Source organism: Mya arenaria, chromosome 13 (genome assembly GCF_026914265.1).
Source record: "Mya arenaria isolate MELC-2E11 chromosome 13, ASM2691426v1".
Taxonomy (NCBI): Eukaryota; Metazoa; Mollusca; class Bivalvia; order Myida; family Myidae; genus Mya; species Mya arenaria.
The window spans coordinates 5,637,653-5,709,741 of NC_069134.1; the positions used below are offsets into that span (position 1 = coordinate 5,637,653).

The window sequence follows — 72,089 nt, forward strand, 5'->3', positions numbered from 1 at the left end:
CTGTATTTTGGAATGTTTGATAAATTCTGTACGATCGCAGTATGTCAAGATGTGTTCCACTGTTTGCACAATTGTTTACATCAGTTACCACAGTAATCAGTTGCATATTTATCACGGATGTGAGTTGAGCGATTGAGGCTACCTGTGATAACACTCAGTTCCACTCAACTTGGTGTACTGTATGTAGCTGCAGATTTCATGTTTGTTTTGTTACCGCTGTCATGCATTTAACTGTTCTATTAAATGTCATATATCGCATTAGTCGTTTGGAAATACGAGCCACTAAGCACTTGAAAATATTTTATGAGATAAACATAGTCTTTTATTATGTAATAAGTGAATCACTATGATATATTTGACTGTGTTTAGATTCAACTGCATAGAATCATCATGGAACATTCGTACGGATAACATCATTGACCTATAAACCAGGTCCGTGATAACATGAACAAAAAACACGAAGGCGGGGCTCTTTAAGCGACATAGACTGTCCTTTGTTTCATTTCAAATGGTGTAGTAAAAGAAAATTTGTCTTTGTTTGAAGTCTTTATTTTAAGCAAAATGTTGCCTTCCGACATAGCATATATGTCGTAATTTATCACGTGGTGGTATACACACACACTGAGTACAGTGTCACCAGGGTAAAGAAATATTAGTATTTTAATAATCACGTACATGTCTGCATCTTGTAAATTAAGTTCAATTACGTTATAATCTTTAGCTACCGTGTATTGCTCTAGGTCGTTTAAAAAAAAATGAAAAAAACACAGGTGAGAGGTTTTAACCTTGTCGGACGCCGTCGCTACACTTAAAAGAACATAAATAATTCATTATTTTCATCGGAAATACAGGGTTTGATATTTTACTATAAGTTATGTATATGTCGGAAAACATTTCTGTTATGCCGTTATGTAGTATTTTTAAAACAGTAGTTCTTGAGATGTTCTCAAAAGCAGCTGCAAAGTCAACGAAGCAACCGAAGAGTTTTATCTGACTTTAGTAATGTGTAATAATGTGTACAACACTAATATGGTCACTTGTTGAATATTTTGATCGAAAGCCGGCTTGGCTTTCACTCTTTAAATTACCCTCGTTTAGATACAAAGTCAATCTAGCTCTATGAACTGATGTAAATTATTTGCACAAGTGGTACATCTGTAAGAGTGCGGCTTTATTTAACATACTATAAAACAACATTAAGTGAGAGGAACTCTTTATGTACTCGTTCAAAATCACGTCAAACTCCGATGGACATTTTCCATTATTGAAAGGGGGCATTGATTGTCTCACTCGTTTTCGGTACCAATGATGGCATATTCACCTGTAGTGGGGTAACAACCATACCGATGATGCCATATTAACCTGTAGTGGGGTAACAACCATACCGATGATGGCATATTCACCTGTAGTGGGGTAACAACCATACCGATGATGGCATATTCACCTGTAGTGGGGTAACAACCATACCGATGATGCCATATTCACCTGTAGTGGGGTAACAACCATACCGATGATGGCATATTCACCTGTAGTGGGGTAACAACCATACCGATGATGCCATATTCCTCTGTAGTGGGGTAACAACCATACCGATGATGGCAGATTCACCTGTAGTGGGGTAACAACCATACCGATGATGCCATATTCACCTGTAGTGGGATTACAACCATACCGATGATGCCATATTCACCTGTAGTGGGGTAACAACCATACCGATGATGGCATATTCACCTGTAGTGGGGTAACAACCATACCGATGATGGCATATTCACCTGGAGTGGGGTAACAACCATACCAATGATGGCATATTCACCAAGAGAATGGCTACAACTATACCGATGATGGCTTATTCACCTGTAGTGGGGTAACAACCATACCGATGATGGCATATTCACCTGTAGTGGGGTAACAACCATACCAATGGTGGCATATTCACTTGTAGTGGGGTAACAACCATACCGATGATGGCATATTCCCCTGTAGTGGGGTAACAACCACACCGATGATGCCATATTCACCTAGAGTGGGGTAACAACCATACCGACGATGCCATATTCACCTGGAGTAGGGTAAAAACCATGCCGATGACGCCATATTCACCTGTAGTGGGGTAACAACCATGCCGATGACGCCATATTCACTAGGAGTGGGATTACAACCATACCGAAGATGGCATATTCACCTGAAGTGGGGTAACAACCATACCGATGATGCCATATTCACCTGGAGTGGGATTACAACCATACCGATGATGGCATATTCGCCTGTAGTGGGATTACAACCATACCGATGATGGCATATTCACCTGGAGTGGGATTACAAACATACCGATGATGCCATATTCACCTGGAGTGGGGTAACAACCATACCGATGATGCCATATTCACCTGGAGTGGCGTCACAACCATACCGATGATGCCATATTCACCTGGAGTGGGATTACAACCATACCGATGATGCCATATTTACCTGGAGTGGGGTTACAACCATACCGATGATGCCATATTCACCTGGAGTGGGGTAACAACCATACCGATGATGGCATATTCACCTGGAGTGGGATTACAACCATACCGATGATGGCATATTCACCTGTAGTGGGGTAACAACCATACCGATGATGCCATATTTACCTGGAGCGGGGTAACAACAATACCGTTGATGCCATATTCACCTGGAGTGGGGTTACAACCATATCGATGATGGCATATTGACCTGGAGTGGTGTTACAACCATACCGATGATGCCAAGTTCACCTGGAGTGGGGTAACAACCATACCGATGATGCCATATTCACCTGTAGTGGGGTAACAACCATACCGATGATGACATATTAACCTGGAGTGGGATTACAACCATACCGATGATGCCATATTCACCTGGAGCGGGGTAACAACAATACCGTTGATGCCATATTCACCTGGAGTGGGGTTACAACCATATCGATGATGGCATATTGACCTGGAGTGGTGTTACAACCATACCGATCATGCCAAGTTCACCTGGAGTGGGGTTACAACCATACCGATGATGCCATATTCACCTGTAGTGGGGTAACAACCATACCGATGATGACATATTAACCTGGAGTGGGATTACAACCATACCGATGATGCCATATTCACCTGGAGCGGGGTAACAACAATACCGTTGATGCCATATTCACCTGGAGTGGGGTTACAACCATATCGATGATGGCATATTGACCTGGAGTGGTGTTACAACCATACCGATGATGCCAAGTTCACCTGGAGTGGGGTAACAACCATACCGATGATGCCATATTCACCTGTAGTGGGGTAACAACCATACCGATGATGACATATTAACCTGGAGTGGGATTACAACCATACCGATGATGACATATTCACCTGGAGTGGGGTTACAACCATACCGATGATGGCATATTCACCTGTAGTGGGGAACAACCGTACCGATGAGCGTATGTTCACCTGGAGTGGGGTTACAAACGTACCGATGATGGAATATTCACCTGGAGTGGCTTACAACAATACCGATGATGGCATATTTACCTGGAGTAGGGTTACAACCATGCCGATGATGGCATATTCACCTGGAGTGGGGTTACAACCATGCCAATGACGGCATATTCACCTGGTTAGGGGTTACAATCATGCTGATGACGGCATATTCAACTGTAGTGGGGTTACAACAATACCGATGATGGCCTATTCACCTGGAGTGGGGTTACAACCATACCGATGATTGCATATTCAATTGAAGTGGGGTTTCAACCATACCAATGATGGCTTATTCACCTGGAGTGGGATTACAACCATGTCGATGACGGCATATTCACCTGGAGTGGGATTACAACCATGTCTATGACGGCATATACACCTGGAGTGGGATTGCAACCATAACGATGATGGCATATTCATCTGGAGTGGGATTACAACCATACCGATGATGACATATTCACCTGGAATGTGATTACAACCATACCGATGATGACATATTCACCTTGAGTGTATTAACAAACCATACCGTTGATGGTATATTCACATGGAATGGGGTTTTTACAACCACACCGATAATGGCATAGTCACCTGGAGTGGGATTACAACCACACCGATTATGGCATATTCACCTGGAGTGGGATAACAACCACACCGTTAATGGTATATTCACTTGGAGTGGGGTTACAGCAATACCGATGATGGCATATTCACCTGTAGTGGGGTTACAACCATACCGATGGCATATTCACCGGGAGTGGGGTTACAACAACACCGATGATGGTTTATTCACCTCTAGTGGGGTTACAAACGTACCGATGATGGCATATTCCCCTGGAGTGGGGTAACAACCATACCGATGATGCCATATTCACCTGGAGTGGGATAACAACCATACCGATGATGGAATATTCACCTGAAGTGGGATTACAACCATGCCGATGATGCCATATTCACCTAGAGTGGGGTAGCAACCATACCGATGATGCCATATTCACCTGAAGTGGGGTAACAACCATACCGATGATGGCATATTCACCTGGAGTGGGATTACAGCTATACCTATAATGGCATATTCACCTGTAATGGGGTTACAACCATACCGATAATGGTATATTCACCTGGAGTGGGACAACAGCTATACCGATGAGCGTATGTTCACCTGGACTGATATTTCTACATACCATGAAATGTATTCTTACCTGGTGTGAGATTACAACCGTTCCGATGATTGTATTGGCAAAAGATTGTCCCTGTAGATTCCGAGTTTCGGAGTCCGGATACTGGTCTTAGGACTGTCCCTAAAGATTCCGAGTCTAGATACTGGGCTGAGGACTGTCCCTGTAGATTCCGAGTCTAGGATCTAGGAAACCGGGCTGAGGACTGTCCTTGTAGATCCGAGTCAAGAAAACTGGGCTAAGGGCTATCCCTGTAGATTCCAAGACCTGATACTGGGCTTAGGACTGACCCTGTAGATTCCGAGTCAAGTAAACTGGGCTGAGGGATATACCTGTAGATTCCGAGTCGTCTGGATACTGGGCTTATTGCTGTCCCTGAAGATTCCGAGTCTATGATACTGGGCTTAGGACTGTCCCTGTGGAGGGCTGTCCAAGAAGTTTACGAGTCTTGAAACTGGGCTTATGACTGTCCCTGGAGTTTCTAGGTGTAGGATACTGGGGATAGGACTGTCCCTGTATTTTCCGAGTCTGGATACAAGGCTAAGAGCTGTCCCTGTAGATCCCGAGTCTAAGATACTAGGCTTAGGGCTGTCCCTGTAGATCCCGAGTCTAAGATACTAGGCTTAGGGCTGTCCCTGTAGATCCCGAGTCTAAGCTATTGGGCTTAGGGCTGTCCCTGTAGATTGCGAGTCTAGGATACTGGGCTGAGGACTGTCTCTGTAGATCCCGTGTCTAGATACCGGGTTGACGACTGTCCCTGTAGATTCCGAGTCTAGCATACTGGGCTAAGGGCTGTCACTGTAGATTGCGGGTCTGGATACTAGGCTACGGACTTTCCATGTAGATTCAGTGTATATGATACTGGACTAAGACTGTCCATGTAGATTCAGAGTTTAGGATACTGGCCTGTGGGTTGTCCCTGTAGATTCCGTGTCTAGCATACTGGGCTGAGGACTGTCCCCGTGGATTCCGAGTCTAGGATGTAGGATAGCGGGCTTTGGGCTGTCCCTGTAGATTCCGAGTCGTGATACTGGGCTGAGGACTGTCCCTGTAGATTCCGGGTCTAGATACCGGGCTGAGGACTGTCCCTGTAGATTCCGAGTCTAGGATACTAGGCTGAGGGCTGTCCCTGTAGATTCCGAGTCGTGATACTGGGCTAAGGATTGTCCCTGTAGATCCCGAGTCTGGCATACTGGGCTGAGGACTGTCCCTGTAGATTGCGAGTCTAGGATACTGGGCTTATTGCTGTCCCTGTAGATTCAGAGAATATTGGGGTTAGAGTTATCTCTGTAGATTCAGAGTCGTGATACTGGGCTGAGGATTGTCCCTGTAGATCCCGAGTCTAAGATACTGGGATTAGGGCTGTCCCTGTAGATTCAGAGAATATTGGGGTTAGAGTTGTCTCTGTAGATTCAGAGTCGTGATACTGGGCTGAGGATTGTCCCTGTAGATTCAAAGTCTTGCATACTGGACTGAATATTGTCCCTGTAGGTTCAGAGTCTTGCATACTGGGCTTAGGACTGTCTCTGTAGATTGCGAGTCTAGGATACTGGGCTGAGGACTGTCCCTGTAGATTGCGAGTCTGGCATACTGGGCTGAGGACTGTCCCTGTAGATTGCGAGTCTAGGATACTGGGCTGAGGACTGTCCTTGTTGTTTCCGGGTCTAGGATACTGGGCTGTGGACTGTCCTTGTTGTTTCCGAGTCTAGGATACTGGGCTTAGGACTGTCCTTGTTGTTTCCGTGTCAAGGATACTGGGCTTAGGACTGTCCTTGTTGTTTCCGGGTCTAGGATACTGGGCTTAGGACTGTCCTTGTTGTTTCCGGGTCAAGGATACTGGGCTTAGGACTGTACTTGTTGTTTCCGAGTCCAGGATACTGGGCTTAGGACTGTCCTTGTTGTTTCCGGGTCAAGGATACTGGGCTTAGGACTGTCCTTGTTGTTTCCGGGTCCAGGATACTGGGCTTAGGACTGTTCTTGTTGTTTCCGGGTCAAGGATACTGGGCTTAGGACTGTCCTTGTTGTTCCCGGGTCCAGGATACTGGGCTGAGGACTGTCCTTGTTGTTTCCGGGTCCAGGATGCTGGGCTGAGGACTGTCCTTGTTGTTTCCGGGTCCAGGATGCTGGGCTGAGGACTGTCCTTGTTGTTTCCGGGTCCAGGATGCTGGGCTGAGGACTGTCCTTGTTGTTTCCGGGTCCAGGATACTGGGCTGAGGACTGTCCTTGTTGTTTCCGGGTCCAGGATACTGGGCTGAGGACTGTCCTTGTTGTTTCCGGGTCCAGGATACTGGGCTGAGGACTGTCCTTGTTGTTTCCGGGTCCAGGATACTGGGCTGAGGACTGTCCTTGTTGTTTCCGGGTCCAGGATACTGGGCTGAGGACTGTCCTTGTTGTTTCCGGGTCCAGGATACTGGGCTGAGGACTGTCCTTGTTGTTTCCGGGTCAAGGATACTCGGGCTAGGACTGTTATTATACTTTCCGTTCATTTTATTGATTTGATCAAAACGTGCTTTTGTTAAGAATGAAAGCATTGTTTCTTTACAACCCATGTTTTACGGGTAATTTAAAAGACAGAACAAATTAAATATTAAATTGATACACACACAGTTCCATCAGGGTGTGTTTTCTGTCTGATAGTTCAATGGGCGCTCCTTACGATGGACAAGCAGAGTCACTTACGCGACATCCTTGCAGCACTCTAGGTGATTGTTCTCTTCCTGCTGTCACTGCCCCAAAATACGAGAAACAAACGTAATTTAGCAATCGCCCTTGGCGCCTGTCGATATTTATCGCTCTTTTGTTCATTTCATTATTTTCTTAGGACAAATTAGAGCAGCACTTTTGTTACAACATGCCACAACATATAAGGGAAGAATAAACGTTCCTAGGAGAAGCAATTCTCAGGGGAAATTTCTCGAAATTGCAAGTTAATGAGGTGTCGCCTTTTTATGTTGCCTTCAGATAGCGGTATGGTCTTTCCTGCGCCCTCACCTGGGATTTGGGAAATCGTTATGTCTATCGGCATAGACGCAAAATATACATATTGCATGTACTTGTTTTAGTTATTTATATGTCATTGCTCGATTAATAAATATTGGTCGCCTTGATCTGCTTTACTTGTTACCCAATTATATTTTTATTATGTCATGTTTAGTCATGCACGCGCTAGTATTCTATTTTTTCTAAAGCCTCTATTAGACCTGTTTAAAATGCTAGAAACACTAGTAATACGTACAACACGTAAAGTAAATACAGGTTTAAATCATATATCGATGAGGCTTAATTACATAGTTTGCTATTTGGGTGGATGTCTCGAAAAACGGTTAATATTGGTTATAATACAGGTAAATTGAAATCATTCATTATAATAATCAAAGTTACAACTGACAACAGTAGACTACACTAAAAGCACACGGTCATGTTTACTGTGCACAGTAAGGTGTCGCCCCATGGGTTGATAGGTAGTAGGTGCCATGATGGGGGTGGCCCGTGTTAGAGTCGAACCCCATGTTGGCACATCCGGCTCCACAGGAGGTGCAGCGTCCGGCCTTGTAGTCTGCCAAAGACGCACATGGATACGACCGGAAGTGACACGGGGAGTTGATGGACTCGATGAACAAGTCTAATACCCGCATATGACTGCATGCTACACCGTCAACCAGAGCTGTGACCGGGTGAAATTTAATGAAAGTTAATATTCAATTTCTTTTTTTAAAAACACTTAAGAAACATTTTGTTGTTGTGCATGTTAATTTAACCACGTGCAATTATTCAGGAATTCGTAACGTATACACGTGAGATACGGTGCCAAAATATGTCTTATAATTTTATATGGTTAACTCGTTTAAGCTTACCCCCGATTTTGCCAGTGATTAGGGAGAAGAGGTGTTTGCCGATCTCGTTCGGGCAACCGGGCTGTTTTTCACCGCCGTTGGGGAAGTAGTCAACATCAGCGACAGGCTGCTCAAGGCCAAAACCTGACCAACAATGCACAGGGTATATAGTCATATTACCAGAAGAAGCACTCCATATTGTTTTAAGATAAGGAACAAAATATACAACAGGTAAAGAGTCCATAATCTGTTTCAACACCGGTAATCACCTGTTTCCACTGACTCTTCAAAGGTGGAAGGCCTAACGTCCTACTTTTAACGATATGGAAAATGTGTTTGACGCCATGTGACCGTGATTGTGTGTTTCTCATTGGGTGCATGTTAGGCATTAGACCTTTTATTTCGAAATGTTGTTTACTTTTAACTGTAGAGTGTGTACCTGTAGTTTACATTGTTTGTTCAAAAAAGAACGTACAAATCAGTCGTTCATTGTTTACGCCAAGTGCTTTGTAAGAGATTAAAATAAAAACAATCGAGAAAAGAGATTCGTCGGAAGCCTTAAAACATACATAAAACCAAATCGAAACAGTATGATCGAAACTGTTCGTTAACAAAGAAAGACATCAAGGACGCGGCCGATAATGTTGAGATGCGAATCTATATTTTGATCACTATCCGAATGAAAGTAAACATAAGTTTAAACGTTCTTATAAGCGATGGACATGCCTAATGGCCTAATGTCTGCCTATTTCAGATAATGACTCTTAGCATTAGGCTGTTATACATGGCAGATAGATGTAGTGTATATGATATCAAGGGGTTTAACTATACATATGCATATAATCATAGCATACTAGGGTTGTCTGTACGATAACTTACGATAAGAATAGAAATATACATGTTGTTTTGTTTTTTTTAAAAACGCACAAATCTGCGATATTGAACAATTTATGTCATTAAAGTGTCCGAATAGTTAAATCACTAATGCACCAGTCAATTGTTACCACGCCTCCCAGGTCCCGGGGTATAGTGGGGATAGCTGAGGAAATGGGCTGTGTTTTTACCTTTTAGGTGGTCCCGCTGTGCCGAGTGAATGCGTAGGCAAGTTTTGTTTTCCCTCCGAAAATAGCGGTGAATGTGTCTTACCTAGGTATCCCGGGGTGCAAGGGCATTTGGTGGCAATTTTACCAGCAATTTGTCCCCGCAGGGCGAGGATTCTACCCGGGATTGCCGCTTAACCGAAAGCCAAAGTCCCCGCTATTCCCTCGACCTGGGACCGTGGTTACAAATTGACTGGTGCATAATTCTATCAATGTAGCATGTATCTAACACGTACTCACTCTTGTTAAATAATATCAAGCATTGGACGACGGGGAGGACGCAATTCCGTTGCATGAAAACATTAAGTGAGAAAAAGTTTCGGTGCAAACTTATTGGCGGAATCTCTATAAATATTGAAAATTGAATGTGTCCAGTATGTGTCCAGTATGTGGCGAAAAACATATTCTTCGATCGGATTCGTTTGGTATCATAATTTTAAAAGATAAAAACAAATATTGAACAGATTGTGGGCTGTAATCATTCAAACATCGTATTGATAGAATCCATAACAATGTATGCATACAAAGTAACGTTTTACCTACCTACATCTCCACTTAATAAGAATGTAAACACTAGTAAGAATTAAAAAACCTACAACATTGTATATTTTTTAAATCAAATGCAAATATCGTTTGCTTTTGCGGCCAATTTTATAACATAACCCCTGAAGTAAAGTCAGGATTTTTCACTGAGTCAGTGATCCAGTTTGAAATTTCATTGATATGACCCAAACATTTCTTTTTACGAAATAAAAGTAAATTAAAATAGTGTTTGTCGCAAAGATACATATGTGTAGATGCATAAACAAACATTTGGCGGTCGAATTTTCCATATGTGACCATAAAAACCGTATATATAGACATAATCGGAATTCCCAAATACTGACTGGTTAGTAATTGAATATTCGCGAATAATCGACTGGAAATGGTCGAATATCCGACTGGCGAATATACGAATAAAAGTTATTTAAAACAGCATTTGTCGCAAAGATACATATGTGTACATGCATAAACAAACATTTTGCGGTCGAATTTTTCATATGTGACCTTTAAAACCATATATATAGACATAATCTGAATCCCCCACTACTGACTGGTTGGAAGTTGGATATTCGCGAATAACCGACTGGAAATAGTCGAGTAGCTAAATACCAACATCAACAACTAACACTGATTTTTCGAATCCCCAACTGGCAACTGGAAGGTAGTTGAATATTCGAATCCCCAACTGGCTACTATCAGGTAGTTGAATATTCGAATCCCCAACTGGCAACTATCAGGTAGTTGAAAATTCGAATCCCCAACTGGCAACTATCAGGTAGTTGAAAATTCGAATCCCCAACTACCAACTGCCAACCATCTTCCAACTTTACCGGCATTTTCATTTAGCTTGTTCATACACTATGCACCTCACGTACTTAAGTTAACCATACACTATTATCTCACGTACCTCACATACCTAGCTTGGCCATACACTATACACCTCAGGTAATCAACTTGAGCATACTCTATTTTGCCTCACATACCTAGCTTGGCAATACAATATACACCTCAGGTAATCAATTTGAGCATTCTCTCTTTTGCCTCACATACCTAGCTTGGCAATACACTATACACCTCAGGTAATCAACTTAAACATTCTCGCAAACTGTGAAGTTTTGTTTTGATGTTTGAAAAATGAAAATGGAAATGGAATGGACTTGGGGAAATAGGCTGATAGAAAAGGCCCCCCCCCCCCTTGTTGAAAATCCCCCCCCCCTTATTTTCACCCCCGTTTTCTGTATTCCATTATTTGTGGTGGCTACAAAGAACTCATGCACACATACAAACACACAAACATACATTATGACAGCCGATACAGCCGATACAGATCCAAACATGTCAAACATGTCAAACATGTTAAACACGTCAAAATATTCGTATGATAAGAGATTCGGAAAACGTTTTCGATGTTGTGAGTGGTGTGGTGGATACAGTAACATTGACTATCTCTTACTCGTTATGAAAAACTGTGTGTTCGAACATTCCGCGTGTCCAAGCTGTTTCGATAAATACAATGGCTCTTGTCCTGCTTGTTGGTTGAACCATCCAGTTGCGTTAGCACACATTAAGGAAAGGAAACGATACTACAAGAAATTGGGTAAAATAGAAACTAACGACTGGTTATTGAGAGAGATGAGGCATGATTACCTCGCCACCATTAAGAAAAGCACAAGGGAAAAGTTCAAAAGTGACGTGTTGATGTTCGCCTTTTTGTAATGCAAAGTTCAAAAGGGTATAAAAGCAAAAGACTGCAAAACATTGCAAAATACTGCAAAGCCAAACTGCAAAGAGATCATGGCAAAACCAAACTGCAAAGAGATCATGACAAACAACTGCCAGTGTGACGACTGTAAGTTTTTCAGATTGAATTATTATGACTGTATCCTTTTCAGATTGAATTATTATGACTGTATCGATAACTGCCAGTGCGACGACTGTAAATTGTACAGACAGAAGATGGATTTGAATGATTCCAATGCCATGAACTGTGAGATGGATGAAATGGCTAACACCGTAAAAACACAGAAATCAGACAACAGCAATACATTACCGCAACAAACCGAATCGATGAGTGTTGATATGTTGGATAAGGAAATGTTCATGAATTATTATGAAATGTTCAAACCGCAGATGGATTTAAACGATTCCAGTTCCAATGCGGGAATGAAAAGAAAAGTGGAAAATGGTGAGATGGATAACATTGTAAAAAGACAGAAAATAGAATACAGCAATACCTCCCCCCAGCAAACCGAATCGATGAGAGTTGGTATGTTTGACAAGGACAATGACTGTATGGATCTTGTCCTTTCAGATGATGACGATATCGAGAATGGGAATTTTAGCGATGATCTTGAAAATTCTTCGCCGGCTTCCCCTTTGGATCATGATAAAGTTGCGAAAATACTTGAACAAATATACAATATTCAGGAGTCAAAATATGAGGCAGACCAGATCAGGAGGTGCGTTGAAATGTACAGAGAGATCAAGTATTGTGAGACGGAAGAAGCGAGGACAGCACTGAGACACAGTTCAAACGATTATGCTGAACCTGAGATTCTAAACGATTTTCTGTTGAAGCACATAGGCTATATGTGGGAAACGATAAAACCATACTTATGAACAATGAACCTGGGGACTCTGAGTATCAGGACTTTGGAGACATTTAGTGTGTTATGATGTTTCAAGTTTTTGTAGATAACGATTCAATTGTAAAATAAACATGAAAAAATGAAATATTCTTTGTCTTGTGTTTTCGTAAATGTGGTAAACGCAGCAAATATAGACAATAGTTTATTGTGTCACCAACGGTTAAGACTTGCCATGTTACTGTTGTCAAAACATTTGAATTACATAAACTGAATGAAATTGACTTGACACTATATTAGTGAAATATTTTTGAACCTTTTAAATAAAGTATGGCTCACAACAACGGTAAAAAAAACTCAAAATGTATTTCGTATGATAAGAGACTCGGAAAACGTTTCAGAGCTTGTCATTGGTGCGGTGGCTACAGTAACATTGACTATCGCTTGCTCGTTATGAAACAATGTGCATTCGAACATTCCGCGTGTCCAAGCTGTTTTGATAAATACAACGGCTTTTGTCCCGCTTGTTGGATAAACCACCCGGCACGAAAAATGAATAGAAGAAACATTAAACGTTACTACAAAAGATTGGGTAACTCAGAAGGAAAAGATTATCTGGCCAGAATCAAGCAAAGCGCAAGAGAACAGTTTAAGCAAAACGTACTGAGATTTGCGTTTCTAAGACTTAGGATAACAAAATATTAACATAAAAAACGAATGCTTTGAAATTGCTTTTTTATTGAACTTCGTAATATTCACTTGTAAGTGGCAAAGTAAAGTAATTCATGAAAAATCTTGAGTGTTTTCGTTGAATAGTTCCATACAGGCAGCTTCGTCTAAGGATTGCAGGTTGTCTGTTTGAGATTTCAAGCGCAAAACTTCGTCTTCCAATGCCGTGTTATTTTGCTTAAGCTGATTGTTTTCCGCAGTCAGCTGTGACAGATTCAAATTCAAGCGTGTAACTTCGTCCTGCAATAGTTGACTATCGTCCGTATTCGAGTTGTGCACATGAGTTTGCTTATACCGATCGTTCTCTCTGATCAACCTAAACACCTTTTGCTGTAGTGCGCCACATTTCTTGCGATACTCGGTCGTTTCTAGTTTGTTTTGCAGAAAAGTTTTTTCGATATTGTCAAGTATTGAGACGATTTCTTTGAACGTAGACTCGTGCTTGTTATCACCCATACATAGTCTCGCTACGAAGCCGGTAATTTGTAAATTAAGGTTGCTTATGTCCGTCATATTTCTATTGTGAGCGAGTTCAATGTCAGTTTTATTTTCGATTTATATCATGGAATGCGATTTACTAGTGAATTATTTTATTCTTATTATAAGGGCTGAAAATTTGTTACTTGTCATACACATTCTCAAACAATTATGTCCAGTCAAGCATCGACACAGCAAACAACGCCTTGTGAGAACACCAGTGAAAACGAGCAAAGAAGCGAATCTTGTTCTCAGCAACCCATGAATGATATCAATGAATATGAAAAAATGATGGAGATGGCAGAAGATTATTTGCGAGATGCTGAAGAACAAAAACCGAGCGAAATCGAATCCATGCAAGATGACAACCCAGACGGGGCAGTTTGTTATATGAGAAATTGCTGCGTTTGTGACGGTTACTGTTATGATAGTGATAATTTTGAAGACATTGAGACCGTAGACGAGGAAGTAAAAATTGACGAAATTGAACCAAGTATTTTTGTGAGCGAAAACAAGAATTGACATTAGTTTTCAATCCGCTCAAACATGATGATACTTCATTAAGTGCTTTCCGAATGAAAAGGTTCAAACAATTGTTTTGATGTTTTAACTTTGAATAAATGCGTTGAAATGCAATTTGATTGTTTGTTTTATCTCGATTGAAAAATAGAAGCATAGTAACATAGTAGCAAGCACTGTACCTAGCATTGTAGATTGCATGGTCCATGGCTTAAAATAATGCAATGAGTGGAACGAATATAGTTCATATATAAACTTATCTTTTCTTCTCATGTCATACTTGTCAAAACCTACTGATCTAGTATATATACAAATTATGGGAATCAAGAAAATCATCAAAACGTGTTTGAAGAAGTTGCTCAGAAGGTCTGATGCAAAACAGAAAAACATGGACAGTGTGCAATTGAATGCAAACATCAATATGGCAATTGAAATCCACACGTGTCCGAAACTATATCCGTGTTTGATTTGTTTCAAAAACGGAGAGGCTGAACAGAAAGCAGAACAGAGAGCCCCAAGCCATCAGTGCCCTGAACTGTACCCCTGTTTGATGTGTTTGCTGCAAGAAGACTTGTCGAGTGTTGACAAAATGTGCTGTTACAAGCGTGTTGAAGATCTCAGCACCAGCGACAACAGTGAGAAAAATGAGAATCACGAAGCACTTCGCCAGTTCTTCGCCAGGCGTGGGAGACAGTTTGTGCCAAAACGTTGTTAACAATAAATTGAGTGATGAACAGACAATGATTAGTAACAAAATAAAATGTATGAACTGTTCGTGTTTTATTGTGTTTATCTATAGTAATCTAGTTGGAATCACTTAAGCTTCAAGAACAACTATGCTTGCTCATAGTTATCAAACGAGTAATGGTCATATGGTCATATATATATGTGCAAATCGCTATGCATAACTCCTCAAAGATACACAGAATGTATCGTAAAATGCTACAAAGTACGATACTTAAGCAAAATAAAACATGAAATAAAGTAAAACAATCACAGAATAATGTTACGATTTTCGGTACAAGCTATACTGAGCTGATTATTATAAGGGAAAGTGTTGTCTGTCGTATTCACTTGGATACGGTTGAACCATGTAAACAATACTCTTTGTGTGTAAAATTTGGGATATTTTCTGTGTTTGAAGGTACGACCTTGGTAGTTATAGTTTCTATAATGTGTTCGCGATTGAATCAAGCCGGGTTTATGCATATACAAGAGATATAAATGATTTTACGAGGTTTTAAACATTTCCAATTTCAGAAAATATTTCTACTTTCGATTTCGTTTTTCTGAAAATGAACAAACTTTTTTTTCCCTATTGTTTAATTTCATAAAACGATACATAATACATGATTAAGATAATTTTAAATTATTTTTAATGAGTGTATTTTCTTTATTTTCGTAAAAGTTTAAAAAATAAATAAATAATGCAATTCATGGAATGATATGACGTGATATGTATGACGTCATATTGCAGAGTTCTCGCTGTGCGCTGGTCGGCCATCTTGAAAAATAAATTGTGAAGGTCGTATTTCCAGCTTTCCTGCGGTAAGTATGACATGCATGCTTTAAAAGTTTTATGAGAAATTGTGTCTAAATATATGATGTATCATATTACCAACAAGTTTTGTCGATGTGTGCATTGAATTACGTAAAAACTTATGTCAAAAGAAATTGCTCCCAGCTCGTTTTAGAATGTTTCGAACATTCTCGAAGCCGATTTTAGAAACTTTAATTCTCGGCTAGATATGTTGAAAAACATAGTAAGCAGTGTTAATTCATATCTCTTGTCTTGTTTATGTCATATTTTGAATGATTTTAACTTTGTTTAGGGACCAAACTGACAGAAATAAGAAATGACAAATCATGCAAGATTGATAAATATCTTCTTCTATTTGTTTGTTTGAAAAATATGTTGAAAATTATTTTTTTTAAACCAGAGACGGCAGTTCAGATGCAGTCGTCCTGTGTGTCAGAAAGCTGGTGATCAAAATGGTTGAAGGCAGTACCCAAGAAAGTACATTTACAAGTAAGTAAAATCGCTGAAAATTAATTCCATGAATTGAACTGTCATATCATAATCTCAGTGCTTAGTCTGTTTGGAAATATGCTTGGAATAATTTTTATAAACTGATAATTTATCTAATAACAGACACTGTGTTTGATTTATTACATTGAACTGCTATTAGATAAATTTTCAGTTTGTGTTTGATATCTACCAATGCCATAAATGCATAATTTTGTTCCTGTTGTGAATGATAAGAAATGTTGGGAACATAATACCTTCTGCATGTGAACAGTTTTTCTGTTTCTGTTTGTATGTAGGAAGTATTTTGTTTTCAGGATTATTTCAACATTGTTGATGTGGATGAAATGTGCACTTAGCCATGCTTTTAATGGAATGAAAAAAGTAAAAAACTAACAAGCAATATGTGCAGTTTTGTTAATAAAATGTTTTGTTTCAGAGTTGTGAGGAGTAACCTAGCCTATATAACCTGAAGCTCACCCAATATGCAGTGTGTTCTGCTTTGTCAATAACAAGTAAGTAATTTCACCAAATTTCATCAGAAACAAATCTCAAATTTACAATGAACAGTAAAGTTAACTCATCTTGGTACTTTAAATACTGAAACACTGAACCAACATGATTTGATTTTGCTCTTTTAACTTATTTCACATTATGGTAGCAAAATTACAGCTATGTGTCAGATTCGTGACATTTAGCATTTGTCATACATTTCACTCATTCAGTTGTCAAACCAAATGCTAAGTGTCAAATCGATTCATGATATTTAGCATGTGTCATACATTTCACTATATTATTTGTCAAACCAAAAGATGAATGTCAAATTATTTGAAGATGCTAAGCATTTATCATACATTTTACTCTTTTTATGACAAATCGACTCACAAATTTAAGCAAACCAGGTGACAATGTACAAATCATTTAGGGTGACGAGCTTTTTGGTTACCTCGCCCGGCCAAACAAAAAGACTTATATATATACTAAAAGTGTTTTAGTTTGGCCGGGCGAGCGAACCAAAAAGCTCGTCACCCCAAAATACTTGTACATCGTCACTTTGTGTGCCTAATTTTGTGAGTCAACTAAATCGTTCTAAATTCAATGTAAAAAAAAGTTTCATAAGGGGGGTACTCAGTGTGAAAAAACTACATCGCTTAAACGCAAATGCGCTTTGGTAAGTATATAGCTAAAAAACGAATGCGCTATGGTGAAAATCCAAAGTCAAAAATTTTGAAAAAAATGAAAAGTTGTCAAATAAATCATAATTTTAAGCACATTGTTAGTGTTCTGCTCTATTATTTGTAAATGAAAACTGAGATAAAGGTTAATATGTTAAGACTAAGCATTTACAACTCACTGCAAATATTCTTTGGTGGTCAAAGACTTAATAGAAGTTAATTAGCCAGTGTTCATATTTAGTAAATGAAAATTAGTGAGTTGAAGCTTATATTGTTAAGTTTTATTGTATATCATCTGGCAGGGAAAACAAGATCATTTAAGATTCATGTTTTTGGTGGCAAACAAATTGAAAAAGTATTGTTCTTATTTTACTCACTCATTGATGTTTTCATTTTTCAACAGAAATGTTTTGTTTTTTCAGCTCTGTATGGCTGGTCTGACCTCAGTGGAAGTTGTTCGTTTAAATGGTTTCGGGACATTGAAGTAAAACAACACGAGGTAAAATACAAAGTGCTTATTTATTTTTTAACTTGTTCATCCAGTAGTATATGATAAAACGTTTTTGAACTTGTTCATCCAGTATTATATGGTACATACAACACTAATGTAGAATATAAATCACTGAGTTGCGGCTTCTCTGAACAAACATCTGTTCACTTTATGTCCACAGTTTTTTGAGAAACAAACAGGGCATCTGTTTTCCCAGTTTGTAGATTTTCTCGTTTTGCAGAATGTCCCACCAAGAGTGAAGGGCTGCCTGTTTGCTTCAGATTCCCAGTCCTCCTCGCTGATGATTTCTGAAGTCCTTACGCAGTCACCCCAGTCTTCAACCTCAGGTTTGTACAGGTGATAATGTTTTTGAACCATAGTTCATTGTCATGTCATTGGAATTGTTCAGCTGCTCCAGTTCTGACTGTAACTCTGTTTTGAGTACAGCAAGTCTAGCCTCAAGAATGGCAATTCTTTTAATTTTGCGGTTAAGTCTCTCCATTGTACAGATCATAAATTGCTGTAGGTTTCAAGTTTTGTAATGATATTAAGTATGCGTTACATATTAAATATGCACAAAAATAATGCATTCGATCTGCATTTCACAAGTGTAAAACATCACAAATGAATGGTATTTCAATCTACTTTTTTGTCAAACCATATGACATTATTTGTTCATTAGTAAAACAAATTGATGAATATCAAAGCGATTCATGATACTGAGCATTTATCAAACATTTCACTCTATTATTTGTCAAACCAAAAGATGAACGTCAAATTATTTACAGATAGCTAAGCAGTTTATCATACATTTCACTTTATTATTTGTCAAACCAAATGCTAAATGTCATGTCTTGAATCGATTCATGACTATTGAGCATTTGTCATACATTTCACTCTATTATTTGTTAAACCAAAAGATGAATGTCAAATTATTTACAGATGCTAAACAGTTTATCATAAATTTTACTCATTTTATTTGTCAAACCAAAAGATGAATGTCAAATTATTTGAAGATGCTAAGCATCTTATCATACATTTTACTCTCTTTATGACAAATCGACTCACAAATTTAAGCAAACCAGGTGACGATGTACAAATCATTTAGGGTGACGAGCTTTTTGGTTACCTCGCCCGGCCAAACAAAAAGACTTATATATATACTAAAAGTGTTTTTGTTTGGTCGGGCGAGCGAACCAAAAAGCTCGTCACCCCAAAATACTTGTACATCGTCACTTTGTGTGCCTAATTTTGTGAGTCAACTAAATCGTTCTAAATTCAATTTAAAAAAAAAGTTTCATAAGGGGGGTACTCAGCGTGAAAAAACTACATCGCTTAAACGCAAATGCGCTTTGGTAGGTATATAGCTAAAACGCGAATGCGCTATGGTGAAAATCCAAAGTCAAAAATTTTGAAAAAATTGAAAAGTTGTCAAAAAAATCATAATTTTAAGCACGTTGTTAGTGAACTGCTCTGTCATTTGTCCAATGTTATAAATGAAACCAAAATTTACCAGAGTAAACATTAATGTGCTATTGTATGTAAGAATGTTTCGTCTTTTACACGTTTCATTTCATTTTTTCAGATGAGATGTCATACACAGGGGATCCGACAGAAGACAGCAGACAGAATTCGTCGATCTATTTGAAATGTCATTGTTTATTTGAAAAAAGATACCTATCCACACTTGTTCGTTTTATAATATTGTTTGTATTATATGTGCTTTGTACCGTTGCTTTTTGTTTATCAGTAATTCTCCAACACTTGTATTTCGTGTTTTACATGAACATTGAAAATTTATCATACAGTAAATCATTTCGAAAATGAAATTTAAATGGAGAAATACTGATTTATCTGTTTGCTTTTAATGTTTGTGCTGTCTTGCTTACCCCAGTAACGCGGGTCTTGTTTGCTATTGTGAGTACTGTTGTTATTTTTTTTGGCCATCCAAAGTATTGTTCACGAAAGATAACACATTTTTTTCATAAAATTGGTTACATTTTGGTCTGTCGATTTTTTTCATTGAAACCACAGTCAAACGGTTTTTCACTATATTTTTTTATGAGAAACAGCCAGACTTGGTCACGGCTGAAACCGAGGAACATTTGTGATTGAACAAAATTTTAGCAGTAATGCTGCTTGTAATTCATAAATTTATTAAGCTTTGGTCTTGTCATATTGATTACGATATTGGTTGGAACATAAATTGGTAAAATGGTAAACATTTTAATAGTGTGTACAAGAGCAAAATTTGCACTGCATTTCAAAATGTTTCATTTTTGTGAAATGCTGTTGACAAAATGATTTGTTTGCTCGTGCCAGCATGGGTCGACGAGATTCGTTTCTCACTGTCCTTTATGCGGCGGTTTAAGATGCAAGCCTGTTGTTTTGTCAATGTCTAAAGTTCAGCTTGAATGAAAATTGAAATCAATATTGCAAGATCAAGCAATTTTTAAAAAAAATGTTAGAATGTAGATGCGTTGTGAAATACAAGTGAAATGTACTAGGCTCATTGCATTCTTAGTTTGGTTTCGAAGTGCAAAACTTCATTCATCACAAACATTCCTCTTGAACGACCGAACATTGATATGTGGCAATGTTTTCGTTCAGCAAAATGATTTGGCAAACGTAATTTAAAGGCTAGCATGAGTATGGAGGTGTCGTTAGACCAGCTTAGTATTGGTGTAAGGTGGTGTACAGTGCCAATACTAGGAACCGCTCATGTTCACCATGTCACGCTACAGGCAATGAAAAATAGGGAGTGGCAACCTCTTTGTATCGCCGTGGTCCGACAGTCCACACAGTCTTTACAATGAGAGGGGAAACATAGGCAATCGGATGCTTCTTCCTAAGTGTGCCTTGTCGAGTAACTGCCTTTGGCGTTGCCTTTATTTTCAAATTTGTGAACAAATAAAACTAGGTTAGGACCACATAATAGGGTTACGATGAAAATTAGGTTTCCCTTTTAATGCTTGAAGATAACAGCCACTGGCGTTATACTTCAAAAAATGGCTCGAAATACATATCACACAAACATTCAACATTTCAACATTTTGTCAGCAGCATTTTTCATTTTTCAAAAAAATACTCAGATGTACAAAAATAATGCAAAACATGAACAGCAAATTCACAAATTCTGCTGTGTTGAAATTTAAAAAAATCAAACATGAGATTGTATGAAAAAGCTTCTTTTTTATTTTCAAACAATTGAGATATCACAATCATTAGCCATATGTACAAAAATAATGCAACTCTGAATTATAATTTCATGCTCTCAACAAAAAATATGCATCGAAAATTGTGAAAAATTGTGAACAATTGTGAAAATCTAAAAGTTGACGAGGATCTCAAGATTTCAAAAAAACGAACTATAGGCTTTATTTCACACAATACTTCATGAAAAAAAAATCAAATCTTGACAATGTTCATAATCTAGAAATTAACGAGGTATCTCAAGATTTCATAAAAAAATTATAGGCTCCATTTATTCAAAATTATAGGCTCATGCAACTCCTTCAAAAAAATGACAAATTTCAATAATGTGGACCCACGTCCATGAAACCTGAAAAATTGATAATTTACTGACACTGGCGTTCACACAAGATTTCACGAAAAAGTTAAAATCTTCATGATATCAACAATCATACATCATAAGAACTCTGAATGACAATTCTATGGTCTGAACATTCGAATATTTTGAAAATCTAGAAATTAACGTTGGATCTCAAGATTTCAAAAATCGAACTATAGGCTACATTCTTCAAAAATTATAGGCTTCATAAAACTCACTCAAACACTCAGATTTCAAAACCTTCAACATTTGTGCTCTGAAACTAGCGTTCACATAATACTTCATGAAAAAAAAATCAAATCTTCATAATGTTCATAATCTAGAAATTAACGAGGTATCTCAAGATTTCATAAAAAAATTACAGGCTTCATTTACCCAAAAAATTATAGGCTCATGCAAATCTTTCAAAAAATTATAGGTACATGCATATCTCTCAAAAAATTACAGATCTCACAGTCATAAGCCATATGCACAAAAATGCAGCATCAAGTCCATGATACATGAAAAATTGATATCTTTCGGAGGCTGGCGTTCACACAAGATTTTCATGTAAAAAATCAAATCTTCATAATGTTGAAAAAATTATAGGCTCATGCAAATCTCTCAAAAAATTACAAATCTCACAATCATAAGCCATATGCACAAAAAATGCAGCTAAGTCGATGAAACATGAAAAATTGATATCTTTCTGAGGCTGGCGTTCACACAAGATTTCATGAAAAAAATCAAATCTTCATAGTGTTGAAAATTATAGGCTTCATTTATTCAAAAAATTATAGGCTCATGCAAATCTTTCAAAAAATTATAGGCACATGCATATCTCTCAAAAAATTACAGATCTCACAATCATAAGCCATATGCACAAAAATGCAGCATCAAGTCCATGATACATGAAAAATTGATATCTTTCGGAGGCTGGCGTTCACACAAGATTTTCATGTAAAAAATCAAATCTTCATAATGTTAAAAAAATTATAGGCTCATGCAAATCTTTCAAAAAATTACAAATCTTACAATCATAAGCCATATGCACAAAAAATGCAGCTAAGTCGATGAAACATGAAAAATTGATATCTTTCTGAGACTGGCGTTCACACAAGATTTCATGAAAAAAATCAAATCTTCATAATGTTGAAAAATTAAAGGTTCATGCAAATCTCTCAAAAAATTACAGATCTCACAATCATAAGCCATATGTACAAAAAAATGCAGCTAAGTCGATGAAACATGAAAAATTGATATTTTACTGAAACTGGCGTTCACGCAAGATTTCATGAAAAAAATAAAATCTTCATAATGATCAAATTCAACAAATCGACATTTGCAGCAAATCTCACAGATCTCACAATCATAAGCTATATGCACAAAAAACACCAAGTTCATGAAACATGAAAAATTGGTATCTTACTGAAACTGGCGTTCACACAAGATTTCATGAAAAAAATAAAATCTTCATAATGTTCAAATTCAACAAATCAACATTTGCAGCAAATCTCACAGATCTCACAATCATAAGCTATATGCACAAAAAACACCAAGTTCATGAAACATGAAAAATTGGTATCTTACTGAAACTGGCGTTCACACAAGATTTCATGAAAAAAATAAAATCTTCATAATGATCAAATTCAACAAATCTACATTTGCAGCAAATCTCTCAGATCTCACAATCATAAGCTATATGCACAAAAAACACCAAGTTCATGAAACATGAAAAATTGGTATCTTACTGAAACTGGCGTTCACACAAGATTTCATGAAAAAAATAAAATCTTCATAATGATCAAATTCAACAAATCTACATTTGCAGCAAATCTCACAGATCTCACAATCATAAGCCATATGCACAAATTCCACCAAGTCCACGAAACTTGAAAAAAATGATATTTTGCTGAAACTGATTTCACATAATCTTCATAGAAAAACTACTTCATTCACAGATTTCAAAATCTCGAGCCATTTGTACAATAATAATGCGGAATCAAGTGATAATTCTGGAACTATTTCATATGAGCGTATAAATAAAAACGGTAAAAAAAATAGTCCTAACCATTTATGCACAATTATAATGCGATGCGCATTAATTTTGGCCATGGGGTATATAAGCTCCACATTTTTCAATATTCGTCATTCCAGTAGCAAGCTCTTAGCTCAGAAGTGCTGTTAGTCTGCTGGGAGCCCAAAGTGGGTTTGAACTTCTCAGATTTCTCCTCGCACTATGAACTTGGTGCATCAGAGATACAGAGAAAATATCTGAGAGGTTTTTTGACCTTCTGGTTTGAACATGAGAACCGTATGTCGCGATACCTCATAGTTTTTCGCTCTTGAGTCTGGCCAGCTCATGTTGTCGATCACTTTGACATCGCCTGACGAATACGATCATTCTCTGTGATAGCCATTAGATCATATACAATTCAAAAGCGATTTTGGCAAGTGATTTGTTATTTGCGTCTGGTAGCATGAGCATAGAAGTATAGCTTCGACGAGATTTGTTTCTCATTGCTCAATATGCTACGGTCTTGGATGCAATGCAATGATTTTGTCAACTTCGCAAAAACATTTTGGCAAAAGTAAAATTTGAGAGGCTACCATGAGTATGGAGGTGTCGTTAGACCAGCTTAGTATTGGTGTAAGGTGATGTACAGTACCAATACTAGGAACCGCTCATGGTCATCATGTCGCGCTACAGGCAATGAAAAATAGGGAGTGGCAACCTCGATGTATCGCTGTGGTCCGACACTCCACACAGTCTTTACAAAGAGAGAGGAAAACACAAGCAATCGGATGCTTATTCCTAAGTGTGCCTTGTCGAGTAACTGCCTTTAGCGCTGCCTCAGTTTTTTTCAAAATTCAAAATTCAAACTTCAATCGCTTCTTTGCTCAGAAGTTGCGATACATAAAAGGAAATGCTTTCTGAGATTAAAGTTAGCATTTCCTACCTGCAAGTAAAGCGAGCAAATATGCCTCTTTGTGCTTAAGAGGTGTGTTTGAAAGTGAACTCTGTAGCCTTCTCTTAGATCAAAAGAGAAATAAGTCTACGAGTTTTCGAGCCTAGCTTGTGGTTTTGGGTACTTGAAGTTGATCGCATATTTCCAATCGTTCACTGATCGATCTATGCGGCTGTAGCACTCGATTCTTGCTTCAGTATAGCCATTCATGTATCTGAGATCATAAGTTCGGCGTTGTGCCTACAACGAGTCAGCAATACCCCGTTTGTTACACCCGAGTAGTCCAGCACTCTACATTATAGGTGTAACAAATTGTAGAAGGTCGCCTGGAAGGCCTCTAATGGGTGCTGATTTTGCGTAGTGTATGACACTAGGAAAATAGGTTTCTGGCTCAGAGTTACCATTTTCCGACCTCGCTGATGCCGTGGGTAACCTGACCAATGCCAGTCACAAGTCTGGATGAAAAACAGGGAGTGACCACATTGCATGACAAAAATACTTTTCACATTGAATGTTTGACATTATAACAATTGTAAACATTTGCTTGTGTTTGATTTCATGAAAACAATTGTGTATAATTATGTATATTGATATGTTTGCAATGTTATGAATACTATGCATGTTTGTACTTTGTTATCTGCTTACATTTTGAATAAAACATAAACTGAAATTAGAAGCATTAGTTGTATATGAGAAATTTTCAATAGTTATGCAACGATTGAGTGAAACAAAATTTAAGCATCATGAAGACTTTCGTCTTTTGAAATGCTTCAAACTGCAAAGATCACTTCACTTTCACGTGAAAGCAATTTTTAAATTTCATCTCATATTTTTCAAAATCTTCAAACATAAGAAAAAACTCATGTTTCCTTTGCATTATAATTTCAAGCTCTTATAATCTTCACTTCTCAGTCATTTATTCATTCTTGAGTTGAAGTCAAACATGTCAGATACAACGTTAAGCTTAATTAGCAATTTGGCAGATCGTGTAAAACACTGTGAATCTGACTTGCAGCAAATAAAGATATTCATTAGTACGCGAAGTAGCAAGCGCACTTTGGACGTGCTAAGAAAATTTCTTTCACTACTTCACAAATGTGTGAAAATATTGCAAAATACAGCGATTTCCATTAAACCTCCAAACAAGATGTGTAAACCGAAACAGAAGACCGGAGACCTATTGTCACAGGTTCAAAAGCTAAAAAATGACTTGAAAAATTTAAAAACAGACTTGAACAACATTTCACAGCGCTGTGGTAGGGAGAAAGAAGTTAACATTTTGGCTGACATGCGATTAGTATCCAAGATATTTCGAAAGACCACCACACTAGGAGACCTTCTCTGGCATCACCTCAGCATGAAAGAAGAAACGCGACAAGAGTTGCAACTACAAAACGATGAAAAAAACATTTGTCAAATTTGTGTTACGGACAAAAAGTGTATTGTGTTTACGCCTTGTGGCCATTTGACTTGTCATGCATGTTCAATCAAAACTAGTAAATGCTATTTTTGCCGAACTGTTGTTATCGGAAAATATCAAATTTATGAATAAATTGTAAAATATATTCCTCTGTACTTGTTTTCAATTTTGTTTCTTCACGGTGTTATTAATGCTATTACCTCCCTTTAAGAAGAATGAGATACTGGTTTTTAGTAGATGAAAAATATCTCGTAAAACGTTATTGTTTTCAAAATAAACAATTTGGGAACGTATGATAACTGTAACTTAAGTATATTGGAAAATTTGTTTAGTTGCTGATACATAACTTCATGTTCAGATTTTATTTTATTTTCAAATCAAAGGCTGTGATTTTAGTCTTCGGGTATTTTCCATTTATCGATGTGTTATTCAACAATTTGTATGACAAAATAATAATCAAAGAACGAGAAGCAAAAATAAGTGGTATGAAAGGTTTTATTTTGAAATCGTTACATAATTTGCGTTTCATTGAAACAGAACATTTTTCAAAAGTTATACGCTGGGGGTTTCTTCGTTCGGTGGCTGGTCAAAAAGTTCGTCACCCCAATTCATTGCCACAGACAGTGTCTCATCATTATCACCAGTATCATCAGTATCGGAATGGTAACTCAAATCCCTTCTACAAACTGGGATGTTCGAATCCTTCTTGCAAACTGGGGTGTTCAAATCCCTTCTGCAAACTGGGATGCTCAAATCGCTTTTGACTACTTCATTTGTGACTCGTTGAAGAATTCCCTTTAGTTTCCGTATGTGTCGCTTGTGCTCTCTAAGCAGATGCTGTGTTTTTCGAATCGCTTTAGAAGAATGCTGGCCTTCTTGTTTTAGAAATTTGATTTCTCTTTCTAATGTTATTTTCTGCCTTCTATGTGCCATAACGACCATATTCATATTGTTGATTGTCTGTACTTTCTAACATTGTCCAAGGTATTCGAGTTCCTTTGTCAAACTTGTACGAACATGAGTTGGTACATTTTTCGAACAGTACTTGAGATATTTCTGAAGTAGTGTGTTTGTCTTGTTCTCATACTGGGGAATAGATGTGCTATATCTATATTCGTTAGCCATCTCTCTACGTATTGCAGCTAAGGAATACCCATAATATAGAATATGAGCTTTTATATCATACGATTAAACTTTTATAATGCACAAGTGTTTATCCAATGAAATGAGATTATGATGATCATTGTTGAAAACAAAACGAATCAGTGTTTTCATTGCATTATAATTTCAAGCTCTTATTACTCGAGTTTCATTCATCAATTATTTAATCCATTCATTCAGTTGATATCAAACATGTCAAACACAACTTTAAGCTTAATAAGCAATTTGGCAGATCGTATGGAACACAGTGAAACTCAGGTGTTGTACATGAAAACTATCGTAGTAAATAACAGCAAACACGTATCTGGCGTCTTAAGAAAACTTTTGCCATTAATTCGTAAAAGTGTAAAATCACTTCATAAGATAGCTTCTTCAGAAAAACCTCCTAGCAAGATGAGCGAGCAAGACAAAACAAATAGAGTTTTACCACTAGCCAGAGAAATTAAACGTGACTTCAAAAACTACAAAATTGAGTTGAACAAAATATCAGAACGTTGTGGCAGGGAGAAAGAAATTGACATTTTATCCAAAATCCGATCGGTATCCAAGATCTTGCGTAAAACAAACCCACTAACATCCCTTTTGCGCAATCTTCTCAGCAGGGAAGCAGAGTTGCAACGACAAATCGACGAAAAAAACATTTGTACAAGTTGTGTTACAAACAAAAAGTGTATTGTGTTTATCCCATGTGGACATTTATCTTGTCAGTCATGCTCCATTACCAGCAGCGAATGTCACATTTGTGGATCGGCTATTGTTGGAAAATATCTTATGAATAAATCATAAACAATTATTTGTATTTTTGCTTTCTGTTTATTTCATTTACATAGAAAGGTGAACTGTGTTAATCACTCAAACACTACCAGTTCTGATTTACACAGCTATGCTGTAGACAGCCGCAATACGCTAGTTAGCTCAAATTTCTAACATTGGTTTGCAAAGTTGTTGAATGCAAGTTCGAGAAATAATGTATACGCTTTTTAGAGTACTTCAAACTATTTAAACATACAGCAGTGACTGTACTATTCACACTTCACTTACTATGGCAAAACGATATACTGACATCGCTGGGTTTGCTGGACTACAGTACAATGATTATTTCAAAAGATTCTGTTGGGAATGTCAATTGTGTTGTGCTGGAGTCTTTACGTTAGAACCTTGTCAACGACATGATCTTTTGAACATTTTCCCTCCAGCTGGCTACTGCCAAAACTGTTTTCGATATGTGTGGTACTGTAATGATTGTAAGGCTGATGGAACGCCACCAAAAGTGCGAATGAGAAACTATTTTTTGTCATGTTTCTTCCACCGATTTGAAAATCTTGCAATCTTGGCCGGCTAACCCTGACGTGGTTGAAGAAAGTTTTCGATTGATTGTGACAATTATCTTGTTTCACAAAATAAAAAATAAAAACTTGAAATAAATTACTTTGTTTTTGTATCTGATACCAAGACGCTCATTTTTTTTTCTCTGATGATTTTCAATTTTCATTTTCAATTTTCATTTTCAATTTTCATTTTCAATTTTCATTTTCAATTTTCATTTTCAATTTTCATTCTCATTCTCAATTTTCATTCTCAATTTTCATTTTTTCATTCTCAATTTTCATTCTCAATTTTCACATTCGTCATTTTCATTTTCACCCTCGTGGGACTAAACGCACTCACCGCCGATATCGGGTTGTATTCTCTATTTGCTTCACATATCTAGCTTGGCCATACACTATATACCTCAGGAAATCAACTTAAACATACTCTATTTGCCTCACATACCTAGCTTGGCAATACACTATACACCTCCGGTCATCAACTTGAGCATACTCTATTTTGCCTCACATACCTAGCTTGGCAATACACTATACACCTCAGGTAATCAACTTGAGCATACTCTATTTGCCTCACATACCTAGCTTGGCAATACACTATACACCTCCGGTCATCAACTTGAGCATACTCTAATTTGCCTCACATACCTAGCTTGGCAATACACTATACACCTCAGGTAATCAACTTGAGCATACTCTATTTGCCTCACATACCTAGCTTGGCAATACACTATACACCTCCGGTAATCAACTTGAGCATACTCTATTTGCCTCACATTCCTAGCTTGGCCATACTCTATATACCTCAGGTAATCAACTTGAGCATACTCTTTCTTGCCTCCCATACCTAGCTTGAACATACACTACCTCAAGTTGTTAGCTTGAGCATACTTTGTTGACCTCATCATATAAGCACATACCGCACCTTCTCAGCAACTACCGCTTAGCTTAATTATCAAACATACCTAGTTCGAGGAGGGAATCTCCGTCTGTATGGATTGCATCCACGAACAGCGCGTCAGTAGGGTCAAGCCGCACGCGCGCGTCCTTATTCTCAAATAGGGGTCCAGCTGGATCCAGACCTGAATTTTTCGAGGACATAAGGTGCGAAAGGAACTAAATTGAGCATTGTGTATCTTAACTTTCCTTAAACAATTTTGCAACGATTGCAATATTCAAATGATGCTTTGCAAGAATATCAGATCAAAAATAATTACGCAACTACTACCTTGTAATGAGACATTTCTAAAACCCCGTGTCACATACCTGTAATCCTGCCCAGTCCGTGTATCCTCTCTCCTGCGTACCCAGAAATGTGGGAGCCGAGACTGTGGCCGATCAGGTGGACGTCTCCGTACCGCGCACCGGAAGTGTCGTGCAAGACAGTAATGAACTGTGCCAAGAGGGCGCCAACGACCCGCGTGTTGGCGGCGGACTTCGCGTAGTTCACGTTGTCTGCACCTTTTTCCCAGTCCACAACAAATACATTCGCATCCTCCTGTGTGCCGTGTGATTGGTATTTTAAGTCAAAAATGCTTCTTTAAACCTGAGTTAAGGTTAAAAACACATTTTTTTAATTGAATATCAATTGTATAAAAGTTAATTTTGGTGAACAAATATAGGCGCTTTTGTCCTTATAAAATGGATGCCTTCTTTATTAATGATAACAAATCTACCCTTTGTAAAATGGCCCGCGCCATCCTTGTCAGCCACTCACTGTGGCCGTTATCCGTATATCCGTGGATAATAAAGGCGGTCCGCCGGCTTCCCTGGAAGTGTGATTGCTTGATGGACAGGGGTTCCTTACTCACGTGCTGCGGGGAATGCGTGTTTACCCGCGTGTACAACAGGAACTTTATCTGTAGGGATAGAAGTACGGGCGTGGTGAAAACTTGAACTTGATTCTTAGTAAGTAAAGTACGGGCGTGGTGAAAACTGGAACTCGATTCTTAGTAAGTAAAGTACGGGCGTGGTGAAAACTGGAACTCGATTCTTAGTAAGTAAAGTACGGGCGTGGTGAAAACTGGAACTCGATTCTTAGTAAGTAAAGTACGGGCGTGGTGAAAACTGGAACTCGATTCTTAGTAAGTAAAGTACGGGCGTGGTGAAAACTGGAACTCGATTCTTCGTGAATAAAGTAAGGGCGTTGTGAAAACTGGAACTTGATCTGTAACCGGACAGGTACGGGCGCGGTGAAACAGAAACCTTATCTGTAGGGAAAGAGGTACGAGTGCGGTGGAAACAGAAACATGATTTGTACGGAGAGCGGTAAGGGTGTGGTGGAAACAGAAACCTGGTTTGTAGGAAGAGTGATACGGGTGCGGTGGAAACGGAAACCTGTTTTCTGGGAAGAGAGGTACTGGCGCGGTGAAAACATAAACCTGATCTGTAGGGAGAGAGGTACTGGCGCGGTGAAAACATAAACCTGATCTGTAGGGAGAGAGGTACTGGCGCGGTGAAAACATAAACCTGATCTGTAGGGAGAGAGGTACGGGTGGGTGGAAACAGAAACCTGATTTGTACGGAGAGAGTTACGGTATGGTGGAAACAGAAACCTGGTTTATGGGGACCATAACGGGTGCAATTGAAAAAAACAGTTGGATTGTAGGGAGAGAGGTACGGGCGCGGTGGAAACATGAACCTGATCTGTAGGGAGAGAGGTACGGGTGCGGTGGAAACAGAAACCTTGTTTATAGGGAGAGAGGTACGGGTGCGGTGGAAACAGAAACCTTGTTTATAGGGAGAGAGGTACGGGTGCGGTGGAAACAGAAACCTTGTTTATAGGGAGAGAGGTACGGGTGCAATTGAAAAAAAACAGTTGGATTGTAGGGAGAGTGGTACAGGCGCGGTGGAAAAAGAAACCTGGTTTGTTGGGAGAGAGGTACGGGTGCGGTGGAAACATAAACCTGGTTTATAGGGAGAAAGGTACGGGTGCGGTAGAAAAAGACAGTGGGATTGTAGGGAGAGAGGTGCGGGCGCGGTGGAAAAGAAACCTAGTTTGTAGGTGGAGAGGTACGGGTGCTGTGGAAAAAGAAACCTGGTTTGTAGAGACAGAGGTACGGACGAGGTGGAAACAGAAACCTGATTTGTAGGGAGAGAGGTACGGGTGCGGTGGAAACAGAAACATGGTTTGTAGGGAGAGTGGTACAGGTGCGGTGGAAACAGAAACCTGGTTTGTAGGGAGAGTGGTACAGGTGCGGTGGAAACAGAAACCTGGTTTGTAGGGAGAGTGGTACAGGTGCGGTGGAAACAGAAACCTGGTTTGTAGGGAGAGTGGTACGGGTGCGGTGGAAACAGAAACCTGGTTTGACGTGAGTGGGGTAATGGTGCAGTGGGAACAGAAACCTGGTTTGTAGGAAGAGAAGTATGGGTGCAGTGGAAACAGAAACCTATGCGTAGAGAGAGAGGTACGGGTGCGGTGGAAACAGAAACCTGATTAGTAGGGAAAAAGGTACGGGTGCAGTGGGAACAGAAACCTGGTTTGTAGGAAAAGAGGTACGGGTGCGGTGGAAACAGAAACCTGATTTGTAGGGAAAGAGGTACGGGTGCGGTGAAAACAGAAACCTGGTTTGTAGTGAGAGAGTTACGGGCGCGGTGGAAACAGAAAACTGATTTGTGTCGAGAGAGGTACGGGCGCGGTGGAAACAGAAACCTGATCTGTAGGGAGAGAGGTACGGGTGTGGTGGAAACAGAAACATGATTTGTACGGAGAGCGGTAAGGGTGTGGTGGAAACAGAAACATGATTTGTACGGAGAGAGGTACGCCTTTGGTGGAAACAGAAACATGATTTGTACGGAGAGAGGTACGGGTGTGGTGGAAACAGAAACATGATTTGTACGGAGAGAGGTACGCCTTTGGTGGAAACAGAAACATGATTTGTACGGAGAGAGGTACGGGTGTGGTGGAAACAGAAACCTGGTTTGTAGGAAGAGTGATACGGGTGCGGTGGAAACGGAAACCTGTTTTCTGGGAAGAGAGGTACTAACGCGGTGAAAACATAAACCTGATCTGTAGGGAGAGAGGTACTGGCGCGGTGAAAACATAAACCTGATCTGTAGGGAGAGAGGTACGGGCGCGGTGAAAACATAAACCTGATCTGTAGGGAGAGAGGTACGGGTGTGGTGGAAACAGAAACCTGATCTGTAGGGAGAGAGGTACGGGCGCGGTGAAAACATAAACCTGATCTGTAGGGAGAGAGGTACGGGCGCGGTGAAAACATAAACCTGATCTGTAGGGAGAGAGGTACGGGCGCGGTGAAAACATAAACCTGATCTGTAGGGAGAGAGGTACGGGTGTGGTGGAAACAGAAACCTGATTTGTACGGAGAGAGTTACGGTGTGGTGGAAACAGAAACCTGGTTTATGGGGACCATAACGGGTGCAATTGAAAAAAACAGTTGGATTGTAGGGAGAGAGGTACGGGCGCGGTGGAAACATGAACCTGATCTGTAGGGAGAGAGGTACGGGTGCGGTGGAAACAGAAACCTTGTTTATAGGGAGAGAGGTACGGGTGCAATTGAAAAAAACAGTTGGATTGTAGGGAGAGTGGTACAGGCGCGGTGGAAAAAGAAACCTGGTTTGTTGGGAGAGAGGTACGGGTGCGGTGGAAACATAAACCTGGTTTATAGGGAGAAAGGTACGGGTGCGGTAGAAAAAGACAGTGGGATTGTAGGGAGAGAGGTGCGGGCGCGGTGGAAAAGAAACCTAGTTTGTAGGTGGAGAGGTACGGGTGCTGTGGAAAAAGAAACCTGGTTTGTAGAGACAGAGGTACGGACGAGGTGGAAACAGAAACCTGATTTGTAGGGAGAGAGGTACGGGTGCGGTGGAAACAGAAACATGGTTTGTAGGGAGAGTGGTACAGGTGCGGTGGAAACAGAAACCTGTTTTGTAGGGAGAGTGGTACAGGTGCGGTGGAAACAGAAACCTGGTTTGTAGGGAGAGTGGTACAGGTGCGGTGGAAACAGAAACCTGGTTTGTAGGGAGAGTGGTACGGGTGCGGTGGAAACAGAAACCTGGTTTGACGGGAGTGGGGTAATGGTGCAGTGGGAACAGAAACCTGGTTTGTAGGAAGAGAAGTATGGGTGCAGTGGAAACAGAAACCTATGCGTAGAGAGAGAGGTACGGGTGCGGTGGAAACAGAAACCTGATTAGTAGGGAAAAAGGTACGGGTGCAGTGGGAACAGAAACCTGGTTAGTAGGGAAAAAGGTACGGGTGCAGTGGAAACAGAAACCTGGTTAGTAGGGAAAAAGGTACGGGTGCAGTGGGAACAGAAACCTGGTTTGTAGGAAAAGAGGTACGGGTGCGGTGGAAACAGAAACCTGATTTGTAGGGAAAGAGGTACGGGTGCGGTGAAAACAGAAACCTGGTTTGTAGTGAGAGAGTTACGGGCGCGGTGGAAACAGAAACCTGATCTGTAGGGAGAGAGGTACGGGCGCGGTGGGAACAGAAACCTGATTTGTAGGGAGAGAGGTACGGGCGCGGTGAAAACAGAAACCTGATCTGTAGGGAGAGAGGTACGGGCGCGGTGGGAACAGAAACCTGATTTGTAGGGAGAGAGGTACGGGCGCGGTGAAAACAGAAACCTGGTTTGTAGTGAGAGAGTTACGGGCGCGGTGGAAACAGAAACCTGATCTGTAGGGAGAGAGGTACGGGCGCGGTGGGAACAGAAACCTGATTTGTAGGGAAAGAGGTACGGGTGCGGTGAAAACAGAAACCTGGTTTGTAGTGAGAGAGTTACGGGCGCGGTGGAAACAGAAACCTGATCTGTAGGGAGAGAGGTACGGGCGCGGTGGGAACAGAAACCTGATTTGTGTCGAGAGAGGTACGGGCGCGGTGGAAACAGAAACCTGATCTGTAGGGAGAGAGGTACGGGCGCGGTGGGAACAGAAACCTGATTTGTGGGAGAGAGGTACGGGCGCGGTGAAAACAGAAACCTGATTTGTGGGAGAGAGGTACGGGCGCGGTGGAAACATGAGCCTGATTTGTGGGGAGAGAGGTACGGGTGCGGTCGAAACCGGAACCTGATCTGTAGGGAGAGAGGTACGGGTGCGGTAGAAACAGAAACCTGATTTGTAGGGAGAGAGGTACGGGCGCAGTGGAAACAGGAACTTGATTTCTACGGACAGAGGTACGGGCGCGGTGGCAACAGGAACCAGATCTGTAGGGAGAGAGATACGGGCGCGTTGGAAACCGGAACCAAATCTGTTGAGAGAGAGGTACGGGCGTGGTGGAAACAGGAACCTGATTTGTAGGGAGAGGCGTACGGGGGTGGGGGAAACAGAAACCTGATTTGTAGGGAGAGAGGTACGGGCGCCTGGAAACAAGAACCAAATCTGTAGGGAGAGAGGTACGGGCGTGGTGGAAACAGGAACCTGATTTGTAGGGAGAGAGCTACGGGCGTGGTGGAAACAGGAACCTGATTTGTAGGGACAGAGGTACGGGGCGGTGGAAACCGGAACCAGATCTGTAGGGAGAGAGGTACGGGCCCGTTGAATCCAGAAACCTGATTTGTAGGGAGAGAGGTACGGGTGCGGTTGAAACCGTAACCTGATCTGTAGGGAGAGGGGTACTGGCCCGTTGAAAACTGAAACCTGATATTTATGGAGGATTGTATGGGCGCGGTGAAAACCGGAATTTAATCTGTAGGGAGAGTGGTACGGACACGGTGGCAACAGGACCCTGATGTGTACGGAGAGAGGTACGGCTGCGGTGAAAACTTGTTACTTGTAAACGTTTACAGTTTTTCCGAATTCGAAACCATGTAACAGCCCATGTTTGTATAAATCTAGGCAAACAGAATGATTTCAGTAGTATGTGGAAGATGTCCATCAGCCTTTTGTGCAGTTTATGGTGCATGCTGCTCTAATCGTGTAGGTCTTTACACAAATGTAAAATTAGTAAATGAAAGAGTTTTGGAACATCTGGTACAAATAAATACACCTGTATATGTGCGGGGGACTCGGGCAGGTTACCCTTGGCGTTGTTGTATGGGGATCCGTTACTGAAACACCCGATGCCGTCGTCATTGTAACACACGCTGCGCGTAAACAGAAAACCTGCAGAAAAATATGAACGACATGACTGTTTTCTTCCAATCAAGTGTACGTACTTTACCGTGAGGATTTGAGTGGTGTACCGCAAGCCATAAGTTGCATTTCATAGTCAAACACGTAGACATGATATGTTTAAATACTTTAGCGAACAATGCATATTGGTATTTTTAAATGTACATGCATATAACTATATATGTTTGAAGCTAATAACGCACTACTACTAGCATGTTAAACAGACACCATCATTTTTGAAGAGAAGCTACAAGTGGTGTTAGTTATTATGTATATGATGTTTCTAAAAGCCAAACTTCCAAAATTAAGTTTAAATGCCACAATACAACAGCTGCATGGTGTCATGGAATACAAATGTGGTATACATGTACAATATATAAATATCAGACACTAACCTAAGAGCACTGACTTCACAAATATATGAGAATTAAATTCAACAAAGAAACAAACAAAAACGAGTGTCCTACGATGAAGAACCAGTAACAATACCATTTGAGCCGAGGACTAGCCCGAGGAACACGGCCAGTACTCTCATGTTTGTGAGAAGTTCTTCCGAAGTCAATCACAGCCAATCTATTTCTGCCAAGTACGAGACCGGTTCGCTGTGATCGTGACCTGTGTTGCCGGCTTAAGGCCTCTTATCGTCGTTAATTAAAATATGTATGTCCTAATTATTAAGTATAGGTCATAACAATTTAAAATATGCTACGTTTAGAAATGGAATCCGAGGCCAAATCAGGGAGAGGGTGAACGAAATCGATATGGATTGCACACGATTAAAACAATATATAATACATTGAATGATTACTACAGTTAAAACCGTGTATGTAAAAAGTGAACTTTATGATTCGCATTTTGGTTTCAGATACATTTACTCACATGAAGACTTTACAACAGCATAGATCGAGATATGACGGTAGTTATCATGATAGTGTCCGCACTCCCTCACAAACAGTAGCGTCATGAGGTATAACGGTAGTTATCATGATAGTGTCCGCACTCCCTCACACACAGTAGCGTCATGAGGTATGACGGTAGTTATCATGATAGTGCCCGCACTCCCTCACAAACAGTAGGGTCATGAGGTATGACGGTAGTTATCAGGATAGTGTCCGCACTCCCTCACAAACAAAAGCGTCATGAGGTATGACGGTAGTTATCATGATAGTGTCCGCACTCCCTCACAAACAGTAGGGTCATAAGGTATGACGGTAGTTATCATGATAGTGTCCGCACTCCCTCACAAACAGTAGGGTCATGAGGTATGACGGTAGTTATCATGATAGTGTCCGCACTCCCTCACAAACAGTAGGGTCATAAGGTATGACGGTAGTTATCATGATAGTGTCCTCACTCCCTCACACACAGCAGGGTCATGAGGTATGACGGTAGTTATCATGATAGTGTCCGCACTCCCTCACAAACAGCAGGGTCATGAGGTATGACGGTAGTTATCATGATAGTGTAAGCACTCCCTCACACACAGTAGGGTCATGAGGTATGACTGTAGTTATCATGATAGTGTCCGCACTCCCTCACACACAGTAGGGTCATGAGGTATGACGGTAGTTATCATGATAGTGTCCGCACTCCCTCACAAACAGTAGCGTCATGAGGTATGACGGTAGTTATCAGGATAGTGTCCGCACTCCCACACAAACAAAAGCGTCATGAGGTATGACGGTAGTTATCATGATAGTGTCCGCACTCCCTCACAAACAGTAGGGTCATAAGGTATGACGGTAGTTATCATGATAGTGTCCGCACTCCCTCACAAACAGTAGGGTCATGAGGTATGACGGTAGTTATCATGATAGTGTCCGCACTCCCTCTCAAACAGTAGGGTCATGAGGTATGACGGTAGTTATCATGATAGTGTCCGCACTCCCTCACAAACAGTAGGGTCATAAGGTATGACGGTAGTTATCATGATAGTGTCCGCACTCCCTCACACACAGCAGGGTCATGAGGTATGACGGTAGTTATCATGATAGTGTCCGCACTCCCTCACAAACAGTACCGTCATGAGGTATGACGGTAGTTATCATGATAGTGTAAGCACTCCCTCACACACAGTAGGGTCATGAGGTATGACTGTAGTTATCATGATAGTGTCCGCACTCCCTCACACACAGTAGGGTCATGAGGTATGACAGTAGTTATCATGATAGTGTCCGCACTCCCCCACACACAGTAGCGTCATGAGGTATGACGGTAGTTATCATGATAGTGTCCGCACTCCCGCACACACAGTAGGGTCATGAGGTATGACGGTAGTTATCATGATAGTGCCCGCACTCCCTCACAAACAGTAGGGTCATTAGGTATGACGGTAGTTATCATGATAGAGTCCGCACTCCCTCACACACAGTAGCGTCATGACGTATGACAGTAGTTATCATGATAGTGTCCGCACTCCCTCACACACAGTAGGGTCATGAGGTATGACGGTAGTTATCATGATAATGTCCTTACTCCCGCACACACAGTAGGGTCATGAGGTATGACGGTAGTTATCATGATAGTGTCCGCACTCCCTCACAAACAGTAGGCTCATGAGGTATGACGGTAGTTATCATGATAGTGTCCGCACTCCCTCACACACAGTAGGGTCATGAGGTATGACGGTAGTTATCATGATAGTGTCCGCACTCCCTCACACACAGTAGGGTCATGAGGTATGACGATAGTTATCATGATAGTGTCCGCACTCCCTCACACACAGTAGGGTCATGAGGTATGACGGTAGTTATCATGATAGTGTCCGCACTCCCTCACAAACAGTAGGGTCATGAGGTATGACGGTAGTTATCATGATAGTGTCCGCACTCCCTCACAAACAGTAGGGTCATAAGGTATGACGGTAGTTATCATGATAGTGTCCGCACTCCCTCACACACAGTAGGGTCATGAGGTATGACGGTAGTTATCATGATAGTGCCCGCACTCCCTCACACACAGTAGCGTCATGAGGTATGACGGTAGTTATCATGATAATGTCCGCACTCCCTCACAAACAGTAGGGTCATGAGGTATGACGGTAGTTATCATGATAGTGTCCGCACTCCCTTAAACACAGTAGGGTCATGAGGTATGACGGTAGTTATCATGATAATGTCCGCACTCCCTCACAAACAGTAGCCTCATGAGGTATGACGGTAGTTATCATGATAATGTCCGCACTCCCTCACAAACAGTAGCGTCATGAGGTATGACGGTAGTTATCATGATAGTGTCCGCACTCCCTCACACACAGTAGGGTCATGAGGTTTGACGGTAGTTATCATGATAGTGTCCGCACTCCCTCACACACAGTAGCGTCATGAGGTATGACGGTAGTTATCATGATAATGTCCGCACTCCCTCACAACCAGTAGCGTCATGAGGTATGACGGTAGTTATCATGATAATGTCCGCACTCCCTCACAAACAGTCGCGTCATGAGGTATGACCGTAGTTATCATGATAGTGTCCGCACTCCCTCACACACAGTAGCGTCATGAGGTATGACGGTAGTTATCATGATAATGTCCGCACTCCCGCACAAACAGTAGGGTCATGAGGTATGACGGTAGTTATCAACGGTAGTTATCATGATAGTGTCCGCACTCCCTCACACCCAGTAGCGTCATTAGATATGACTGTAGTTATCATGCTAGTGTCCGCACTCCCTCACAAACAGTAGGGTCATGAGGTATGACTGTAGTTATCATGCTAGTGTCCGCACTCCCTCACACACAGTAGGGTCATGAGGTATGACGGTAGTTATCATGATAGTGTCCGCACTCCCTAACACACAGTAGGGTCATGAGGTATGACGGTAGTTATCATGATAGTGTCCGCACTCCCTCACAAACAGTAGCGTCATGAGGTATGCCGTTTGTTATTATGATAGTGTCCGCACTCCCTCACAAACAGTAGGGTAATGTGGTATGACGGTAGTTATCATGATAGTGTCCGCACTCCCTCACAAACAGTAGGGTCATGAGGTATGACGGTAGTTATCATGATAGTGTCTGCACTCCCTCACACACAGTAGCGTCATGAGGTATGACGGTAGTTATCAAGATAGTGTCCGCACTCCCTCACAAACAGTAGCGTCATGAGGTATGACGGTAGTTATCAAGATAGTGTCCGCACTCCCTCACAAACAGTAGGGTCATGAGGTGTGACGGTAGTTATCATGATAATGTCCGCACTCCCTCATACACAGTATGGTCATGAGGTATGACGGTAGGTATCATGATAATGTCCGCACTCCCTCACAAACAGTAGGGTCATGAGGTATGACGGTAGTTATCATGATAGTGTCCGCACTCCCACACAAACAGTAGGGTCATGAGGTATGACGGTAGTTATCATGATAGTGTCCGCACTCCCTTACAAACAGTAGGGTCATGAGGTATGACGGTAGTTATCATGATAGTGTCCGCACTCCCACACACAGAGTAGCGTCATGAGGTATGACGGTAGTTATCATGATAGTGTCCGCACTCCCACACACAGAGTAGCGTCATGAGGTATGACGGTAGTTATCATGATAGTGTCCGCACTCCCTCACACACAGTAGGGTCATGAGGTATGACGGTAACTATCATGATAATGTCCGCACTCCCTCACACACAGTAGGGTCATGAGGTATGACGGTAGTTATCATGATAATGTCCGCAATCCCTCACACACAGTAGTGTCATGAGGTATGACGGTAGTTATCATGATAATGTCCGCACTCCCTCACAAACAGTAGTGTCATGAGGTATGACGGTAGTTATCATGATAGTGTCCGCACTCCCTCACAAACAGTAGGGTCATGAGGTATGACGGTAGTTATCATGATAGTGTCCGCACTCCCTCACAAACAGTAGGGTCATGAGGTATGACGGTAGTTATCATGATAGTGTCCGCACTCCCTCACAAACAGTAGGGACATGAGGTATGACGGTAGTTATCATGATAGTGTCCGCACTCCCTCACACACAGTAGGGTCATGAGGTATGACGGTAGTTATCATGATAATGTCCGCACTCCCTCACAAACAGTAGCGTCATGAGGTATGACCAAGGGAGACCATAGACGTTACAACAATGACAACGAGGTTTGTACCAAGGAAGGCGATAGACGTCACAACAGGGTCAAAGAGGCTTGTACCAAGGGAGACCATAGACGTGACAACAATGTCAACGAGGCTTGTACTATAGACGTGACAACAATGAAAACAAGGTTTGTACCAAGGGAGACCATAGACGTGACAACAATGTCGTCAACGAGGCTTGTACCAAGGGAGACCAAAGACTTGACAGCAGTGTCAACGAGGCTTGTACCAAGGGAGACCATAGACGTCTCAACAATGACAACGAGGTTTGTACCAAGGGAGACCATACACGTGACAACAATGTCAACGAGGTTTGCACCAAGGGAGACCATAGACTTGACAACAATGTCTTCAACGAGGCTTGTACCAAGGGAGACCATAGACATGACAACAATGTCAACGAGGTTTGCACCAAGGGAGACCATAGACATGACAACAATGACAACGAGGTTTGTACCAAGGGAGACCATAGACATGACAACAATGTCAACGAGGTTTGCACCAAGGGAGACCATAGTCTTGACAGCAGTGTCAACGAGGCTTGTTCCAATGGAGACCATATACGTGACAACAATGACAATGATGCTTGTTCCAAGGGAGATCATAGACGTGACAACAATGTCGTCAACGAGGTTTGTACCAAGGAAGGCCATAGACGTGACAACAATGTCAACGAGGCATGTACCAAGGGAGACCATACACGTCTATGGTATCTCTTGGTACAAGCCTCGTTAACATTGTTGTCACGTCTATGGTCTTCCTTAGTACAAACCTCGTTGACATTGTTGTCACGTCTGTTGCCTCCCTAGGTACAAGCCTGGTTGTCATTGTTGTCACGTCTATGGCCTCCCTAGGTACTTACCTCGTTGACGACATTGATGTCAATTCTATGGTGTCCCTTGGAACAAGCATCATTGTCATTGTTGTCACCTCTATGGTCTCCCTTGGAACAAGCCTTGTTGACACTGCTGTCAAGTCTATGGTCTCCCTTGGAACAAACCACGTTGATATTGTTGTCACGTCTATGGTCTCCCTTGGTACAAACCTCTTTGTCATTGTCGTCCCGTCTATGGTCTCCATTGGTACAAGCCTCGTTGACATTGTTGTCACGTCTATGGTCTCTTTCCGTGCATGCCTCGTTGACATTGTTGTCACGTCTATAGTCTTCCTTAGTACACGCCCCGTTGACATTTATAGCACGTCTGTTGTCTCCCTTGGTACAAGCCTCGAAGACATTGTTGTCACGTCTATGGTCTGCCTTGATACAAACCTCGTTGACAATGTTGTCACGTCTATGGTCTCCCTTGGTACACGCCTCGTTGACAGTGTTGTCAAGTCTATGGTCTCCCCTGTTACAAGCCTCGTTGACATTGTTGTCATGTCTATGGTCTCCCTTGCTACAAACCTCGTTGTAATTGTTGTCACGTGTATGGTCTCCCTTGGTAAAAACCTCGCTGACATTGTTGTCATGTCTATGGTCTCCCTTGGTACAAACCTCGTTGTCATTGTTGACACGTCTATGGTCTCCCTTGGTACAAGCCTCGTTGCCACTGCAGTCAAGTCTTTGGTCTCCCTTGGTACAAGCCTCGTTGACGATATTGTTGTCACGTCTATGGTCTCCCTTGGTACAAACCTTGTTTTCATTGTTGTCACATCTAAAGTACAAGCCTCGTTGACATTGTTGTCACGTTTATGGTCTCCCTTGGTACAAGCCTCTTTGACATTGTTGTGACGTCTATGGCCTCCCTTGGTACAAACCTCGTTGTCATTGTTGTCACGTCTATTGTCTCCCTTGGTACACGCCTCGTTGACATTGTTGTCAAGTTTATGGTCTTCCTTGGTACAAGCCTCGTTGACATTGTTGTCACATCCATGGTCTGTCTTGGTACAAGCATCGTTGACATTGTTGTCACGTTTATGGTCTCCCTTGATACAAACCTCGTTGACACTGTAGTCACGTTTATGGTCTCCCTTGGTAAAAGCCTCGTTGACATTGTTGTCACGTCTATGGTCTCCCTTGATACAAACCTCGTTGACATTGTTATCACGTTTATGGTCTCCCTTGGTACAAGCCTCGTTGACATTGTTGTCACGTCTATGGTCTCCCTTGGTACAAGCCTCGTTGACATTGTTGTCAAGTCTTTGTCACGTCTATGGTCTCCCTTGGTACAAACCTCGTTGTCATTGTTGTCACGTCTTTGGTCTCCCTTGGTACACGAAGCGCTGTCATTGTTGTCACGTGTATGATCTCCCTTGGTACAAGCCTCGTTGACATTGTTGTCACGTCTATGGCCTTCCTTGGTACAATCCTCGTTGACGACATTGTTGTCACGTCTAAGATCTCCCTTGGAACAAGCATCATTGTCATTGTTGTCACGTATATGGTCTCCCTTGGAACAAGCCTCGTTGACACTGCTGTCAAGTCTATGGTCTCCCTTGGTGCAAACCTCGCTGACATTGTTGTCATGTCTATGGTCTCCCTTGGTACAAACCTCGTTGTCATTGTTGAGACGTCTATGGTCTCCCTTGGTACAAGCCTCGTTGACACTGCAGTCAAGGCTTTGGTCTCCCTTGGTACAAGCCTCGTTGACGATATTGTTGTCACGTCTATGGTCTCCCTTGGAACAAACCTTGTTTTCATTGTTGTCACATCTATAGTACAAGCCTCGTTGACATTGTTGTCACGTCTATGGTCTCCCTTGGTACAAGCCTCTTTGACATTGTTGTGACGTCTATGGCCTCCCTTGGTACAAACCTCGTTGTCATTGTTGTCACGTCTATGGTCTCCCTTGGTACACGCCTCGTTGACATTGTTGTCAAGTCTATGGTCTTCCTTGGTACAAGCCTCGTTGACATTGTTGTCACATCCATGGTCTGTCTTGGTACAAGCATCGTTGACAGTGTTGTCACGTTTATGGTCTCCCTTGATACAAACCTCGTTGACACTGTTGTCACGTTTATGGTCTCCCTTGGTAAAAGCCTCGTTGACATTGTTGTCACGTTTATGGTTTCCCTTGGTACAAGCCTCGTTGACATTGTTGTCACGTCTATGGTCTCCCTTGATACAAACCTCGTTGACATTGTTATCACGTTGATGGTCTCCCTTGGTACAAGCCTCGTTGACATTGTTGTCACGTCCATGGTCTTTCTTGGTACAAGCCTAGTTGACATTGTGGTCACGTACATGATCTGCCTTGGTACTCGCCTCCTTGACATTGTTGTCACGTCTATGGTCTCCCTTGGAACAAGCCTCGTTGACATTGTTGTCACGTCTATGGTATCCCTTGGTACACGCGTCGTTGGCATTGTTGTCACGTCTATGGTCTCCCTTGGTACAAACCTCGTTTTCATTGTTGTCACGTCTATGGTCTCCCTTGGTACAAGCCTCGTTGACATTGTTGTCACGTCTATGGTATCCCTTGGTATAAGCCTCGTTGACACTGCTGTCAAGTCTTTGGTCTCCCTTGGTACAAGCCTCGTTGACGACATTGTTGTCACGTCTATGGTCTCCTTGGTACAAACCTTATTGTCATTGTTGTCACGTCTATAGTACAAGCCTCGTTGACATTGTTGCCACGACTATGGTCTCCCTTGGTACAAGCCTCGTTAACATTGTTGTCACGTCTATGGTCTCCCTTGGTACAAACCTCGTTGACATTGTTGTCACGTTTGTTGCCTCCTTAGGTACACGCCTCGTTAACATTGTTGTCACGTCTATGGACTCCCTTAGTACAAGCCTGGTTGTCATTGTTGTCACGTCTATGGCCTCCCTTGGTACAAACCTCGTTGACGACATTGTTGTCACGTCTATTGTCTCCTTGGTACAAACCTTGTTGTCATTGTTGTCAAGTCTATAGTACAAGCCTCGTTTACATTGTTGTCAACAACAATGTCTTCGAGGCTTGTACCGAGTGTGACCATAGACGTGACAACAATGTCAACGAGTCTTGTACCAAGGGAGACCATAGACATGACAACAATGTCTACGAGACGTGTACAAAGGGAGACCAAAGACGCAACAACAATGCCAATGTCAACGTGACTTGTACCGATGGAGACCATAGACGTGACAACAATGCCAACGAGGCTTGTACCAAGGAAGACCATAGACGTGACAACGATGTCTTCGAGACTTGTACCGAGTGTGGCCATGGACGTGACAGCAATGCCAACGAGGCTTGTACCAAGGGAGACCATAGACGTGACAGCAGTGTCAACGAGGCTTGAACCAATGGAGACCATAGACGTGACAGCAGTGTCAACGAGGATTGAACCAATGGAAACCATAGACGTTACAACATTGTCAACGAGGCGTGTACCAAGGGAGACCATAGACGTGACAACAATGTCTTCGAGGCTTGTACCAAGGGAGACCATAGACGTGACAACAATGTCAACGAGGCTTGTACCAAGGGAGACCATAGACGTGACAACAATGTTTTCGAGGCTTGTACCAAGGGAGATTATAGACGTGACAACAATGTCGACGTTTAAAACCACGCAGTTCTTTCAATAGACGCTATCTTCAGCTATGAATACCGTTATCAGTTCAAGTTCGACAAACGCTCTTCACCTTAATGCGTTGTCGGTACAGAGTTGTCTTTTATTTGCAATGATAACTTTACTAGCGTTTGTAAGCACTTAGTTGGTTCTAAAAATTATAATGACTTTTAGACAAAATATATGTGTGCATGTATCATATTATTTAACCATATGCCCAATATTATTTCTGTATGCTATTCAAAATAATGAAACTTCATTTTATTAATCAAGAAAATGTACACTTGCCGTTGGCTACTTTACGTATGATCATGAATTTCATTTATTGACATAAAGTTTGCAGTTTCCTTGTTATAAAATGTACATGTACATTTATACATGCGGTGTTGTAGTGGTGACAAACCTGTGGATTCGGAATAATTCATTAATGTCCATGCTCAATGTTTCTCTTTGGTCAGCTTTAATCTATCAAGATTTATAAAAACATGGATTCTAAAAGAAGTGTACAGTTTGGATCAGGAAATGTCCCGAGTAAAGAAGAAAGTAAGCACACTGTTTTATTTGTTGTGAGTAAACCAAACTGTTTCTTATGATGTGAGTAAAGAAGAAAGTAAGCACACTGTTTGTTATGATGTGAGTAAAGAAGAAAGTAAGCACACTGTTTGTTATGATGTGAGTAAAGAAGAAAGTAAGCACACTGTTTCTTATGATGTGAGTAAACCAAACTGTTTCTTATGATGTGAGTAAAGAAGAAAGTAAGCACACTGTTTCTTATGATGTGAGTAAAGAAGAAAGTAAGCACACTGTTTGTTATGATGTGAGTAAAGAAGAAAGTAAGCACACTGTTTGTTATGATGTGAGTAAAGAAGAAAGTAAGCACACTGTTTCTTATGATGTGTGTAAAGAAGAAAGTAAGCACACTGTTTGTTAAGATGTGAGTAAAGAAGAAAGTAAGCACACTGTTTGTTAAGATGTGAGTAAAGAAGAAAGTAAGCACACTGTTTGCTATGATGTGAGTAAAGAAGAAAGTAAGCACACTGTTTGTTATGATGTGAGTAAAAAAGAAAGTAAGCACACTGTTTGTTATGATGTGAGTAAAGTAGAAAGTAAGCACACTGTTTGTTATGATGTGAGTAAAGAAGAAAGTAAGCACACTGTTTGTTATGATGTGAGTAAAGAAGAAAGTAAGCACACTGTTTGTTATGATGTGAGTAAAGAAGAAAGTAAGCACACTGTTTGCTATGATGTGAGTAAAGAAGAAAGTAAGCACACTGTTTGTTATGATGTGAGTAAAGAAGAAAGTAAGCACACTGTTTGTTATGATGTGAGTAAAAAAGAAAGTAAGCACACTCTTTGTTATGATGTGAGTAAAGAAGAAAGTAAGCACACTGTTTGTTATGATGTGAGTAAAAAAGAAAGTAAGCACACTGTTTGTTATGATGTGAGTAAAAAAGAAAGTAAGCATGATATTTGGTTTGTTGTGTGATATTTCATGTTGATGTTGATTTTTTTTTCAACTGCTCTGTAAACCAAAACAAAGTGTCCGTATGTTCATAATAAATGACCAAAAATCAATTGTTTGATTCGTCCCAGAAATAAAGATTCATTAATGGTCTTTTATATTTCCAATGTATATCACAAATCTGAGTTTCGTCATAAAGATCGTTAGCAACGGATTTTGATTTCGTCAAATATATTTGTTTTCAATAATACGAGACTTTTACTAATTGATTATATGTATTCGTATAAAATAACATATCGCTTGAGGATGCATCATGATTGATAGTGATCATTAAAGCACAGAGTGAATGATGTACCGAGGTGGTTATTTCGCTAGTACATTCAATATCGACATCCACATCTGACAGTTCAATTAAAATCAGCGAAGTGCTGTTATCGGCTGGATCTAGATTCCCCTTAAATATATACGATGCATAAGCATCGCAAGTGAAAGAAAGGGGCTACAGCGATAGTATATACCTGAAAGTCGGCTGTGTGGAAAGGTGCGTTCAATTAAAATTATTATTATTTAATTATTGTTCATACCCAGGTATGACTCTACTGATGCAAAACAATCAACTTCCAGCGCTGTTAAAAGAGGAATGGTAAACTTAACCAAATGTTGTTTTTATGTCTTAAAGCGACATGGCTGGGACGTTAGGTGTGATATAAAACTTTATCTACGTGCAGTGCATGTATAATTACTTTTATTGAAGCTTGTTTTCTCGATATTTGAGTTGCAGAGTGCAGAATTTTGAAGGTGTTGGTATCTTCAGTTGTCATTATGAATTTAAGTTTCTTGGACAAATAAAGGTCCGGGCGGGAGAAATGTTCCCCGTAAACATATTCATAACAAAATATGCATCATGATTTTAAAGTTTAAGATGGTTACAATGATACATGGCATATAACAAGGCAAGACATATAGGCACACAAAACAATATGAACAATACCTTTAACATTTCCTTATAACCCGTATGTAAGCATATGTCTATAAGATTTAACAGAAGTATTAAATCTATTCATAATTTCATAAACTTTAGGCCTGTTTTGATATGAGACCATTTCGGGCAAAAACTACGAAGAAAATATTAAATCGCTATATCTAAATGTGTTTAAGTAGTTTGTGTAGTTTGTAAGATACGACCCTCTAGTAATTGAAAATCTTCAGTTTCTTCTTTACACATAATCACTTTCGATGCCATGTTAACATTTAAAATATCCTTTGAGGGCTGATAACATTGCCATGGATTTAACACGTGGTGATAACATCTTGGTGACCCGGAGGTGGGAGATTAAAATTGAATCGAAAACCAGACACCAGACTTTTCAGACTTTGTCATCAATAATGCAACAGTCTGTCAGTCGATCGCTCGTTCAATATACAGTTCAATTCAAATACTTACGATAAAACCATACAATATACTTTATTGAGCAGTATATCACTGTTCATATTATGCTTCGATATTGCTGGATGAACATTCGATCAGTTTGTGTAAGTTATAAATGGATTGTATTTTTAATGAAGAAATAGCTGACAACTTAAAAACACCAGACTCTGTTTGTCGATAGAGTTATGTATGATGAATACTGGATGTTAGACAGTGTAAATATTTTAATTCAACAGTTTATACAAATAATTAACAAAAGTGCATCCATGTATGTTTATAAAATGTTTGAGTAAAAGCGCGACATGGGGAGTTGATGAGTGTGAGGTGACAGATGATTTGACCGGAGGGCAAACTGACACTACAGTGTCCTTAACTTGTAAACGTCTTCATCGTGTACCTGATACCTGAAGAACGTGAGTGCATGGAATACTGGATTGTTCGCAGGCTATCGATCGAATACAACTGCATTGTTACAAATGAACTTTACTCCACAGATTTGTTGATATGTTCACAAATTCATTTCTAACTAGGTCGAATATTTACGTCTTAAGTGGAGCTTTGAAATCTAAACGCGGTAAATGTGAATGTGTTATAAGAAACCATGCGCGTAAAAGTTTTCATTGATTACATTGAAAATCATCGAGGTAAGAGATACGAAGTGTGGTGTATGGTTTGTGACACGTAGGTTTGTTACAATGTATTAAATGGATACAAAGGAAGATTTACTCGCCGGGGAGACCTCGTCCGATGAGTCAGACGAAGAAAGCACTGAACTAGGTAAACAGATCGTTGAAGGGAAGATGTATGCCTCAATTATTGATTTATTATTGAAAAACGGGACTTAAGACTAAGTTTTAAGCTTCAAAATCATTGTCTCATGAAGTTGCACATTCTATTAAATGGCATTCAGTGATTCACTTCCTGTTTTGAGTTTCCTTACTGCATTGCCGAGGTGGTGCTATTCTTCCCTCCATCTATTGTCTTTAAATCGGACTTCATCATTGGGCTCATTGTGTGTGTCTAAATTGTTGAATTATATCATTTTGATGACATCTTATGCCCTCAGATGTGTGGTTACCCCACTATATGTCCCATAATGATGAACATTAAGACACAATTAGCCAAATGCCCATGTGAAGAACCGCAAACATTCGGTCACTTTGAGGTTAAATAATCGGACAGGGGGATAATGCACTTTGTTTGTTATGTTTAAGAATTACTACCGATATAACAAAAGAAACGTTCATAACCAGACTAGTGTTTACAGCTATCTCTGAAAGCGTTAATTATCCATCGTTCCAATCCATCCTATGTTCTGACGTCAACGCTGACTAGGGCAGTGATCGCGCATGCAGCGTGTAGCTGTACAATAATAAATGCAAATATGACTCCTAAAGTATAATAATCCGAAACACGCCATACATATTTCGAACGCTAAAGCTTCTTTTAAGTCATTAATGTTTCCCGTTTGCTTTTTCAGATTTTCCGCGTGCCCATCAAACGTCATTGTTACTGGCGATACGCGCTGCGGTCGACCAAGAAGATGACGTCATCGATTATGTCAGGCATTCACTTCTCATGTGCAGACGTTCGTGTAAGTAATATTTCATAAATTATTTCTTAATATACAGTATAGTGAATTATTGAAAAAAAGTATGAACCAAAAAAATATGTAATAGATAGATGACATGAAGTAAGTTCTATTGATTAAGAATGGGCGGAGTGAGCGTAGTTCAGGTCATCCAACTGTCTGTGAATACAACCTAATTGGCTGATACATTGTCAACGCAAATCTGACACGGGGAGTGTGTATCGGATGAGTGACAGTGAGCAGACCTATAGACACCCGCGAAAGTTGAAATTCTTAATTATTAAATATAGCCCTTAATGTATGCCTATCTGCAATTTGTTTGGCTATAACTGTAGGTTGTTACTCTAAATAGAGGATTGTTTGTTTCAATGTTAGAGCACGGACGGCTATATTTCACGAGTGACGTAGCCACAAGTGAAATATTTACCTTTTGGTCTTCACGAGGTGAAAACCATTATACAAATGTTCTACAAATGCCATTTAGTTATTGTTTTCAGAAAAGGGCGCCAAAATTGTTCGCGAACTAAAAGTCAATTCGGAAATGACGTCGTTGATATCGTGTCTGAGCCCTGTGCGCGCTAGCATTTGATATTAATTCGAGAGCCAGCTAAAAATTTAGAACAGTGGAAACGTATCAAAATGCTATTGCACTGAAAAACAGTTCATCTCATAAATCTCTATAAATCACCGTAAAGCATTTAGTAAAGCATACTTATATTAATTAACCTTCTTGTAAAATATGGTAAATGTAACGTTCTTGCGTTTCCGTTTTAGCCACTGCAGTAGTATGCAGAACTCTTCTGACAGTGCTTGCCATAATTTCGTTTGTTATCGGTAAGTATGCAGATCAAATAAAAACCATAACGATTAAATGTTATTTTGTTAGCCTGTTTTGTGATTGTAAAATGTCTATGTGTTCCCTGTTGATATAAATATGGATGATATTTGTTTATGAAATTGAATAATTCATGTCAATTACGGTCCAACAAATCTACATTCAGAAGAAAATCTTTGGCTCATTTCATTTCAACACAACCACATTTCCCATAGTTTGAATAGACAAACACTGTGTGTAATTGTGTCTTGATGCTGCTGCAATGCAACTACTCAGTCTAATTGAAACAGACGTAATTGAATGAACACATGTGCCGTGTTCTGTCCCACAGGAGTGGTGCGGTACGGCGAGTGCCCCTACGAGCAGGAGCTGCCCCTGTTCCTCGTGCTGCACGGGGCGGCCATGGTCGCCAGGACGAGCCTCCACATCGCAAACGTCTGCTACACCACGCGTCCAGACGACACCGAGAGGAACACGCTCACGACACTAAATGATGTCATATCCGTATTTGTGGTTCTATGGACACTCACAGGTAGGACCGACGTACATTTTATTTGATATACATATTGTAATGTGAATTTATTAAATGACCATATGATAGGTTTCGTAAACAAGTCAAGTCAGTACCACTACAAAAGAGTGCATAAACATCGAGTCGAAATCTAAGATGCGTTATCCCTGATATCAATCCACATACACATGGACAAGTTACCTCCCCTACGTATTGAAACTTCCGTTCTCGTGTTCCAGGGTCTGTGTGGACGTTTGGAATCTTCCAGTACGTGGACATGACGGACATGGACAACTCCGAGTACTGTGACCTGCTCGTGTTCATGTGCGCATGCGCTCTGCTGGCGGTGCTATACACACTGTTCCTGTTGTTTGTGATACTCGTGGCGGGACTTATGATCTATTTCACGGTACACAAGTCTCACCGCAGCTCTCAATTGCCGTTCCATAGAGGTACCAGTAGGTAGTGGTAGGGCTACCCTGTGTACGGAAATGGGGAAGTATCAAGGGATCATTGTTGCAATACATGCTCCAGAAGGGAGCACCATTGTTAGCAGAATCGAAATATGCGCCAGCTTCCGTTCCATGTGAACTACGGTGATGACGCCATCTTCTTCCGGTAATTACGGGGGAGCACACGGAAACGCACTTGCCATATGGTAACTTGTTGAAAGCGTTGTCTGTTATACCATGCGCTGCTAACTGTTGACGGTTTAAACGTTTTTGACAGAGAAAAGCGTTGTCTAGTTGGGATGAAATCCACTTGTTTTGTATAATACATATTTTGTTATTATATTTGCTTGTTTTTAAATACTGCCTGTTTAACAGCATTCATTTGAATATGATAAATATCGTTAATACATTGTTTTATGTCCTTTATATTATGTTTTTCATATGAGCTACTTGAGTATGCTACAAGTATTAACTGCAAGTGTATGTGGACTATTAGTTGTACAGGGCGTTTTAACTTGAACAGAATGGCTAAAAGACGTTAATTGTACGGGTACATGTACATGTGTGCACTACGTCATCCAGTCTTGTGTATATTGCACGAATTTGAAATGACTTGTACAATACACGAGGGCTGTGAAATGTACGATACACGAGGACAATGACATGCACGCTACACGAGGACAGTGACATTTACAATACACGAGGACAGTGACATGTACAATACACGAGGACAGTGACATGTACAATACACAAGGATAGTGACATGTACAATACACGAGGACAGTGACATGTACAATACACGAGGACAGTGACATGTACAATACACGAGGATAGTGACATGTACAATACACGAGGACAGTCACATGCACGCTACATAAGTACAGTGACATGTACAATACACGAGGGCAGTGACATGTACAATACACGAGGGCAGTGACATGTACAATACACGAGGATAGTGACATGTACAATACACGAGGGCAGTGACATGAACAATACACGAGGGCAGTGACATGTACAATACACGAGGGCAGTGACATGTACAATACACGAGGGCAGCGACATGTACAATACACGAGGATAGTGACATGTACGCTACACGAGGACAGTGAAATGTACGCTACACGAGGACAGTGACATGTACAATACACGAGGATAGTGACATGTACAATACACGAGGATAGTGACATGTACGCTACACGAGGACAGTGACATGTACAATACACGAGGACAGTGACATGTACAATACACGAGGATAGTGACATGTACGCTACACGAGGACAGTGACATGTACAATACACGAGGATAGTGACATGTACGCTACACGAGGACAGTGACAAGTACAATACACGAGGACAGTGGCATGTACAATACACGAGGACAGTGACATGTACAATACACGAGGACATTGACATGTACAATACACGAGGATAGTGACATGTACGCTACACGAGGACAGTGACATGTACGCTACACGAGGACAGTGACATGTACAATACACGAGAACAGTGACATGTACGCTACACGAGGACAGTGACATGTACAATACACGAGGACAGTCACATGTACGCTACACGAGGACAGTGACATGTACAATACACGATGATAGTGACATGTACGCTACACGAGGACAGTGACATGTACGCTACACGAGGACAGTCACATGTACGCTACACGAGGACAGTGACATGTACGCTACACGAGGACAGTCACATGTACGCTACACGAGGACAGTGACATGTACAATACACGAGGACAGTGACATGTACGCTACACGAGGACAGTGACATGTACGCTACACGAGGATAGTGACATGTACGCTACACGAGGACAGTGACATGTACGCTACACGAGGACAGTGACATGTACAATACACGAGGACAGTCACATGTACGCTACACGAGGACAGTGACATGAACAATACACGAGGATAGTGACATGTACAATACACGAGGATAGTGACATGTACGCTACACGAGGATAGTGACATGTACGCTACACGAGGACAGTGACATGTACGCTACACGAGGACAGTGACATGTACAATACACGAGGATAGTGACATGTATGCTACACGAGGACAGTGGCATGTACAATACACGAGGATATTCACATGTACAATACACGAGGGCTGTGACATGTACAATACACGAGGATAGTGACATGTACGCTACACGAGGACAGTGACATGTACAATACACGAGGACAGTGACATGTACAATACACGAGGATAGTGACATGTACAATACACGAGGATAGTGACATGTACGCTACACGAGGACAGTCACATGTACAAAACACGAGGACAGTGACATGTACAATACACGAGGATAGTGACATGTACGCTACACGAGGACAGTGACATGTACAATACACGAGGATAGTGACATGTATGCTACACGAGGACAGTGACATGTACAATACACGAGGACAGTGAAATATACAATACACGAGGGCAGTGACATGAACAATACACGAGGGAAGTGACATGTACAATACACGAGGGCAGGGACTTGTACAATACACGAAGATAGTGACATGTACGCTACACGAGGACAGTGAAATATACAATACACGAGGATAGTGACATGTACAATACACGAGGACAGTCATATGTACAATACACGAGGATAGTAACATGTACGCTACACGAGGATAGTGACATGTACGCTACACGAGGACAGTGACATGTACAATACACGAGGACAGTGAAATATACAATACACGAGGGCAGTGACATGAACAATACACGAGGACAGTCACATGTACAATACACGAGGGCAGTGACATGAACAATACACGAGGGCAGTGACATGTACAATACACGAGGACAGTCACATGTACAATACACGAGGGCAGTGACATGTACGCTACACGAGGGCAGTGACATGAACAATACACGAGGGCAGTGACATGTACAATACACGAGGACAGTCACATGTACAATACACGAGGATAGTGACATGTACGCTACACGAGGACAGTGACATGTACAATACACGAGGGCAGTGACATGTACAATACACGAGGGCAGTGACATGAACAATACACGAGGGCAGTGACATGTACAATACACGAGGGCAGGGACTTGTACAATACACGAGGACAGTCACATGTACAATTCACGAGGGCTGTGACATGTACGCTACACGAGGATAATGACATGTACAATACACGAGGACAGTGACATGTACAATACAGGAGGACAGTGACATGTACGCTACACAAGGATAGTGACATGTACAATACACGAGGACAGTGACATGTACAATACACGAGGACAGTGACATGTACAATACACGAGGATAGTGACATGTACGCTACACGAGGACAGTAACATATACAATACACGAGGACAGTCACATGTACAATTCACGAGGGCTGTGACATGTACGCTACACGAGGACAGTGACATGTACAATACACGAGGACAGTGAAATATACAATACACGAGGATAGTGACATGTACGCTACACGAGGACAGTGACATGTACAATACACGAGGACAGTGAAATATACAATACACGAGGGCAGTGACATGAACAATACACGAGGGCAGTGACATGTACAATACACGAGGTTAGTGACATGTACGCTACATGAGGATAGTGACATGTACGCTACACGAGGACAGTGAAATATACAATACACGAGGATAGTGACATGTACGCTACACGAGGATAGTGACATGTACGCTACACGAGGACAGTGACATGTACAATACACGAGGACAGTGAAATATACAATACACGAGGGCAGTGACATGAACAATACACGAGGACAGTCACATGTACAATACACGAGGATAGTGACATGTACGCTTCACGAGGACAGTGACATGTACAATACACGAGGGCAGTGACATGTACAATACACGAGGGCAGTGACATGAACAATACACGAGGGCAGTGACATGTACAATACACGAGGGCAGGGACTTGTACAATACACGAGGACAGTCACATGTACAATTCACGAGGGCTGTGACATGTACGCTACACGAGGTTAGTGACATGTACGCTACACGAGGACAGTGACATGTACAATACACGAGGACAGTGAAATATACAATACACGAGGACAGTCACATGTACGCAACACGAGGACAGTGAAATGTACGCTTCACGAGGACAGTGACATGTTCGCTACACGAGGATAGTGACATGTAAAATACACGAGGACAGTGACATGTACAATACACGAGGACAGTCACATGTACAATTCACGAGGGCTGTGACATGTTCGCTACACGAGGTTAGTGACATGTACAAATCACGAGGGCAGTGACATGTACAATACACGAGGACAGTCACATGTACAATTCTCGAGGGCTGTGACATGTACGCTACACGAGGTTAGTGACATGTACGCTACACGAGGACAGTGACATGTACGCTACACGAGGACAGTGACATGTACAATACACGAGGACAGTCACATGTACAATACACGAGGATAGTGACATGTACGCTACACGAGGACAGTGACATGTACAATACACGAGGGCAGTGACATGTACAATACACGAGGGCAGTGACATGAACAATACACGAGGGCAGTGACATGTACAATACACGAGGGCAGGGACTTGTACAATACACGAGGACAGTGACATGTACGCTACACGAGGACAGTGACATGTACAATACACGAGGACAGTGGCATGTACGCTACACGAGGATAGTGACATGTACGCTACACGAGGACAGTGACATGTACGCTACACGAGGACAGTGAAATATACAATACACGAGGACAGTCACATGTTCGCTACACGAGGATAGTGACATGTACAATACACGAGGGCAGTGACATGTACAATACACGAGGACAGTGACATGTACGCTACACGAGGACAGTGACATGTACAATACACGAGGACAGTGACATGTACGCTACACGAGGACAGTGAAATATACAATACACGAGGATAGTGACATGTTCGCTACACGAGGATAGTGACATGTACAATACACGAGAACAGTCACATGTACAATACACGAGGATAGTCACATGCACGCTACACGAGGACAGTCACATGTACAATACACGAGGACAGTCACATGTACAATAATCGAGGACAGTGACATGTACAATACACGAGGAGAGTGACATGTACAATACACGAGGACAGTCACATGTACAATACACGAGGACAGTCACATGTACAATACACGAGGACAGTCATGTGTACAATACACGAGGACAGTGACATGTACGCTACACAAGGACAGTCACATGTACAATACACGAGGACAGTCACATGTACAATACACGAGGACAGTCACATGTACAATACACGAGGACAGTGACATGTACGCTACACGAGGACAGTCACATGTACAATACACGAGGACATTGACATGTACAATACACGAGGACAGTGACATGTACGCTACACGAGGACAGTGACATGTACAATACACGAGGACATTGACATGTACAATACACGAGGATAGTGACATGTACAATACACGAGGATAGTGACATGTACAATACACGAGGACAGTGACATGTACGCTACACGAGGACAGTGACATGTACAATACACGAGAACAGTGACATGTGCAATACACGAGAACAGTGACATGTACAATACACGAGGATAGTGACATGTACAATACACGAGAACAGTGACATGTACAATACACGAGGACAGTGACATGAACGCTATACGAGGACAGTGACATGTACAATACACGAGAACAGTGACATGTGCAATACACGAGGACAGTGACATGTACAATACACGAGGACAGTGACATGTACAATACATGGCAGTAACCTGCACAATACACGAGGACAGTGACATGTACAATACACGAGGAAAGTGATGTATACGAGTATCAGCGAATCTTCAAGTGTTCAGTGGCATTTCGCAAACGATATTTTAACTCATCTGCAATTGTTGTACGTCGACGTAGCAACACGTTAAAGTCCACGTACAAGTCGTTTTTCCCAACCTCAGTTAACGAACGAAAATTGTTTATCCGCCGAAATGTAATGATCTTTTGTCCACACACATACAAAGAGTTTTACATTTTTCGTTTGAAAACATTGATTTGAACGCCCAGTTCCAAACGGAAACCAAATAAAAGTACTCTGAGTGTTAAGCTGTTTATAGTGTCTTTATTGCTCAGAACATGCATATTGTTGATTGTCGTAAAAAATGTCAAACATACGCAACTCATTCTTGGACGGTAAGGGGTGTTACAAATTAAGACGATTAAATCAAATAACTGTACAATTCAGCAATAAATCAAATAAATAACATTTAAACAACAAGCACACATCTGATTATAAAACAAAAACACAGAACAAATGTTACCAAAGCAAAAGAACATCAGTGTTCACCATCAAATTTGAAAGAACTGAAGAGATATTTTTTAATGTAAAATGAGCCAACCAAAATCTATACCTATTAAATTAAAATAAACTTGTTCTTCAGTAGTTTCAAAGTTAGAGTCAGAACGTATTAATTATGTAAGTATATTTTCTTACCACTAGCCGTTTGTACTAATGGTCACTGAATATTATGAAACTTTTAAACTGTCCTATAATCTTCCTAGTTGCATTCTCTTAAATAAATCTCCCAAAATATGATAAAAATATGCACAACAAATCACATCAAAGATAAACAATATCTCTATTAATTATTAGCACAAAAAAGCAAAACATCACAGATAATAAATCACGTTTATGACGTCACAGTTTGTCTATGAAAGCGTTCACGTGAATTAATGAGAGCCTCTATAAGACGCCGACTCTTAACGCGTCCTCGATGTTCTTCAGGGTCAGACAGGAGGCGAACATGCTCATCAGCTGTAAAACAGAGGACAAAGAGACGGTGAGCATTATGATGTTTGAGCTAAGACCTATCCAAAAAGCATCATAATGTACTGATGTACGCATTACTTAATAAATTCCCGACTATTGGCACATCTATAACACATACGAACAATATGCTTAGAATATGTTTTGTTTGCATCTCAATAACAGGACCAACATGTCAGCTGACAGAGTAGCTATAATAGGGGCAGCACATCACTACAGTACACACCACCATAGAACCTGCTGTACCACACTTCAGTCTATGTAATAATGCAGGTTTAGGTACGGTGATCGCGACAACACCATTGTACATACCTGTACGAAGAGCAGAGAGGCGAGGACAGCGACCCACACGGGCAGGTTATCGTCAAGCCACGCCCGCATAGCCGTCCCGCATGGCGTCTGTAATAAATTCGCAAAATTGGCAAATCAAGTTCCACTGAAAAATGTCATGCCATACGTGTACAATTCAAAACAGAATCAGTCTCTGGTAATGAAGCATTGAACTTCTTATCTCAAGGTGAGAACGGGGTAGATGTTGTAGGGTAAAAACAGGGTAGATGCTGTAGGGTAAGAACAGGGTAGATGTTGTAGGGTAAGGACAGGGTAGATGTTGTAGGGTAAAAACAGGGTAGATGCTGTAGGGTAAGAACAGGGTAGATGTTGTAGGGTAAGGACAGGCTAGATGGTGTAGGGTAAGAACAGGGTAGATGTTGTAGGGTAAGGACAGGCTAGATGGTGTAGGGTAAGAACAGGGTAGATGTTGTAGGGTAAGAACAGGGTAGATGTTGTAGGGTAAGAACAGGGTAGATGTTTTAGGGTAAGAACAGGGTAGATGTTGTAGGGTAAGAACAGGGTAGATGCTGTAGGGTAAAAACAGGGTAGATGCTGTAGGGTAAGAACAGGGTAGATGCTGTAGGGTAAGAACAGGGTAGATGGTGTAGGGTAAAAACAGGCTAGATGCTGTAGGGTAAAAACAGGCTAGATGCTGTAGGGTAAGAACAGGCTAGATGGTGTAGGGTAAGGACAGGGTAGATGCTGTAGGGTAAGGACAGGCTAGATGGTGTAGGGTAAGAACAGGGTAGATGCTGTAGGGTAAAAACAGGGTAGATGCTGTAGGGTAAGAACAGGGTAGATGCTGTAGGGTAAGAACAGGCTAGATGGTGTAGGGTAAAAACAGGGTAGATGTTGTAGGGTAAGAACAGGGTAGATGTTGTAGGGTAAGAACAGGGTAGATGTTTTAGGGTAAGAACAGGGTAGATGTTGTAGGGTAAGAACAGGGTAGATGTTGTAGGGTAAGAACAGGGTAGATGTTGTAGGGAAAAAACAGGGTAGATGCTGTAGGGTAAGAACAGGGTAGATGCTGTAGGGTAAGAACAGGGTAGATGGTGTAGGGTAAAAACAGGCTAGATGCTGTAGGGTAAAAACAGGCTAGATGCTGTAGGGTAAGGACAGGCTAGATGGTGTAGGGTAAGGACAGGGTAGATGCTGTAGGGTAAGGACAGGGTAGATGTTGTAGGGTAAGAACAGGGTAGATGCTGTAGGGTAAAAACAGGGTAGATGCTGTAGGGTAAGAACAGGGTAGATGCTATAGGGTAAGAACAGGCTAGATGGTGTAGGGTAAAAACAGGCTAGATGCTGTAGGGTAAGAACAGGCTAGATGCTGTAGGGTAAGAACAGGGTAGATGCTGTAGGGTAAGAACAGGGTAGATGGTGTAGGGTAAAAACAGGCTAGATGCTGTAGGGTAAAAACAGGCTAGATGCTGTAGGGTAAGAACAGGGTAGATGCTGTAGGGTAAGAACAGGGTAGATGCTGTAGGGTAAGAACAGGGTAGATGCTGTAGGGTAAGAACAAGGTAGATGTTGTAGGGTGAGAACAGGCTAGATGGTGTGGGATAAGAACAGGGTAGATGGTGTAGGATAAGAACGGGGTAGATGCTGTAGGGTAAGAACAGGGTAGATGCTGTAGGGTAAGAACAGGGTAGATGCTGTAGGGTAAGAACGGGGTAGATGATGTAGGGTAAGGACAGGGTAGATGGTGTAGGGTAAGAACAGGGTAGATGCTGTGGGGTAAGAACGGGGTACATATTGTAGGGTAAGAACAGGGTAGATGTTGTAGGGTAAGAACGGGGTAGATGCTGTAGGGTAAGAACGGGGTAGATGCTGTAGGGTAAGAACAGGGTGGATGGTGTAGGGTAAGACCAGGGTAGATGCTGTAAGGTAAGAACAGGGTAGATGTTGTGGGGTGAGAACAGGGTTGATGTTGTAGGTTAAGAACAGGGTTGATGTTGCAGGGTAAGAACAGGGTAGATGTTGTAGGGTGAGAACAGGGTAGATGTTGTAGGTTAAGAACAGGGTTGATGTTGTAGAGTAAGAACAGGGTAGATGTTTAGGGTAAGAACAGGCTAGATGTTGTAGGGTGAGAACAGGGTAGATGTTGTAGGGTGAGAACAGGGTAGATGTTGTAGGTTAAGAACAGGGTTGATGTTGTAGAGTAAGAACAGGGTAGATGTTTAGGGTAAGAACAGGCTAGATGCTGTAGGGTGAGAACAGGGTAGATGGTGTAGGGTAAGGACAGAGTAGATGCTGTAGGGTAAGAACAGGGTAGATGTTGTAGGGTAAGAACAGGTGTAGGGTAAGAACAGGCTAGATGCTGTAGGGTAAAAACAGGGTAGATGGTGTAGTGCAAGAACATGGTAGATGGTGTAGGGTAAGAACATGGTAGATGGTGTAGGTAAGAACAGGGTAGATGGTGTAGGGTAAGAACGGGGTAGATGCTGTAGGGTGAGAACAGGGTAGATGCTGTAGGGTAAGAACAGGGTAGATGTTGTAGGGTAAAAACAGGGTAGATGTTGTAGGGTAAGAACAGGGTAGATGCTGTAGGGTAAGGACAGGGTAGATGTTGTAGGGTAAGGACAGGGTAGATGCTGTAGGGTAAGATCTGGGTAGATGTTGTAGGGTAAGAACAGGGTAGATGTTGTAGGGTAAGAACAAGGTAGATGTTGTAGGGTAAGAACGAGTAGATGTTGTAGGGTAAGGTCAGGGTAGATGTTGTAGGGTAAGAACGGGGTAGGTGTTGTAGGGTAAGAACTGGGTAAGAACAGGGTAGATGTTGTAGGGTAAGAACATGGTAGATGCTGTAGGGTAAGAACGGGGTAGATGATGTAGGGTAAGGACAGGGTAGATGTTGTAGGGTAAGGACAGGCTAGATGTTGTATGGTAAGGACAGGGTAGATGTTGTAGGGTAAGGACAGGCTAGATGGTGTAGGGTAAGGACAGGCTAGATGGTGTAGGGTAAGGACAGGGTAGATGCTGTAGGGTAAGGACAGGCTAGATGCTATAGGGTAAGGACAGGCTAGATGCTATAGGGTAAGGACAGGGTAGATGCTATAGGGTAAGGACAGGGTAGATGTTGTAGGGTAAGGACAGGGTAGCTGGTGTAGGGTAAGGACAGGCTAGATGCTATAGGGTAAGGACAGGGTAGATGTTGTAGGGTAAGGACAGGCTAGATGGTGTAGGGTAAGGACAGGCTAGATGGTGTAGGGTAAGGACAGGGTAGATGTTGTAGGGTAAGGACAGGGTAGATACTGTAGGGTAAGGACAGGCTAGATGGTGTAGGGTAAGGACAGGGTAGATGCTATAGGGTAAGGACAGGGTAGATGGTGTAGGGTAAGGACAGGGTAGATGGTGTAGGGTAAGGACAGGGTAGATGGTGTAGGGTAAGGACAGGGTAGATGCTGTAGGGTAAGGACAGGCTAGATGGTGTAGGGTAAGGACAGGGTAGATGTAGTGTAAGGACAGGCTAGATGGTGTAGGGTAAGGACAGGGTAGATGCTGTAGGGTAAGGACAGGCTAGATGGTGTAGGGTAAGGACAGGGTAGATGGTGTAGGGTAAGGACAGGCTAGATGGTGTAGGGTAAGGACAGGGTAGATGCTGTAGGGTAAGGACAGGGTAGATGTTGTAGGGTAAGGACAGGGTAGATGGTGTAGGGTAAGTACAGGCTAGCTGGTGTAGGGTAAGGACAGGGTAGATGGTGTAGGGTAAGGACAGGCTAGATGGTGTAGGGTAAGAACAGGGTAGATGGTGTAGGGTAAGGACAGGGTAGATGCTGTAGGGTAAGGACAGGCTAGATGGTGTAGGGTAAGGACAGGGTAGATGCTATAGGGTAAGGACAGGGTAGATGTTGTAGGGTAAGGACAGGCTAGATGCTATAGGGTAAAAACAGGGTAGATGCTGTAGGGTAAGGACAGGCTAGATGCTATAGGGTAAAAACAGGGTAGATGCTGTAGGGTAAGGACAGGCTTGATGCTATAGGGTAAGGACAGGGTAGATGTTGTAGGGTAAGGACAGGCTAGATGCTGTAGGGTAAAAACAGGGTAGATGCTGTAGGGTAAGGACAGGCTAGATGCTGTAGGGTAAGGACAGGCTAGATGGTGTAGGGTAAGGACAGGGTAGATGCTGTAGGGTAAGGACAGGCTAGATGGTGTAGGGTAAGGACAGGCTAGATGGTGTAGGGTAAGGACAGGGTAGATGTTGTAGGGTAAGAACAACGTAGATGCTGTAGGGTAAGAACAGGGTAGATGGTGTAGGGTAAGGACAGGGTAGATGTTGTATGGTAAGGACAGGGTAGATGCTGTAGGGTAAGGACAGGCTAGATGCTGTAGGGTAAGGACAGGCTAGATGGTGTAGGGTAAGGACAGGGTAGATGTTGTAGGGTAAGGACAGGGTAGATGGTGTAGGGTAAGGACAGGCTAGATGCTGTAGGGTAAGGACAGGCTAGATGGTGTAGGGTAAGGACAGGGTAGATGTTGTAGGGTAAGAACAACGTAGATGCTGTAGGGTAAGAACAGGGTAGATGGTGTAGGGTAAGGACAGGGTAGATGTTGTATGGTAAGGACAGGGTAGATGTTGTAGGGTAAGAACAGGGTAGATGTTGTAGGGCGAGAACAGGGTATATGCCGTAGGGTAAGGACAGGGTAGATGTTGTAGGGTAAGGACAGGGTAGATAATGTAGGGTGAGAACAGGGTAGATGTTGTAGGGTAAGGACAGGGTAGATGGTGTAGGGTAAGGACAGGGTAGATGCTGTAGGGTAAGAACAGGGTAGATGTTGTAGGGTAAGGACAGGGTAGATGTTGTAGGGTAAAAACAGGGTAGATGCTGTAGGGTGAGAACAGGGTAGATGATGTAGGGTAAGGACAGGGTAGATGGTGTAGGGTAAGAACAGGCTATATGCCGTAGGGTAAGAACAGGGTAGATGTTGTAGGGTAAGGACAGGGTAGATGTTGTAGGGTAAGATCAGGGTAGATGTTGTAGGGTGAGAACACTCTAGATGCCGTAGGGTAAGAACAGGGTAGATGCTGTAGGGTAAGAACAGGCTAGATGCCGTAGGGTAAGAACCGGCTAAATGCCGTAGGGTAAGAACAGGCTAGATGTCGTAGGGTAAGAACAGGCTAGATGCCGTAGGGTAAGGACAGGCTAGATGGTGTAGGGTAAGGACAGGGTAGATGCTGTAGGGTAAGAACAGGGTAGATGTTGTAGGGTAAGGACAGGGTAGATGTTGTAGGGTAAAAACAGGGTAGATGCTGTAGGGTGAGAACAGGGTAGATGATGTAGGGTAAGGACAGGGTAGATGGTGTAGGGTAAGAACAGGCTATATGCCGTAGGGTAAGAACAGGGTAGATGTTGTAGGGTAAGGACAGGGTAGATGTTGTAGGGTAAGATCAGGGTAGATGTTGTATGGTGAGAACACTCTAGATGCCGTAGGGTAAGAACAGGGTAGATGCTGTAGGGTAAGAACAGGCTAGATGCCGTAGGGTAAGAACCGGCTAAATGCCGTAGGGTAAGAACAGGCTTGATGTCGTAGGGTAAGAACAGGCTAGATGCCGTAGGGTAAGGACAGGCTAGATGGTGTAGGGTAAGGACAGGCTAGATGGTGTAGGGTAAGGACAGGGTAGATGTTGTAGGGTAAGAACAGGGTAGATGGTGTAGGGTAAGGACAGGGTAGATGTTGTAGGGTAAGGACAGGGTAGATGTTGTAGGTTAAGAACAGGGTAGATGTTGTAGGGTAAGGACAGGGTAGATGGTGTAGGGTAAGAACAGGGTAGATGCTGTAGGGTAAGAACAGGGTAGATGTTGTAGGGTAAGGACAGGGTAGATGTTGTAGGGTAAAAACAGGGTAGATGCTGTAGGGTGAGAACAGGGTAGATGTTGTAGGGTAAGGACAGGGTAGATGGTGTAGGGTAAGAACAGGTTATATGCCGTAGGGTAAGAACAGGGTAGAAGTTGTAGGGTAAGGACAGGGTAGATGTTGTAGGGTAAGATCAGGGTAGATGTTGTAGGGTGAGAACACTCTAGATGCCGTAGGGTAAGAACAGGGTAGATGCTGTAGGGTAAGAACAGGCTAGATGCCGTAGGGTAAGAACAGGCTAGATGCCGTAGGGTAAGAACAGGCTAGATGCCGTAGGGTAAGAACAGGCTAGATGCCGTAGGGTAAGAACAGCCTAGATGCCGTAGGGTAAGAACAGGCTAGATGCCGTAGGGTAAGAACAGGGTAGATGCTGTAGGGTAAGAACAGAGTAGATGCTGTAGGGTAAGAACAGGCTAAATGCCATAGGGTAAGAACAGGGTAGATGCTGTAGGGTAAGAACAGGGTAGATGTTGTAGGGTAAGAACAGGGTAGATGTTGTAGGGTAAGAACAGGCTAGATGTTGTAGTTTAAGAACAGGGTAGATGTTGTAGGGTAACAACAGGGAATATATTGTAGGGTAAGAACGGGGTAGATGTTGTAGGGTAAGAATAGGGTAGATGCTGTAGGATAAGAACAGGGTTGATGTTGTAGGGTAAGAACGGGGTAGATGATGTAGGGTAAGAACGGGTTAAATGTTGTAGGATAAGAACTGGGTAGATGTTGTAGGATTAGAACGGGGTATATGATGTAGGGTAAGAACAGGGTAGATGATGTAGGGTAAGAACATGGTAGATTTTGTAGGGTAAGAACAGGGTAGATGTTGTAGTGTAAGAACAGGGTAGATGATGTAGGGTAAGAACGGGGTAGATGTTGTAGGGTAAGAACATGGTAGATGTTGTAGGGTAAGAACAGGGTAGATGATGTAGGGTAAGAACATGGTAGATGTTGTAGGGTAAGAACAGGGTAGATGTTGTAGGGTAAGAACAGGGTAGATGCTGTAGGGTAAGAACATGGTAGATGTTGTAGGGTAAGAACAGGGTAGATGTTGTAGGGTAAGAACAGGGTAGATGCTGTAGGGTAAGAACATGGTAGATGTTGTAGGGTAAGAACATGGTAGATGATGTAGGGTAAGAACAGGGTAGATGTTGTAGGGTAAGAACAGGGTAGATGCTGTAGGGTAAGAACATGGTAGATGCTGTAGGGAAAGAACATGGTAGATGATGTAGGGTAAGAACATGGTAGATGTTGTAGGGTAAGAACAGGGTAGATGTTGTAGGGTAAGAACAGGGTAGATGATGTAGGGTAAGAACAGGGTAGATGCTGTAGGGTAAGAACAGGCTAGATGGTGTAGGGTAAGAACAGGGTAGATGTTGTAGGGTAAGAACAGGGTAGATGGTGTAGGGTAAGAACAGGGTAGATGTTGTAGGGTAAGAACATGGTAGATGTTGTAGGGTAAGAACAGGGTAGATGATGTAGGGTAAGAACGGGGTAAATGTTGTAGGGTAAGAACAGGGTTAATATTGTAGGGTGCCCGAGTGTTTTCTAATTTTCATTTATTTTTACGGTCGACACATTGCTTACCGTATACAGGGTTGCATTGTTCTGTGCGTTGCTAAGGCAACTGTCAGGGAGCGCGCCCGAGCCGTAGTCTGTGTAGTTGTTGTAGCCACAACATTCCAACTGTAATGTCAAAAAGGACACTTGACAGCAATCCGTGGACGTATATCGTGCCTTTCTTATTATAAGGGACAATTGAAAAAAATAATTCTTTGATTCAACAACATGCATTTACTAACGTTCGCTCCGAGAATTACATTTTTACGTTTATAAACATGTTATAGAAGTGTTAATTAAAACCTGAGGACTGACTAAGAAAGGCAGACTGAGTCTTCTTTTTTTCAAAAAAAATGTTGTTATAGCATCTTAAGAGAATGTTATAAAAAGTACCTCTTTCTGTATCTGATTCTTCGTTTCACTGTTTACCTCATCCCATATTTTTTCTGTAAGTCCAAAAGCCTGCAATGTCACAAATTGAATAGATTCTGTTATCAATTTTGAACTGTATTCTGACAATTTTCAAACGTAAACGACAATTAAACATGAATTCTGTAAACTCTCCACTTTATTTACCCTACGCATTTGAACACATAAAATAATATTTATATTTACGAGTAAATTGATGCCTTTCTATTTTTTCTACCATGCAATCAACGTGTTATACCTGGTCCTGCTGGACGCCGCCTGCGATGGCCACTCCTATGTCCACCAACAGCAATATCGTCGTCAAACCGATATACTGGCAAGATGAGCAGGCACATATGAATAGTATTATAATTACACACATGGGATACAACAACATCAACATTACATGGAAATTTGTTGGGGATTTTTGTATGTACAATATGTAGAATTTTTCTTCAAGCATACACATCTTAAGCAATTTATGTACGGACAGTAAGACGGGCGGACAAATCAGATGATGAAACCATGAGGGGCATTCAGCACATCTCGTCATATCTACACTCATATATTGATAGATGAAGAAGAAAGTTTATTCAGCAGAAATACACAACACAATGTATATTTGAAATAGGCCAATATGACCCGTGATCAAATGAATGAAATACAATGGCTTATATACATGTATATATAGAACGGTAATCAGCACTTGACCCTCGTGCAATGTCGTACCTTTACCCCAACAGGTATGATCGCCTATCAGCACTTGGGGGGATAAATGAATTGCCGATGACATTTCAAATTGAAATAGCATAACTCTCGTCTCTTGGGAGAAAATTTCCCAAGGCTGCCAATTCTTTGAACGTCAATGGTCATGATTACAACATTCGAAGGATCATCAATCTTATCACGAGCCAGCATACTTGACAAACTATACCAGAAATCGCTTGAAACCACGTGTGATAAATCATAGATGGGCTTGTTCGAGTTTACGTCTTATCTCCTTATTAAGGAAGTTTTACAACAATAATTCATTTATATTACAATGAACTTGATTTGGCACGTACCAATTTCGTATTTAAGTACCACTTGTGTGTCAACAGAACATAGTTACATTTCAAGCTAACAATATAGACCTTTTATTTTTACAAAGGAGAACTGGAGTGTTCCTTAAATCAGAGTTATGACCTAATATATGAGACACTTTTCATGAGATTTAGGACGAAGTACATAAACTGCATTTAGTTCCTGGATGGTTTACTGTTCGAAAACTCCGTACATCGAGTGATAAGTCTCAGAAAGACACGCATAACTAAAATTGAAAATTGTTAACATTTCTACCAACGTTGTCATGCTTAAAGGAGGCCACAAAAGACACGCCCTCTTTCGAAAAAGCACTAATTATCATTGAGGTATGATGTTGAGAGCTCCTTGTTTAGTGATACATTACTGTAGGTCACTCACCATCTTGAGGCAGCAGGTGCTCTCAGCACAGACACCAATGCATCCCAACAACCCTGCAGAAACGAACCACATGTAGAGATGAAATACCAGAATGGCGGGAACTTGATTATTTCTTAGGTAGCATATAGTTTATTTAACAAATGACTTCATGAAATTAAAATAGCCGTGTACCATACTTGGAATAAACTGAATTTCAGTTTTCACAAACTATGTGCATTTTCGCTGGTGTTCTAGTATTCTAAGCCAAACCACGAAGTACACAACTATATGAAAATGAATGTAAAAGGGTAATACCTATCAATGTTAATAATGCACCGACGCCGATGAACGTGTAGGTGAATATCTGCAAAATAAAACGGATATATTTAAGACCGGGTAAGATATAACACGTCCATGCACCCTTGCTTAAGGTTAATGGTGCTGAGCGTATAAGGGTAAGACCCATTCGGCGAACATGCTTAAGATTTTGGTGGTTGTTGCTTTGTGACACCATAGGAAATATTTTGACAGATATTCGGGTTCTTTAATAACTTCCTAGCTCCAAAGTAGCCTTAATAAACACCAAAGCAAGTCTACAAAAGGTATATGATTGACACTATGACAACAAGCAGGCGTGTACTACCGTAATCATAAAACTTGTTCTATTAAATGTGTGTACTGTTGTCAATGAGAGGCACTTACCAGAGTGCCGGACAGGAAGTTACTTGTGTTTCCAGTGGAGACCATGATCCAAATCCCGTACGCCAACGTACCGATGCCCACCAACTGAAACATGAAGAAAATATTAGCGTGCGCTGATGGATTTATAGTCTGTCCCGATTCGTTTATCTGTTTGTTAACTAACCAGGAGGATGTCATCTCCCTACACCCCCGACACCCCACTCCAACCCTGCCCGTCCCGTGGAATCCGTTATACCGCTTCATTTTGAACTTAAATCCGCAATACCAATATTGCATAAAATGTTCCATAAGTGTTTGATAGCATTATTTTTCATTTATACTTTGGCTTCTCTGGGCATTTAAATGCAATAATAATTGTTAATTAACGCCTAGCGAGATGGAGATAAGTGTGTAGGCCCCTATATGACAGGATAATAAATAATTGTAAATAAGATTATATATATTATTTAAAGAAGAGTTTTTTTTTAAACTGACAGAATGGACTAATATTCTCGGATATTGTACAACTGCTTTGACAGTACAAGTGAGAATTAGTATGTTTGTGTATTAGTATAGTGCATTTGACTAGCAATAATATAAATATGATGTAAACATTATAAAAAAGACAAGCGAGTTGGGAATACGACAGAAAGTTGGTGTATACTAGCCCCTAGCATAATGCATTCTGATGATTTATATGCACTTCAAACTCAGCCTAGTCGGGGTTTTTTTATTTATTTGTTCAGACTTGCGCGGAGTACTTTACCTAACGAAATACAGCTACACCAAATGACAGAGAAAAAGAAATAATATCAGATTTAGGCCACGTAGAATTCTGTCTATTATAGCTCAAAAAATATTATTTTGAGTAGTAATAAAACTATTATCGAGAACAATCGGTAAATCGTCACGGACAATGTCGGCGACAATCGATAGTGGTTGTCCAAAATCGATGTCGCTAATATTCTTTCCGGTAAATACGTATTTTTAGTTTTAACATTCGGAGCACATCGGCCATTTACCGTCGAAAACAACCTGAATGCCAATACAACAGTAGAATTAGTTCGTAAATTTTAAATAATAGTTCTAATTAATTGTAGTGTGTTAACGTGTATTTTGTATTACCAAGTTTAAATTGATAGTCAGAGAAGTGTATAATTGCATAAATAATTAAGATTTCCAAGAGTACAGTCATTAAGATTAACTGCTAAATTGAAATTACTACGCGGTATACATGCATTGTAGTTAAATGTAAAAAATCGACATTGTAAACCGTTCATATATCTCTGAGGTTGTATTTGATGGAAAATAGGGGAGGTGTTCCGAAGGGTGGTAAATATCTAGGAAATATTCATTTTTCTTCCGGTAAATCGTCGTTGAGTTCATGTAAACCAGGGAGGTCACTCTTTTAAACAATGGCGCTGCCTGTTGTATGATGTATTTTCTAACTCAGACAAAGTCGGGTTAAACGTATGGAAGTTTGTCGGATTTAAAAAAAAGAGACCAGGATTGCCAGCGAAAAACAACCTAGACATGCCAGCTGCGGAATACAAAACCAGGGGCGGATCCAGGAATTAACGATGAAGGGACACCTTTTGACATCATGACGCCCTCCCTCAGAACCAAAATTGAAATGTTTTAAAATGTCGGCGGGGTGTGTGCTCCTTTAAGATTGTTTTACGATCTCTAGTTTAAAATTGTGCGAATTGCGGGTATGTCTTTTTTTTCCTCCGATATTGACATAAAAAGTTAACTTACACGACTTTTTTTCACCCCCCCCCCCCCCACCTCCTCCCTTGGATCCGCTAGTTCAAACTGTGCAACAAGCATTAAATATGCTTTTACGTTGATACAATACTAACATTCCCAAATTATATCATATGCTTGGTCCGATACGAATCGAGTATCGATAACAAAATAATGGAGTCCGATTTTCAAACACTACAGATATATACCGCACAAAAATACCGGGAATCTGGCTAATCAAGATGGGGTGGGGTGACACTCTTATACCAGGTGTTCTCTGTTAACTACGCAATACACGATGACTGTCGCACTTAGTCACTGATTAATAAATCAATCGTTTCTCTATTTTTATTTACCATCGTAGTACATATGTGTATCCGGCCAAACAAAACAAGTCCGCTGTCCGACCCTGCTAGAAACTTCCCACAAATACCCTAAGGGAATATTCCCATGTTTATACCGGACAAAGGTAGATCAATTTATCATGGATCCGGTTCATCCGTTCGGAGTATTTGTTTTCGAGGAATGAAACTGACTGTATTCGTACGAAAGCAATAAGTTCTGTGAGCATTTGAAGGTCTTTCACTCAACGCTGCTTCACCTGTACACTATAAGTTCTACCAAAGCATGGTTAAAACATTGGATCGTTTTTATTATATTTCGAATCAAACTGTAAGTACAGCAACATATTGTCTTTATGGATAAGGACCTTGAATAGTTTACATTTGAGGTATGACTGTATGGAAATTGCCAGATGACCACACGATATATTTGCTCTCATGTTTGTATATGCGGACCGACAAGGAGATTGTTTGCACATCTTTGTTTGTTATACAATAAACAAGACAGTTATCTACAGTTTAACAATGCCAAACATGATTTCATTCATATTTACGAAAACCATCAAAGACTATTTATAAACAAATTTTGATACTCCTGCGCTGGTGTGTTTTTTTTATTACAACTGAGTAAAAATTATTTAGTTGGGAAATGGTTTGAATGTCCAATAAGAAAGTCAAAGCCCAATCAAGGGTCATTGTTCCTCTACAATTGTTTAATGATGTAGTATATACACAAGGGTATTGCTCATGTTATATTTAGTGGTAAGTATCCATTAACATTTTACGATTCCTGTACAATTACAAACTTACTGGGTTCGGAATAGATGTTATCAGCTGAATGCGTATTCTTTATTGTTATCATGCTCACAGAAAGTTGGTAGAAAAAACAACACCAACAGTATATATATTAATGGAATACAATGTAAGCAGCTGAATGTGGAAATAAAGAACAGCTGGCTAACATTGTTCTAGGGACCTGCTGCCAGTGTTGTCCAGCAAAGATTGTGACAGGAAATCAATGGTTTTATCGCTGCTGTGTTGCATCGTTTGCAGCCTGCCTGTCGGTTTCTTGTGGTAAATGCTACTCGTAATACAATATTTGAAACTTTGCCATAACATGATCTTAAAGTATCACTTTTGATATAGTTAAACAACAAAAAATATACTGCTTTGTGTTTCCTATTCAGCAGAAAAAGAATTAATGTAGTCGTTCAATATACTAGTAACCTACCCTTCTAGCAAGTGAAATTAGTAACTAGAAAAGAAAATATAACTTAACGGACATGACGTCTTAATTTGGTTCCTTACCTGATGAAAATAAGTTATAATCTAACTCAGTTGGAACATATCCTGTAAATCGTGATAACGTTATGTCTGTTAAGTTAAAAAACGCAATTCTAACG

General features: G+C 41.1%; 4 protein-coding genes and 1 long non-coding RNA gene across 6 annotated transcripts in view; 2 read left to right on the forward strand and 3 right to left on the reverse strand.

Annotated features, from left to right (window-relative positions):
• Positions 1 to 8,002: 8,002 nt before the first annotated feature.
• Positions 8,003 to 36,203, reverse strand: LOC128214675 (pancreatic triacylglycerol lipase-like). The gene is made up of 7 exons (XM_052921269.1): positions 36,114 to 36,203; positions 35,500 to 35,615; positions 30,236 to 30,418; positions 29,826 to 30,057; positions 29,525 to 29,641; positions 8,512 to 8,634; positions 8,003 to 8,321 (listed from the first exon to the last, which is right to left on the reverse strand). The coding sequence occupies exons 1-7, from the start codon at positions 36,157 to 36,159 to the stop codon at positions 8,080 to 8,082; spliced, it is 1,059 nt and encodes a 352-aa protein (XP_052777229.1). The 5' UTR covers positions 36,160 to 36,203; the 3' UTR covers positions 8,003 to 8,079.
• Positions 15,391 to 19,808, forward strand: LOC128214676 (uncharacterized). Of its 2 annotated transcripts, XR_008257955.1 has the most exons (6): positions 15,391 to 15,587; positions 15,921 to 15,991; positions 16,384 to 16,472; positions 16,909 to 16,984; positions 18,067 to 18,143; positions 18,376 to 18,481. It is a non-coding gene; the product is annotated as an uncharacterized LOC128214676 (long non-coding RNA). The 2 variants fall into 2 exon arrangements; XR_008257956.1 differs by lacking the exons at positions 18,067 to 18,143; positions 18,376 to 18,481 and adding an exon at positions 19,720 to 19,808 and having other exon boundaries at positions 15,395 to 15,587.
• Positions 36,204 to 41,907: 5,704 nt separating the features above from the next.
• On the reverse strand, positions 41,908 to 44,205 carry LOC128213820 (putative uncharacterized protein DDB_G0282129). Its single transcript, XM_052919878.1, has 3 exons — positions 43,472 to 44,205; positions 42,891 to 43,368; positions 41,908 to 42,732 (listed from the first exon to the last, which is right to left on the reverse strand). The coding sequence occupies exons 1-3, from the start codon at positions 44,203 to 44,205 to the stop codon at positions 41,908 to 41,910; spliced, it is 2,037 nt and encodes a 678-aa protein (XP_052775838.1).
• Positions 44,206 to 48,160: 3,955 nt separating this feature from the next.
• On the forward strand, positions 48,161 to 51,903 carry LOC128214378 (uncharacterized). Its single transcript, XM_052920803.1, has 5 exons — positions 48,161 to 48,884; positions 49,588 to 49,701; positions 50,473 to 50,532; positions 50,865 to 51,065; positions 51,284 to 51,903. Exons 1-5 carry the CDS (start codon positions 48,812 to 48,814, stop codon positions 51,508 to 51,510), a joined length of 675 nt encoding a protein of 224 aa, XP_052776763.1. The 5' UTR covers positions 48,161 to 48,811; the 3' UTR covers positions 51,511 to 51,903.
• Positions 51,904 to 57,605: 5,702 nt separating this feature from the next.
• The window catches only part of LOC128214873 (tetraspanin-9-like), a 15,389-nt gene continuing 905 nt past the window's right edge, over positions 57,606 to 72,089 (reverse strand). Inside the window, exons 2-9 of the mRNA XM_052921575.1 lie at positions 68,621 to 68,704; positions 68,234 to 68,282; positions 67,940 to 67,992; positions 66,738 to 66,812; positions 66,464 to 66,532; positions 66,098 to 66,196; positions 58,643 to 58,729; positions 57,606 to 58,318 (exon numbers count right to left, since the gene is read on the reverse strand). Of these exons, the coding sequence (XP_052777535.1) occupies positions 58,247 to 58,318; positions 58,643 to 58,729; positions 66,098 to 66,196; positions 66,464 to 66,532; positions 66,738 to 66,812; positions 67,940 to 67,992; positions 68,234 to 68,282; positions 68,621 to 68,704 (588 nt within the window). The 3' untranslated portion in view covers positions 57,606 to 58,246. The remainder of the gene's footprint in view (positions 58,319 to 58,642; positions 58,730 to 66,097; positions 66,197 to 66,463; positions 66,533 to 66,737; positions 66,813 to 67,939; positions 67,993 to 68,233; positions 68,283 to 68,620; positions 68,705 to 72,089) is intronic.

What these genes read in the sequence shown, in the direction of transcription:
- LOC128214675 (XM_052921269.1), bottom strand. Translation starts at nt 36,159, where the DNA reads ATGAGAGTACTGGCCGTGTTCCTCGGGCTAGTCCTCGGCTCAAATG. An exon ending in CGCGGGCCATTTTACAAAGG is followed by an intron (nt 30,058 to 30,235) that starts GTAGATTTGTTA and finishes CACGGCACACAG; the next exon opens with GAGGATGCGAATGTATTTGT. An exon ending in AGATTCCCTCCTCGAACTAG is followed by an intron (nt 8,635 to 29,524) that starts GTATGTTTGATA and finishes ATTGTTGGTCAG; the next exon opens with GTTTTGGCCTTGAGCAGCCT.
- LOC128213820 (XM_052919878.1), bottom strand. Translation starts at nt 44,205, where the DNA reads ATGTCGTCAACGAGGCTTGTACCAAGGGAGACCAAAGACTTGACAGCA. An exon ending in GTGACAACAATGACAACGAG is followed by an intron (nt 43,369 to 43,471) that starts GTTTGTACCAAG and finishes CTTGTACTATAG; the next exon opens with ATGTGACAACAATGAAAACA. An exon ending in GTGACAACAATGACAACGAG is followed by an intron (nt 42,733 to 42,890) that starts GTTTGTACCAAG and finishes GTTTGTATCAAG; the next exon opens with GGAGACCATAGACGTGACAA.
- LOC128214378 (XM_052920803.1), top strand. Translation starts at nt 48,812, where the DNA reads ATGGATACAAAGGAAGATTTACTCGCCGGGGAGACCTCGTCCGATGAG. An exon ending in CGAAGAAAGCACTGAACTAG is followed by an intron (nt 48,885 to 49,587) that starts GTAAACAGATCG and finishes TTGCTTTTTCAG; the next exon opens with ATTTTCCGCGTGCCCATCAA. An exon ending in TCTCATGTGCAGACGTTCGT is followed by an intron (nt 49,702 to 50,472) that starts GTAAGTAATATT and finishes TTTCCGTTTTAG; the next exon opens with CCACTGCAGTAGTATGCAGA.